This window comes from Lethenteron reissneri, chromosome 42 (assembly GCF_015708825.2).
Source record: "Lethenteron reissneri isolate LAM-NWPU_2019-01 chromosome 42, ASM1570882v1, whole genome shotgun sequence".
In the NCBI taxonomy this organism is placed as follows: Eukaryota; Metazoa; Chordata; class Hyperoartia; order Petromyzontiformes; family Petromyzontidae; genus Lethenteron; species Lethenteron reissneri.
Genome location: NC_083820.1, coordinates 10,271,096 through 10,343,184, shown reverse-complemented (window position 1 = coordinate 10,343,184; position 72,089 = coordinate 10,271,096). Strand labels below are relative to the sequence as shown.

The 72,089-nt window shown below is 50.1% G+C and overlaps 1 protein-coding gene across 1 annotated transcript; it reads right to left on the bottom strand.

The window, feature by feature from the left end:
- Positions 1-20,003: 20,003 nt before the first annotated feature.
- On the bottom strand, positions 20,004-65,847 carry LOC133352937 (angiopoietin-2-like). Its single transcript, XM_061568943.1, has 9 exons — positions 64,189-65,847; positions 41,874-42,026; positions 41,516-41,637; positions 40,685-40,920; positions 35,367-35,548; positions 31,557-31,658; positions 27,037-27,203; positions 23,447-23,577; positions 20,004-22,451 (listed from the first exon to the last, which is right to left on the bottom strand). The coding sequence occupies exons 1-9, from the start codon at positions 64,636-64,638 to the stop codon at positions 22,285-22,287; spliced, it is 1,710 nt and encodes a 569-aa protein (XP_061424927.1). The 5' UTR covers positions 64,639-65,847; the 3' UTR covers positions 20,004-22,284.
- Between the last annotated feature and the right edge of the window lie 6,242 nt (positions 65,848-72,089).

Genomic DNA, 72,089 nt, shown 5'->3' with positions numbered 1-72,089 from the left:
CACACAGACACACACACACAGACACACACACACAGACACACACACACAGACACACACACACAGACACACACACACAGACACAGGCAGCACGCTAAGCACTACACTACCGTTCCCCCTACACAACACAGGCACACACACAGACACACACAGACACACACACACAGACACACACACAGAGACACACAGACACACAGACAGCACGCTAACCACTACACTACCGCTCCCCACATACCACACACGCACACACACAGACACACACACAGACACACAGACACAGACACACACAGACACAGACAGCACGCTAACCACTACACTACCGTTCCCCCTACACAACACACGCGCGCGCGTCCATAGGTACACATACACGCGCTTGCTGCAGACACACACGACTGTGAGGGTGCTAACGGCAGTAAACGACTGAAATAATAAAGCGGAAATGCTGCGCGAGGAACGCCTTAGACCTGCAACACATTTGTGTAATGCGAGCGTAAACACACAAACACATACAAAGACATACACACACATACATACACACACATACAAACACATACACACACATACATACACAGAGACATACACATACACACAAACACACACATACACACAAACACATACACAATACACACACACATACACAATACACACACACATACATGCATACACACAGACAGACACATAACACACATACATACACACACATACATACACAGAAACACATACACACATACATACAAACACACATACATACACACAAACACATACACACACGTACATACACACATACAGACACGCAGACATACACATAAACACATAAAAAAACCGACATACATACACACACACATACAAACACACAAACACATACACACACATACATAGAGACACACAGACATACACATAAACACATACACACATAGACATGACCCGGCTTCGCCCGGGACTTGGATCCACCACGCCCGGCCGCCTTTGTCTCCCCAGTGCCGATGTGAAAACGGCACAGACACACACACACACACAGACGTGAAACTTTTATGAATTTACCTTAGATTCACGTGGTGGGTGTCGAGGCCTAGCACCGTGCAGAGCCTCCTGCCTCGCCTGATTTTCCCACCCGGCTGACGCTGGGTACGGGTGCCGGTCCCCCCCCCCCCCCCACCTAGCGCTCGAACAATACTGAGTAATGGCTATTATTTAATTAAATACGGAGCTTATGAAAGTGGCGAAGGCGTGGCTAGCCGTTGGCAGGGGCAACCGCCGTCCAATGAAACTGCAGCCCTTGGCGAAGGCGTCGCTAGCCGTTGCCAGGTCCAATGAAAGCGGCGAAGGCGTGGCTAGCCGTTGCCAGGGGCAACCGCCGTCCAATGAAAGTGCGTATGGGCCGAAATACACACACACACAGACAGACAGACATGAACGATTTTATATATATAGATGTGTGTGTGATGAACATCTAAACTTTGATTCTGATTCAACCGTGCTGATCGGAGGTGTGGGAGAGAAACAACAAAATCCATAGAAAAAAAGCCCAGTTATAAAGAAATTAGTTTTCAATCTAAATTTAAAAGAGCGTAGCTACAGTGGCTTCCTCATATCGGAAGGGAGAGCGTTCCAGACGGCCGCTGAAGCAGCGCATCTGAAACGCGTGTGATACACAAGGAGCCCGTACCATTGGCACAATCTCGAGCCGTACAATTCTTTTGGGATAAACAACATCAGCTGCCCACCGTAGCATTGTCACTCCCACAGCCAGATTGTCCACCCGCTGCCGAATTAGAGGCTCCTCAACACCGGTGCAAGCAGCGAGCGCTATTTGACCATATTTCACTGCGTAAGTATAAATGTGTCGCAACCTTCCACCACCCGACACGGCCAATCAGTAAAAAAAAGTGTCACGTTGACAAAAGACAAAATAGTTCACTACTTAGCCCACCGGTGTGTTGAAGAGTGAATCCACAACATTTAGAATTTGAGTATGCCGTTTCGCTGGTAATTACATCCAGCATCTTCGGGCGATTTTCCAGAATAGAGAAGCCACCCACGTGCTTCCGGTTTTAAATAGTGCAGGAAGACGTCATCATTGAACCCCCATCAGGTTTAGAGATCGGAGGCAGATTAGTAATCAGTTAATTAGTATGTGATTCCTCTATAAGGAATTGTAAAATGTACTGTGTATTACTTAATAATACGCTTCCAGGCTGCGCTAAGTCTGTAACTATCAGAGCGGTTACAATTATTGGTATTTCTCTCAATTTCGATGGATTCTCTAATTAGTCTTGGCCAGTAATAATTCGTTTTGCATGACACTTCAACGTTATCAACATCAATTGAGTGTCCTTGTTGGCAAGCATGCTCTGCCACTGCCGACAGTTGTGTTTGAGATAATTTAATGTTCCTTTGGTGTTCTTTTAGTCTTACGCTAATGTTACGTCCCGTCTGTCTCCAATATAGCATTTACCGCATTAGCACTTTATCCGATATACACCTTCTGTTGAAAACTTAGGTAATGCATCTTTAGTACAAGACACTTACGCGATCTAACCCAAAAAAACCTTTATGATGAATAATACTGGTTGCGAAAGCCTACGTGTTATACTTCACTGCACTGGTTCAGTGCGGGTTGGTGACGGGTGGATGAGTGCTGAACAACGGATGTTGATGCCCTGCTCTATACTGCCCACAATTCCAATAAAACTACCGGTTACATGCTTGTCTTGTGCAATGTGCAATGAGCCAGCGACATGTTAGCATTTTACTTTTAGTATAAAAAAATTTTTTCACGAACATTTTTTATTTATTGAAGGGGTTTGTACTCAACAGCTGTTATAAGGGAACTAAATGGCAATTGAAAAACTTTTCATCAAAAAACATTTTTAAATGTTAATCCTCACCAGGTCCCATTGTGCTAAGTGCAGTCTCTAACTCATATTATTCACTTTGGCCTCCATTTACGTGCTGTGAAATGTCACCTATAATTTTTTTTGAGGCCACGGCGTTATTGATAAATGTCATTTGTTTTAAAATATATAATGCATGGTGATCACCCATCCAAGCATTGTCCAAGCTCAACTCTACTTGTCTTCTGAAATCTGATGAGATCACACACATTCTGGCTTATTTGTTCAAAAGCTATTCTCAGATACGCACACACAATCGTACGCGTGTATGCTGGGGTGCCACTCAAAAGTCACGTTTGGATATGTTCGAGGTCACGCTACCTAGGTTTCATTCATTTTCCTGCTAGGAGGCTGAAGCCACGGCGAAGTTTAAAGGCAATCCGTCGATATTTACCGGTTGCTCCATAGAGTTGAATAATGCATCACAGTCAGTCCACACAGAGAGACACGGTGTAGAGAATTAGAGGAAATGGCGAGATGTTAACTACCTTGCCTAGGATACAGGAGGTCGTGGGTTCGATCTCGATCCTGACGCCTGTATATCACTGGAGTTTGCGTGTTCTCCCCGTGGTCGCATGGATCAACATGCACTTCGAGTGTTTGGCTGCTATAAATGTCCACGTGATAAGCCACTTCATTGAGCTATCATTTGTGTGCCAGGTCGCTTTCCGAAAAAGAGCTATATAGCTCAGTGGGCCTTACCTGGTATAAAAATAGTAGTAGTTTTTAGATAGATTAGAACGACATTCTCTTCAAATTTCCACACGTGCAGTGAGTGACACCCTTGCTGTAATACATAGATAACCATACAATAATGAATTGCATTCATTAAATGACATTTTACACATTCCTGCGGAGGGAGCTGGTAGGAACGTTGGGTTGCTCGGTCAATGACTCAATGTCCAGGGTTAACGGCGGCGTGGTGTATTCCGCAAATATGCCCGACTGTGAGTAGGTTAAACGTTGAGTTTTAAAAGGGCACCAAGGAGTGACCAGCCCCTCCCCACCCAGCCCCACCCCTCCCTCACACCCCCCACCCAGCCCCACCCTCTCCACCCAGTCCCTCCCCACCCTCCCCACCCAGCCCCTCCCCACCTTACCCACCGAGCCCCTCCCCACCCTCCCCACCCAGCCCCTCCCACCCTCCCCTCCCTACCCAGCCCCACCCTCCCCACCCAGCCCCTCCCCACCCTCCCCTTCCCACCCAACCCCTCCCTGCACGACGGACGGACACAATAATCCCCTGTGGGCTGGTGGAACCAGTGGGTTACTACCAGTATTAACCATATATGGAGCCATTGAGATGCATTGGATTCGGTCATTGCTGATTTTTTTTATTGACTTACCTTTTGTCCCGACTCCCGTCTTGTCAGTTTAACACGTAGGCATTTCATTGTCAGAATTAGATTAACAATTTTGCCAGTTCTATGAGCAAATGCCTCAGTTACATCATCATCCTCACCAGTCGTACATGCACGTGGCGAGGACTATTCTGTCACGTGTAGACGGTAAGGCTACATAATTAAAATGCCGTTATTTCAACAACTGAGATATTCCAGGCCTTGCTTGCCCCTAATATGGCGTGCGTGCTCGTTTCTTTCGCAGCATTTTCTGGACCATCACACGAACGTCCGCATTAATTATTATTATGACAGCTTATTTTTCTTTCATTTCCCAGAGTTCGGGTGTGGAGAAATGCCCCCGCTTTTAAGAAACGAAAACTAGCAGCGACTGTGGTGCACGATAAAAATCTAAAGCAAATATGTTCAATATTTTGCGTAGCACAGAGAGCAGTTCAGGCGCTTCGGGCATTTAACTCGTGGGACAATCGAGGTGCGGTGTAGAGCGGTGGTGCAACGGTTAGGGCCTCGTCCGATGGATCCGGTGACCAGAGTTTGACTCCCGGTCACTAGCAATGGTACGTAATATTCACAGAACCGATCTTGCCCCTCTCAACCTCATCAAACGCCAATCTTCACTGACCAGCGTGGTGAAGTTACGGTGCATGACGTGTGGATTGTCAATCGGGTGAACATTATTTTATGTTCTTATTGAGGCGTTCACCCGACCGCCGTTGCAATGCCTCTGTATACATTCCTCAGACCCTCTTGTATTTAATGAAAGGCATTAGAATAGGGATGTGATGTTTGCTTCTATATATTTTTTTCATTACCAGGAAAACAATCTAACAGAAATGTTTAAAATTTTCTTTCCGTGAGCCCCGAACTTCTGCATCAGCACAAGTCCTCCACTGATGCCTTTCTGAAATTCCCCTCCACTCTCCGTTCCATCAGTGTCCCTCTCTTTCTTGGTCACCCCCCCCCCCCCCCGCCGCTGTTTCGCTCCGCTAAAGCGTTGCCGTCGCTCAAAAAACACAAACCCGAGGCTATAAGACGAGGAAATAAAAAAATATTCCCGCTCTCGATAATTAATTATTAGTGTAAAGTTTTCCCATAAAACAAATTTCCGCGCAGCGATGCCCCCGAGTCATCATGGTGTCTGCAAATTTCACAACCCGCCACAGAAAGCGGAGCTCCGCTCGTTCTTCTTCTTGTTCTTATGCTTGCGGAGGGCCAGCTGACTTAGTCAATCTTCTTCCATGTGGCACGCAAGAAGAACGTACCTTTTCCCTGGTTCTCCTTAAATAAAATAAAAAACAACCGCATTGTACAGCGTGTGCAAGAGCACACGCGAATTGTCAACAAACTGTTAAATGTCGTCACTTTGACACGCAACGGAATACTTTAGTGCGGTGGTGAATGGGGGGGAGGGGTACTAACCCCACTTATTTACTTGCGTGCGTGCGTGAATACAAGTGACAGATGATTGAATTGGCTTGCACCGCCTCTGCAGCAGGGCGAGCGCAACTGCATTGGCACGTGGGAAACGTCCGCTCTGAGAGCGATGGCCCAGAACGCATTACACAGAATCGTGAAGGTCAATACGAATTTGCAGCCGGTGCAAGCAGTGGAGCGCGCACTGCTGTAACCACCCCCACTGCGTTTCCCTTCCCGTGATTTTCGTCAAGCCGGCGCGTACCTCCACCCGGTCACGTCTCCTCCGCCGCGATCGGTGAGGCGCGCGAAAAAGGGCCGCTCGTCCGCTTTCGGTGAGTTTCCGAAGCAGTTTCAAGTCGTGGCAAATTAACCACGACGTAAGCAAGCCGTGGTGTCGTGAGATTTGCAGTCATTGCCCTCCCCCCCACCGCTCCACCGCCGTAAATATTATTTCAATGATGTTTTTGGTAAACGCAGGCCAAGCTTTGGCCGCGGAGGATTTTCTGATTTTTTTCCCAGAATTGTTCGTTACAATTAGCGCGTTGGAATGTCTTTGTGAGCGATTGCCCTTGATTCGATGGTAGCTCGAAGCGACGATATTGGGCCACTTAAAATAAACTGCTCCACGAAGCGCCGTGCTTTTCAATAGAAATGTGTCTCGCGTGGTTTTCGTTAATATTTCCCCCCGCTCAATGTCGGGCACGGATTTCAATTGCTGCAATTTCCTGCCACGGGTACGGAAACGTATCCTCGTGATGGAATATCCCGTGTGCCCTCAGTGACATTCTGGTGTGCGTTACACCAAACAATGCAACATCGTTCACAAATTTATCAAAATGATATTTCGCAACAAGAATCCCCGAGGCCAAGTCGGCTGCCCGAAACATATCACTCGCCCCGAAGCATTTCTATTTTTACATCGCTTATTTTGCATTCCGACGTCCGTTCCGGACAAAACAGTGTCGATCGCAGTTTGGAAATTACGTAAGCTCCGTGCAAAGGAGCCGCAAACAACCGTCCATCGATGCCATCATTATCTGCACGGCCGTAAGAGGGCCCACATGCAAGTGGATTGCGTCAAGGCCGCGGTCGCCTGTTTTCTTTTCCATTCCACCAGGCTCTTCCTCTTGATCTGTTGCCTCATCTGGCAGGGAAGTGGGCATCCCCGCACCAGGATGCAGTGACAGAATTGGGCATCTGGCAAGGACAACAACTCTCAGGCACGTGTCTGCTAGACCGCTAATGGCCATCGTGGTATTGGTCACTCGGCGTGAATATCTCGCACGGAGTGGCCTGTCCTCTGATTGAATATACTTAAGCGAGCTTCCGACCATGGCGTGCCATACCTCTTCTGTTTGCCTTCCCGTGAGAAGATTATTTTAAATAGTTTCAAAGGTCACCCCTTTTAAATGAACGATAATATCACGATGTCTTTCCGTCAAACATCGCAAGCTTTTGTCTTCTGTTGTTCGTTTCAAGGTCACTGCATTTCGATCGGATCTAACACAACATCTGAACATCCCACCCCCGCCTCCCATCACCCGTGACTATTTAATCTAACCCCTTTTTTTAGTAATCAACTGGCCAAGTGCTTTATGTAACTGTTAATTGTTGTATGTTGCATCACTGCCAACGCAGCATCGCCAAATAGTTTTCTCAACTGTTGGTCGACTCCATATCCACGTCTTCAATTTAAACATTAACGGCGACGCCGCGGTACACACTTCAAACAAATAACACGATTCGAAGCGAACGTTCATTCGCAATGATTGACGTTCCTGCCAAAAAAAGAAAATAACCATTAAATCACTGACAAGTTAAAACGTAGGGAGAAAAAAATCATATTGTTTTTTGAACTTCTACATTTTTCAATGGAGAACTTTTTTTTTCTTTTCCACCCATGGCCAACCCGCAGAAATGCACTTGACAACAGCTTCAGTGAAACGGGTCGTCTCGCTGGGATTCAAACGACTGCAGAGGTTCAACGTCGCTCACATCATCGCCTCCTCACGCTTTGTTTATTGGCTGACAGCAGTCTCTCTCTCGCTCTCTTGAACAGTGCTGAGCAAAATCTATAGAGCAAGTGCTAGGCCTGAACATTTTTAAAATAATAAATATCTGCTCTTAAGTGTGGTTCCAGCTTGCTACACTAAACACTCCCGAAGGGGATGCGGGAATAAAAAATACCGAATTGCTGATTTCAACCACAGGACCACCAGGCCGCACTGCAGAAACGGATACTTGCGCGGTCATTTGGCGATCCCAAAAGCTGCATTACTCTGATTCCCCGCAGCATCCAGTAATTTTAGCACCATCATCATAATAATCATTATCATCATCATCATCCTCATCATCATCAGCCACGGTCAATTCGCTGCTGGGCGAAGGCCGCCCCATGCACCGTCACCTCTCGCTCTCCTGCCACACGACAACCCGCCTACCATTTTCACACGAGCTGATTTCATTACTCCATCTCCTCGTTAGGCAACCTTCTACAAGACGTCCCATGCTGTCACGCCGTCGTAATGATTGACCGTCAGCCGAATGGCTCCTCGCTAATGACACATGCCTCCTCAGCAGCCTGTACGACTACAGGCAACTGGTCGAAATGAAAATGTAGAAGTCCTGGTATGAGCACAATTCATCCTCGAGCCCATGAGAACTTATGTTGCCCTTCCGCAGAAACACCATCGTACAGGAACAGGAGCAGTTCCGAACGGTGCCCTCTAATATTTGCTGTTCTGAGAGGCGTGAGGTATGGTAAGCTGTAGACGTTTGCCAGCACATATTGGCCACTGGCTCTCGGGAGGCCTAGGTATGAACAAAGCCACAAACTTATTTTTTTACGCCCTCGAGAAAACCACACTCGCCCACAGTGCGACTCTGCCGAACGAGCGAACCGCTCTGTTGGACAAGCGACAAGAAACTCCGAATCCCGGCCCTAAACCAGATCTGACATCAGGAGCTCTTGCGCTGCTCTGAGAGAGCAGAACACATGGACGCTTAACTGGTGGACAGATGGCACGTCCAGATGTTATGTGAGTGCTGGCAAATCACTTTATGCTTGCGTGTGCCAAGTGGCCGAGTGTATTGATAGCCCTTCCAATTGCCTCTTAATTCCATCACCTAATGCCCCGTGTGTTTCACTCCGGTAATGCGTTCCATATGGAGATACTCCTTTCTATAAATGTGCAAACCTTAATTTCTAATGCTTAATTATCCCTGGGTTCTGTGTTATTGTTTTATTATTCATGCCGAACCTTGTCGGAGCAAAACTGAAAACAAACATTGGCTGTTATGAGTTCAGCGCTGCGTGAAGACCACACTTTTCAAATAAAACCTTTAGAGACCCGACGGGGCTCTAAAGTCTGCGTACGATGTTTGTAATTAAGTTAAAATCGTTTCTAATAAAATGAAATAAAATTCAGATGTATAACGGGGTCTGCAAGCAACTCCATCTAGAGATGCTCTACAAAAACCGCGAGCGTATTTTATTTTATAGAGAGAACGAGGCAGTCCATCAGAGGGCAGAGGGGACAAAAATAACTGAAGTTCTTGAGCCGAGACGTGAACTGAAGAAATTCGACATCAAGACTTGCTGAGGGAAGGCAATTCCAGACTCGAATGGCAGTAAAGGAGAGTGAGCGATCCCTACTGAGCGAATATTCACTGGGGGGGCATGGGTAGAAAGCCTTTGTGGCTGGAGCTGAGAGTGTGTGGAGGGGAGTAGAGTGAGATGAGAGGGGAGAGGTAGGAGAGTGTGTGGAAGGGAGTAGAGTTACATCAGAGGGGAGAGAGAGAGGTAGGAGAGTGCGTGGAGGGGAGTAGAGTGAGATGAGAGGGGAGAGGTATGAGAGTGTGTGTAAGGGAGTAGAGTTACATCAGAGGGGAGAGAGAGAGGTAGGAGAGTGCGTGGATGGGAGTCGAGTGGAATAGGGGAGAAGTAGGAAAGTGCGTGGAGGGAAATAGCGTGTGACAGTAGGGAAGAGCTAGGCAGGGTTGGTGAGTCTGTGAAGGATCTTGAAGTCAAGTGTGAACTTGAAGTCGACTTGGGACTGGATCGGACTGGGAGCGAGTGGAGCGGTCGTGATGTGGGGGTGATGCGGTCTCCTTTATGGGTGCGGGGCGAGGAGACTGGCAGCAGACTTTTGGGAGCATTGTTTTTCTGCTGAGACCGCGTCGAGAATAATCCACAATGTTGGAGGCTTGTGCAACGGTCTGATGTGTGAGTGCGAAGGTCGCATCATTTCCCACTAGCAATGTCACGCAATCGACGAAGTCGTCCCTAGAGCAGACGGCACCTGTTCGATCTCAATCTGCTTCCTGTTCGATCTGAATCCGCTTCCTGTTCGATCTTAATCCACTTCCTGTTCGATCTCAATCTGATTTTTGTTCGATCTCAATCAGATTTTTGTTCGATCTCAATCTGATTTTTGTTCGATCTCAATCAGATTTTTGTTCGATCTCAATCTGATTTTTGTTCGATCTCAATCTGCTTCCTTCGCAAACTTGGCCAGCACCCACGGAGGGGGGGTGCTCTGCGAAAAACCGGCGACATTGAGACCCATTCTGAGTGAACCCATAATACATTTCACGTAGTTATTTAACTTGAGTGTCGCCACCATTAGGTGTGTGTGTGTGTGCGAGAATAACATCTGTTGTTAGAAAGTATAAATTCCAGACATTTAAAATCCACAATTGGATTAAGACATCCCCAACGCTAAATCAGCCACGGCGGACAGTTGGAGTGCAGTTTGACCATACTTCACCACCCCAGTCAGTGTGGGTTGGTGAAGGAGAGGTTACAGGACTGGTTTTTATATCACTTGGTACTGATGTTAGCCGTGGCCAGGAATCGAACTGGGGTCATCGGGTCCATAGCACGGCGCACTCATCCAGCACCACGTCCGGCTAAACCATTTGTTGATTAACGGCAAATCAATGAGCAGGGACTGCAGTTTGTAGGATGGCGTGCGCAGAGGCTCGCTGCTGATTGTTGTTGAAAGGGAATGTCCTTCCTCCCACGACTCCTTCCCCTTCCCTCCTACACCTTTGCGTGGCCGCATTCTTCCTGCAAACAAGCAACCAACGCGGCGGATGATGCTGCAAACACTTAAACAAAACATCGACCGTGAATGTCAAACGGTCGTACTCGGGGGAGGGGTGGTGTGGGTTGAGGGGGCTAGCGCGAGTGGTGGTGGCGATGGTGGAATAAATAGAACGTAGGGAGAATAAAACAGGATGTTTTTCCTCTTTTTTTCACGGACCGGTCTCAAAACTATTTTGCATTCCTGATAGCGGATAAGGACGGTGCCTGCACGCACAGTGACAGCAGCTGGCTGGGCTGTCCACAACAATCCCTCCTATCTCACCGCATCGCGCCTCCGCTGTTGTTGTTGCTGCTGCTGCTGGTGTTGTTGTTGCTGCTGTTGTCGTCCTCGACGACTTGGCCGAGTCGCTTCTTCTCCGGCTCTCTCGCACTCGCGTCTGTGGACATTTTCCGCGTGTCAGTTCGGCACGATGTCCGACGTTTCGCTCCGAGGGCTGGATGTGTTCCTGGCGGCTTCTTTTTTTGGGGAACGTAATTATTCCTTGCACTCTGCGAGGAAGGCGACCTGACGATGCAGGCAGTGACGAGAAGGAAACTTGCACTGTTTGGACACGCGCGTGTAGGGTGGACAACAACAGGCAAAATAAAATAAAGTGTGTTGTTCGGCAAAAAATGGAAGGAACAGGAAAGAGAGGAAGACCTGACAGAGGATGGCTTGACGATGGCATCACAAGAGATTGGTGCCAGAAAGATGTGGCACTACTTGAGAATATTGCCACAAGACAGTGGAAAGTGGAAACTAATGACGAAATGCGAAGTGGATACCTAAGGGCGCTCTGCCCATGGATCGTGGTGATGATGATGATGATGAAAGGGAGTTCCCAGCCGGTGGAGCGAAACGTCGGACACTGCCGAACAACGGCCGATACAAACCGAATAAACGCAGCCCAGAGGCGTACGGTGCAACCGGTGAAAACGTGTGCAGCGGTGTGATAGTGGCAGCAGTGGTTGTATGCCCGAGTTCGATCCCCCGGTGGCGCCTTGCTTGCAGCAGGAGCGTTGTGCGATATCCCAAACGGTCATGGGCCTGCTCTCTCCCCCCCTTCACACGAAAACCGGCACCGCCGAGCTCGGTGAAGTATGGTCGAAACAACGCTCATGGTGGGGAAGGCCTTCACCCAGCAGCGGATTAACAGGGGGCCTGTGAGAGTTGCATCTCGACTGATGAATCAGTGCCGTTTTGCACGTTCGGTGGTGGGTGGGGTGGGGGATTGACAATTTGTTGCATCGGCCTTAACAAATGTGCGTGCTTCCTGGCCTCCACGTCTTAGCGATAACCAAGTCACAGCGAGCCGCTCTCTCGCCAACAACACCGACTTGGGGTATCATCCCTTTTTTTCTACCCCTCGAGCCTTCGAGATTTCTCGAAAAAAAGTCACGTTCGTTTAAGCGTTGAGATATCTCACTATATAGGTACTAATAATAGGGTGTTACCCCTTTTTTCTGCCAAGAAAACTGAAACCTTTTTACAAGGAATAATGTTTGCATTAACCACTATATTTGTGGTCAAAATGCAAAAAAAAACCACTCTGATAAATATGCATTGTCATTGAAACTGATTGGTCCATACCAGAGACGGCTTTCTTTTGAGCCTCGTCTCAACTGGTGCTAGACCAGAGGACGCCAAAAGGCGTACAGCTCAAAGACAATGCACTATCAAAGTAATGAGACCACAAGTATCGTGGTTAATGCACACATGATTCCTTGTAAAAAGGTTTCAGTTTTCTTGCCAGAAAAAGGGGAAAACCCCTAGTATTATATTTTGGTACAGACAAAGGAGGTCTAATGATATGTAGGTACTGTTTATCGGGAAACAATTCAAACACGTTCGGTAAAACTTGGAATTGTCAGCTGAAGAAGTCATCGCTCAACCCTGTTTGTTTTCCCACCTTGTGCGTGTTAGCTTATAGGAATATATATTTTATTTTAAGTGTACTTATTTACACGTATTGCATAATATGTGCCTGTGCATTGTTTCAAAAGCTACACTTACATCTGGGTCACAAATAACTCTATTAATTGTTCAATTTTTTTGTCCGTTTTGCACACGACGACGAGTTTCACGGTCCAGAAATGTGGAGTCGGCAGACCGGCTAAACGGAACAAGTCGAAAGTAAAGAGGCACCATTTATCCTGAAGTTATTTCGTTGTGTTGGTGGGGGGAGTAGTGGGGGTAGGGGAAGGGAAATGTGTCTGTGCGTCCTCTGTAAATACGTTTGCTATACCGATGACAGATCAATCACTGGAGCCTGGGTCGGGGCTTGCAAGGGTTTTGGCCGTGTCCAGCGCAAAAGCTTCGCCAGGGACTCCCCACCCACCCATCAACCCCGAGACCACGAGGTTCTTGTTCGATGTCTGCGCGACTGCGAATATTACTGGCGCTTTGCGAAAAAAGTAATCAAGGCGACCCACCGATAGAGAGCCCACGGCGAAACCCACGCGCGTGCCGCCGGCAAAAGTTTTTCGCGACGCAAATTCATCGCGGCAATAAAATAAATGTGCGTTTTTTTAATTTCTCCTCCTCTAGAATTCTTGAAAGAATTCCAAATGGGAGTAATACCGCTTGGAATATATTTCAACAACAGCTCGAGGGAAGTGTTTAAACGTTGTTTGTTTTTTTGTTGTTGTTGAACATTTGCTTCTCCATAACTTTCAAACTTCCCCGCGCCGTCGAGGTGGGAGCGGACCGACGTGACGGCGAACTCTGCCGACGCGATCCCTCGGCATCAATCTTCTGTCGCGCGTGCCAAGACAGGGCCGACGCAATGGTCACCGGCACCTCGGGTGATTGGCAAAAGGAAATAAATAGATTGGCAAAAAGAAATAAAAGGGCGCAAGCGATCCCTGGAACCAACACACTCCCGATGCAGGTGTTTTTTGTTCTCGCGAGCAGCCTGTGAATGTTGACACCTTTTTTTTTCTCCACAATGCACGCCTTTGGCCAAACCTGTACCCCGGTCGTAAGGCTTGCCAAGGGGGCTGTGCTTCGTTACCTAAGGGTGTCAGGCCTCGCAGACCCTCACCATCCATTAGACCGCCAGGTGTTGCGATGTACATTTTCTATCATCTGGTTGATGTAAAATCATACTTGGGGGGTTAGTCCATTATTTATTCATATTTCAGCAATGCTCCAGCTTCAATTTTGCCACGCAAAAAAAAATACCACATCTGGTTGCGGTATTCCTGTCCCCCTCGTTGATTTATTTCGTGGCGAAATGAATAGATGGCGAGGAAGAACCTGCCACGACCAGCCAGAGTTGTGTCCCTCTCTCACTTACCCCCTGCGCTCGCTCTGTCGCGCAACACTCACATGCCTCGCATCGTTTCAAGCGACGCTCAAATGTTGAATCGGGTAAAAGGTGCAGCCCTTGCAATTGCTTGCTCATTGCCACTGCTGGGGGAAGGGCCTCTCGAGAGAGAGGCGTACAGCCCCTCGAGAGAGAGAGAGCTCTGGAGGCTATTTTGGCCTACTCTTCCACGATAGCCAGGGAATACCCACACTTTAGAAACATGCGGTAGAGTTTCGATTTCAAGCTTTCGTCACTGCAGGTTTTCATCTTCTTGGTTCTTTCGGTAAAGTCACGTAGAAGGGAAATAATAAAATAATAAAAATAAAACAATAAAATACAATTCTCACGACGTTTCGGCCACAACGCAAGCAGCCGTCCTCAGGTGAAGAACAGGTCTGTCGGAAAGACAGTGGCCCAAACGTCAGTGAGAATTATTTTATTATGTTTCATTTTTATTTTATTATTTCCCTTCTACGTGACTTTACCGAAAGAACCAAGAAGATGCGGTAGAGTTGTTTTGTTCCCACCTCCACATTTATAAATATGGGTTTCGAGTGTTTTGGTTGCGATAAATGTCCACACGATAAGCCACTTCGTTGAGCTATTAATTTGTGATAACCAGGTCGCTTCTGAAAAATAGCTGCATAGCACAGTGGGGCCTTGCCTGGTCAAATAAATGTAGTTTAGTTAATCCCACCACACGTGACCTGCCGATCGACCTACTGTGGTGTAGCCCTTGATGCCGCTGGGATACACAGCGGTCGGGGGGGGGGGGCGGATTTAAGACGTGCAACTGCCGCGCCAGGAGATCGAACCGGCGCGTCCTGGACTTGCAAGCCCGGTGCGCTAACGAGTGCCATCGACGGCGGCATCTCGCAACGTTCGACGGCGTGGAAAGCAAATTCACCATTGAGCATTTGCGCCAACGGGGTGTCAAGCAACAACAGAACGCAGTGGGGGCTCATTCAGTTTGTAAAATAAAACTGGAGTTGAGGGGGGGGATTTTAGTAAAAAGAATATGTATCTATTTAAAAATATATGTTTGTATTTAAAATATATTTATTTTTAAACAAATTGAATTTAAAAACAATAGTATCTATTTTAAAATATATTTATGTATTTGAAAATATATTAAAAAAATTATGTATATATTTGAAAAAATATTTATTAATTAAGAAATATTTACTTATGTATTGCGACGGGCGGGGCTTGAGAGCTGCGCGACCCAAGGGAACTCCAACAGTCGTCAACAGCCGGCCCAACGAAAGCGTGAGGCCGACAGAGCGATCGAAGGTGGTGGGGGGGGGGGGGGGTAGCAGGGGGCGGTGGATCCATCACGACCCTCGCCACCGCATTCCGTCACGAGCCGAGGGACCCCCCCACTCCCGCCCCCCTCCGCTCATCGTCACTTCAAAAAAAAAATACAGGTGGCACGGGCCTGGATCGGTGCGGGGTGGTTTTTACAACGCGTCGCGCGGCGTCTCGATCTCTCTCTCTTCCCTGCGCGCTTTGTGCGACCCGAGCTGGTGTGGCTCGATCAAAACGGAAATTAATTGGCATCGCGACAGACACTTTATATCGGCAGGATAACAAGCTAACAAAAAAGTGACGGCTCTTTTCTTTTTCAGTTCTACGAAAGTCCTCCCGGCTGCCACATTCCTCGCGCGATTCTCCACGGTGATATCGCACGCGTTGCTCTCGTCGTTTAGCTCATCTTCGTCGTTATGAAGAGTGACAGAACACCGTAACTGCGTAATGTACTGGCGAATAGGTCATTGCAACGTGTACGGTATTGCTTTCTCTCGTGCGGTCCTGCAATTTGTGTACGTTCAAGGTTATGCGAACGGGCGTTGTGTCGTGCTCAGGGTTTTTTTAAAATCCTTTATATTAAGTTCGCTTGCTTGCTTGCGTGCTTGCTTGCTTGCGTGCTTGCTTGCTTACGACCGTGCAAATCTTTCGGTCGTTTTTTAACCCACTTCCCGTGATCCAATCGAGCTGACATTTTCCACACAGACTCGTTGTGCGAGACAATTAATGTTCGTGAAAAAAAAATTCCCAAAATTTTACACTTTTTAAGCAAAATTTTTTTATTTTACATTTATTCAAATAGAACTCATTCATGGCTTTGGCTGCACGTCACAGTGTAAGAGCCCAGAGCGTAACCCCTCCACAGGCCGTGGCGGAGTAGCGCAGTTGGTAGCGCCCTCGTTTCCCATGCCAAAGGTCGCGGGATCGATCCCCGCGTCCTCCACAGGCGAATATATTTTTAAATCATTTATATTATGTTCGCTTGCTTGCTTAGGACCGTGCAAATCTTTCGCTCGTTTTTTAACCCACTTCCCGTGATCCAACCGAGCTGACATTTTCCACACAGACTCGTTGTGTGTGACAATTAATTTTCGTGAAAAAAAAATTCCAAAATTTTACACTGTTTAGGGAAAACAAATTAAATATTTAATTACCAATTGCTTAATGGTGGCAGACAATCATCTGACCCATAGGTGGCAGCGATCTCAAGCCAGAGGACGAGAGGACTCTAGCCGCCACGCATATAAAGGATTTATAGTGAAAAACTTTGTTTTTACGGGTTTACTTGTTAATTTCTCGAGTGCTTTCCGGCAAGCACGTCAACCCGCAGCCCAGCGAGTTTGGGATTTTCGGTGACCCACCAACCCTCGTATTAGACATGGGTGGGAATTGAACCGAGGTTAAACATGGGCCGGCTTTCGTTAAACACCAGCACCAGCAGCAGCAGGCAACGCTGTATACTCGAGGTAGAACGTGAGCAATTCCGTTCACTTCCTGAATTGCTTTACGGGCACGTACATGTATGTATTTTGAACTTCTTTCGCACCGTACGTAGCCAACTGTGCTAATCGGAGGTGCAACGTTTATGTACTCTGCGACCGCTGAACTCAACTTGATTCCCTGCCACAGCTGACATCAGTGGGATGTGATATCTGAACCGATCCTGGGCATCCCTCCTTCACTGAAGGAGGGATGCCTGAGGAAGCCTTCGTCCAGGTGTGAATCAACAAAGGTCTGTCATTGTTTATTGTTCTTAACACTTAAATGTATTTTTGCACCAGCACGATTTCGGACTTGCTGCCGTTACATGTCGTAATGTTTGGCTTTTGAGGTCACGATATAATTTGTGATGTAAATTAATCCCGAAGGGACGTTCATTAAGGCTTGTGTTCCTCGTTTTATGAGGTAGGGCTCCCAGAGGCACCCACGGTCATTTTGCGCCGCTACCACAACAGGGCTCCTCGGGATGATGAAAGCAATGGTCTCAAGACGAGACCAGGAGGGCATTACCACCCAGGGCCAAGCAAACACAGGTGGCGTGAAGTCACACAAGTTGGGCCCCAATCGGCCACGGGAATCCGATCCCTGAATGTTGTCACGAAGCTGCCCGTTGTGCATTTAGGCTTTTGGGGGCGGGTGGAAATGTTTTCTTTCCCCGACAAACATCGGCCCGATGACCACTCCTGTGAAACGTTGATTAAAAAAAAATAAGCATGGGAGTGACGAGGTGAAAAAGAAATTGCGCTTGGAAAGGGCTCCTATTATTCCAATTAACGTAATTAAATCATTACTTCAGCTACAGAAAAGTCAGGGACCAGTGGGCCGTTCAAAATTGTTTCCTGAAAGATGGCGGAAAACCTCCCACCCCCCCAAAATTCCAAATTTCAAAATGATCACGTGGCCAACAGAAAGTCGAGCTTCTGAAGCATTTGCCAGATATTATCGTAATTTTTTTTATTAAGGTCATCGAGTCTTTCACAATAACACGAAGCCACTTTTCTCCCGTTTTTTGTGTTGTTTTTCAAAATCTGATAAGAAAGCGCAGAACTTAAAAGATTTTGGCTCCGCATTATAAAAATTGTCAAAATACGTTTCTCTTGAAGAGAGCAAGGCCACGCTGCTAATTGGACACGGTGACGTATTGGCATTTCCGTCTCGCTTGGAAGCGAGTGAGCTTCGTTAGTTTTTTTCTAAATTGTTAAAGCTGAAATAAGGCAGAGCGCAACTCTGACAGCAACCGCTAGCGAGGCCGTTCCCCGTAAGTGGTTGTGCCCGATGCCGTTATTCATCTGACAGTATAAATAAGGGCCGAGAAAATTGGCTCGCAATATATTCTACGGGACATTTTTTTTTTTGCCAGTATCAAAATGATGGAAAAGAAACGAGGAGAGGATTTGCCCTTTCTGGCAATAAAACAGGAGGTTTTGAGATGTTCAAACACCAAATGCATCAAGTATACATTCACCAAATGCTTGTGGAAAGAAATGCTAACAAACATGCTTTGATAATATATGCATCCGTCATACTTGCATTGCATTTTTAATGTTGGCCTTTTGGCGTCCTCTGGTCAAAATGGTGAGACGAGGCCGTTAACAGAACGCCGTCTCTGTTGTAGGCCAATCAGTTCCGAAGACAATGCAGACATCAATTCTAGATTTGTAGCTTTCGTGACTGCAAGGATTCATACTCTGAGGTTTTTTCGGTAAAGTCACGTAGGTAAAAAAAATATATATATAAATAAAATAATAATAAATCAATTAAATCACGAAGTTTCGGAGGCAACAGCTAAATTTATACAGTAACAGCTGTGACGGTCCCACCTGAAGACGGAGACTTGTGTTGACTCCGAAATGTCGTGATTTAATTGATGTATTATTATTTTATTTCTATTATCATGTTTTACCTACGTGACTTTACCGAAAAAAACTAAGAGTATGAATGCAGATATCATCAGAGCGCGTTGGTTTGCGTGCGTGTTGTATGATGGCGAGTGGTCGACAAAAAGGATGGGAGTGCGAGCCAGGAGAGGGAACGCGCTCAGCAGGACGTCCGCCGTGGAAATGGAGCGACGAAACCAGTTGGTGTGCGATGCTCCGTGGATCGTTACACTGCGGGGCAGCGATTGACGGCGACGGTTTGGGGAAGACTTCACTCAGCGCAGTGGATCGATCAGGGCTGCTAATTGATTGACGGCTCAACTCTAGATCACAGGCACGGTGGACACGTTTACACTTTTTCAACGTTCTCAAAACATAATCCCACACAAGTGACGCGTCGCGTTTGCCTTGCACGCGTCTAATATTTCTCTGTTTTCGCGTTTTTTCTATTCTTTGCGCATGACGATGGCAGCAGTTTGGTTTGGGAGCTGAAATTGACACCATCGAGGTCTGCTCGCCACAACGAGATGGCTTCAGGAGAGAGACTTCGCGTCGTTTTGTTGTTCCTCCTCCTTTGAAAGAGCGCACACTACGGTGGCTTACACCATCAACTTGCCATCTGCATGCTGTATGTATATTGTATGCATGGTGTACGTATGTATGTTGAACTTCTTTCGCACCGTACGTAGCCGACCGTGCTAACCGGAGGTGCGGGCGGAAGGACAGCAAACTAAACACAAATAAAAGTTCTAAAGAAATGAGTTTTAAATATCGATTTAAAAGTCCATCGCTCCAGTGGATTCCTAATATCGGACGGAAGATCGTTCTCGGTGGCAGTAGAGGCGCATCTGAAAGCGCGCGATGCAGTGAGAGTCTTTGTTTGGTGGCTAGCAGCCACAAGCCACTGCATCTGCTGCTGCTGCTAGGATGACCGCAGTTGGCGTGGTGGTATTTTGTGCTCCTTGACACACATCCTCGGCGTGTGTCTCCGACAAGGCGACGGTGTGAATGGTAGTGTTTGATCTTCTTGGTTCTTTTGTGTGTGTGTGTGTCATCTCAGTCAGTCGACCCGTGGCACCTGGGTCTGCCCCGTGACCTCCTGCCAGCGGGTGTTCGACACTTCACGTGGCCTCAAGGTGCACATGGCCTGGCACAAGCGTCGTGGTGACGTCACCGCCACTTAGTGGCGAATGGCGGTTGTTGTTGTTTTTTAAGTATAACAGTCACTGGGCACTTTGTAGAACACAACGTGTTTTCCAGTTCATATTTATTGTGTATCAGAATACGCACATTCTTCCTTTAAAATATAAAACGGTATAAAAGAAAATGTTAATATATAACTATTATATACAAAGGGCTCATATATATGTCAAGATGATGTTAAAATGTAGTCACCACACGCTGAGAAGTGTTTTTACATGATAGCAATATAACTGTATTACGCACATATATATATATAACGTCTGTAATCTTTTCGAGACTTACTTAAAAAAACAAAGTGCTTCTGCACTTGTAGTGAGAGCGGCTTTAGAAAATCAGCCGTCCAGAAATAAAAGCAGGCATTGTCATAATGAAGCATCTGGGCTGAAATTTGTTTGGAGAAGAAAACTCACATCCCCTGTGAAATGTAATGAATTATCACCATTAGGGGTTCTGATCCCATTCAAGAATTGTTTCTTCCGTGTCGCCGTTTTCACCATCTTATTTCTACGAGACATTTATGTTTTCCACCTTATGTTGACATTTGTGCCCGTGCCATTAGCCCTATCGGCACCTTTAGCATTTCACCTACATGTGCTTAAATTCGTTAAAACCATCGATGGGTGCATCGTGGGAATTGTCAATTGATAAACGGATGCATCGTTACACCCCTAATATCTGTGATCAAACATTAATCATTTATATAAATTAAAAAAACTCAACACATTCGGCAATATAACACTGCCTTTAAAATAAAAATATGTATTATTAAGAGAAGGTCCATTGCCCAAAACGTCGCCTCGTATACGTTTTTATTCTTTTAAGGCTACAGTGTTATTTACGAATGTGTTGAGTGATTTTTTGTTATTTGTGCTTGTGTATAACTGCCTATGCAGCAGCAGCATCACCAAGTAACTCGCTAAATAATTTATCTGTCAGTTAAAAATCGCTTGCCTTTCAGAAAACTGTCAAGAATGTCACGTGACTGAAACAAAGTTGCATTGATAAATGTTAACAAATAACGTGCATGTATTGATGTGTTAATGAATAACTCGTTTGTTTGTACGTTGAACTTCTAATTATTGTTGTTAATATTATTGCCCTGGTATTTTCATGACAACGAATTGGATGCGTAGCTGTGGAAACGCACGTGGATCGTCAGCATAAAAAAAAAAGAAATGCGTCGATGAAACAACGCGAAAATAAATCGGATGGAAGTGGCCGTACAACCGCTTTGAGTCCATTTTAAATACTACCGCCAGATCGAATATCGTGCCATGTGGCCCAGGCGCACGCGTTTAAGGCGCTCTTACCGCGTGCACGTAACCACGGCGGGAAAACACAAAAAAAACACACACAACCCCAGAGCAGGTTTTACTGCCAAGCTCGTGTGCGCAATAAAAACCCAGCATCTGAACATCTGCAGCTTTTAATAAACGCAGGAAGTCTCGGTGGCGGGCGGATGTAAAGACGGAGCAGGGGGGGTGGGGGGGTGTTTGTCGTACGCTAAATAATTGTTGCAAAAACAAAACGGTGATCGTCACAAGTTGCAGTCGTCCAAACCCTCACCCACCCCCCCGCCGCCCTGCCAACCCCGTACAAGCTGCTTGTGATCAGTCACCGCGGCCGTACGCCATCAATAACTGAGCGGTTATTTGGATGATTAAGCCATCTTACCGGGGGCAGATTCGAGGGGAGGTAACAAACGGGGATATTTGTCTCTGGCCCCAAGACTCCAGGGGTATCCATGATAAAAAATATATATATTTGAAGAAAAGTTGGACTGTTCATTAATATCATAGCTCTAATATTAATACTATAAACAATGCAGTTATACTTTTACTGGAGTGCGGTGACGCTTGGGCATTGTGTGTTTGTGTCAATATCAGGGTTGCCATCTCTGAACCACAAAAAAACCAGGACATGTCATGGGATTAAGAATGTCTTTCACAGCACTGGAAGCGGGGGCAAAACTACATTGTAATGCACCGTGTTAAGCGTAGGGCATAGTTGCACAGCTGACTTACAGATGCCCCAGGACCGCAATCTCACTCAAACAGAGGACGATCCTGGGAAAAAGACCAGGACAGGTGGCAACCTTAGCATCTTGAGTGTAAGAGATGGGGTGCGTGGGAGGGGGCGTGAGCACGGGGGGTTTGAGGAGCAGCGGTTAATTTCTGTTCCTATGCCCCGCTCATGAAGATAACTTAAATCATCTGACCCTATTCTCTCTAACCATACGTCTACCACCAGAGCAAGCGTCGCCACCGTTAACCAGCAGCGGTAGCTGCAGCGAGTCGCGAGACGCGCGACAATTCGACGTTTGTCGCGTCAGGAGTCGAAGTCGGCGGGACGGATCTTCATGGTGGTGGTGCGCAGGGAGTAGCTGGAGCCCTTCCAGTAGTGCCACTTGACGCCGTTGAATTTGCCCGTGTGCTGCCCCCCCGAGTAGTGGCGGCCGTTGAGATTGGACGCCCCACACGCGTCGAACCACCAGCCTGAAAGCAATTTTACAGACGGAACGATTATTCTTATTTTTTTGGGTTAAATGTTTCACGCGTGCGAGTTTCCGCGGCTTCAAAACCCAGCCGAGGGCGGGCGTGCGACCGCTCTCCAATTGTGTGCCAGGACAGAAAACAAGAGAAGAGGTGGGGAAAGAACACAGAAACAACTCTCTCTCTCTCTGTTAAGCTCATGTGGCATTGCGTTGTGTGCCAGCACAGCGTGCGGTTTGTTGTGCTTCGGGGGATTGTTGTGGCAAGCATGCTGGGGAGAAAAGCCAGGGAGGGTTACGTCGACTTAGTCGTGCTCAGCTGCGGCGGCGCGTGAATAACCTGGCCAGCCGTAGACAAAGGGGGGCTCTGTGCCCGCACTCCGGAATCGAGCGGAGCACGCGAATCCAATCGCAGCGTTTAGCCGGCGCGTGAATGGAGAGCTGCGATGGGTAGTCCAGTAAATACAGAGGGAGAGACGGGTTTTCTTTCTCCTCCCCACGCCCCACCCCCCCAACTATTTTCACTTTAATTCGATGGATAAAGGTAAAGGAGCAGCCCCTGCAATTGCTTGTTAATGCCCCACTTCCGGCGGAAGTAACTCCACCAGAGGGAGCTCTAGAGCCCCTCTAGAGAGGGCAATGCAGTTAAAGACGGGAAGGCATCATGGAAGAGGTCGAAGTACCCACACTTTACCCCACCACGCGCGGCCTTTCGGTCAACCAACTTGGTGCACACATTGATACGCAGCTGGGTCGACAGACGCGGGAGGAGGGTTTAAGAACCCTGCAAAGCGGCAACCTCTGGGTTCCAAGTGCCACGCGTGAAACAGTTACACCAGCGCAGCAACCATCGTCGTATAATTGAGTGAGTTGATCGATGACTTTGACAAACGGACAGCCCAGACCCACACGTGAATCACAACAGCCCGGCAAACTGCGGAACGTCAAGGGCCAACGTTGGCCCGACGTTTGCTGGGGGAGAGTGGCTCCTCTTCTCACCTCCGGTCGCCATCTGTGAGCAGCGGCAGCCGCAGTTGTCGTTGTCGGCATCCTTGGTGCTGAAGCTGACGCCACTCTGGCTCAGACTGCTGAAGCGTCCGGCTGTGCCACCAAAGCCCTTCAGCAACAGCCTACGATGCGCACGCGTGCACGTGTATGTGAGATTTATACAGGCGGTTCTCGACTTAGGAACACCCGCACTTGCGAACGCCCGCAGTTACGAATAACCCTACTTATGAACACCCGCACTTACGAACACCCGCACTTACGAACACCCCCACTTACGAACACCCGCACTTACGAACTCTCGCACTTATGAACGCCCGCAGTTACGAATTCCCCCACTTAAGAATACCTCCACTTATGAACACCCGCACTTTACGAACACCGCTACTTACGAACACCCACACTTACGAACCAGCTTCCATTAATTTTGTGTATTGACTTAAAACGCGAACTCACAGTTGCAAACTGAACCACGGAAATATTTTGCTCAGCGAAGTGATTATCTGCGAGATGTAATGAGTCAGTCTCGTCTGCGTGTGTGCACATTGTGTGTGTGAAAGTGAGTGTGGGGAGCGGTAGCGTCGCGGTTAGCGCACTGCGCTATGAACCCGGCGACCCGAGTTGGATTCCCGCTCACGACCAACACCAGTGACAATTATCTGAACGAGGTCGACTCAGCCTCAAATGAGTAGCTTGTGCGGTATGTAAACATCGCCACAAAGGCAGCTAGGCATGGTACTGGTCACACATCTCCTCTTGTGCAATGCCGGCCTTCATAGGTGCTACTCGGTAACAGCACTTGTCTCGACAGCACTGTTAAGGAGATATATATTCTTGTTTGCTCACATATTAGTACAGTACTGTGGTCACCCTATATCTGTTTAATGTTCGCGTTTCTGTGACTTAGTTTTGTAATGCGTGCCACATACAATCTGGAGGTAATCTGCCTGGGCCGATTTGCGCTGCGGGGAATTTAATACTTTACTTTGATTTTGCATTGATTTATGCTTGTGCACTATTTGGAATTCCTCAAGCGAATGGGGTTGTGGTATTTTTTTTTTTGGTACGATGTCTGCTTACTTCACCGCTGGACTTATTTTGTTTGTTTTGCTTTTGTTAATTTTGAGTGACCCGGTTACTTTCTGCAAATGCGGCTGCTCTGGTCCCATGAGTTTCCGCCCAGTTAGACAGGACAAAGTTCGAACGTGCACAGCCAACTTTCAGGACAACAAACCCTTAATATTCGCGGGGCTTCTCCAATTGCGGTTTTACTTATGATATTGATGCAGTTTATATTTTAGTTTTTTACGTGGTGGTTTGGGTGCTGCAGCTCCTTACTATTAAAATTTCCCTCCCTTTATTACTGCTAATCCTACATAATACACGAGCATAATATGACTTTGAGACCCCCCCCACCTACACATTCCACAAGTAGTGACTAATCCCATATCTGCATTTGCAATAAATATGCTAAATTCCTCTGTTGATATGTAAATTCCTTTGTCAAGGCGCTCTCCTCCTCTAACCCAGCTTACATATACGCTGCCAAGCTTGGTGGTGTTCATTCGGACGCTGTCTTTCCGACAGCCCTGTTCTTCACCTGAGGACGGCTGCTTGCGTTGTGGCCGAAACGTCGTGAGAATTGTATTTTATGTTTTATTTTTATTATTTTATTATTTCCCTTCTACGTGACTTTGCCGAAAGAACCAAGAAGATGAATCCCTGCAGTCACGAAAACTTAAAATCGAAAAATTTAGAGTTGCCACTTCCCAACAAGAAATCGCGAGGCATGGAAGATTTTCTTCACAAATTATTTTTTGCGTCACTTTGTTGTCCTTCCCCCGCGGCTCAGATGACCACGGTTGGCTACGTACGGTGCGAAAGAAGTTCAACGTACGTGCGGATGGAGAGAGCGAAAAAGTTGCTCTCCTGCTCACTTTGTCTTTGTTTGCTGCACCGTTTGCATCGCTAGTTCTTTCCTTTACAATATTTTGAAATTAGGTACCGTATAATATTCATTTATATGTTTCTATTCATTATTGTTAAAGGTGACTTAAATAACACAACGATGCTGTACAATATATATGTAGGCATTAGTATATACGGACAGATGATGTGTTTATATTTAAATCTAATACATGTTTATGCCCCTCCATAACCCTATTTTTTTGCGGATTTAATGTTCACGAAGTTCTCCAGGAACGTATAACCGCGAATATTAAGGGTCTGCAATTTAGCAAACTCATTGCAAGCCTGTACTACTCGTTACACTCTAAGTATGCACATAGTCACTTTAAGATGTTATCTTGTTCATGTTTTTTTGTTTGTTGCGGTTGCACCCGATTCAAGAGACGAATGGCTCACAGGGATATACCTAATAAATGAACTTTGAACTTTGATGTACTATGCTGAACATCTTTCGCACCGTACGTAGCCAACTGTGCTGATCGCAGTCGATTGGCACTGGGCTCCCTCTGTGTTAAGACAAATGCTGGTTTTGTGCTGCCACTTTCTGCATGTCCCATTTGTCACTCCACCGCTAGACGAAGGCTCTCTTCCAGGTCATGGCGGGGATTACACTGTGGAACACAATTTCTGTTCCTGAGTGTTTTTTCGTAATTGCTTATGCATAAAAAGTATAGAAAATGGCAATTGTTCCCCACAAACTTTGCTTTTGACCCGGACAGTGATAAAATGTACCTATTTTCAATAGAAAACGGGCGAATTTGTGTATTTTCGTTCACATAAAGTCAGAAAAAAATAACATGAATCAAAATTAACATGTATTTATACTAAAGTAATATAAAAAATTACTACAAAAGATTTAGAAGTGAGTAGTTTTTCGAGATTTACGATTATGCTATAAATCACTTTCACGAATCAGCCACCAAATGTAGTGTCCCATCATGTTCTTGTCATACTGTCCTTGGTAGCGGCATTCAAAGTCCAATATATCCTGGTGGAAGCGCTCGCCTTGCTCCTCCGAGTACGCTCTCATGTTCTCCTTGAATTGATCAAGATGAGCATCAACGATGTTGACTTCGGGGGATCTTTGTATATACATATCTCCCATGGGGCATAAATGCAACGATTCCCTAGGGCCACCTCTAACCCCGTGAGCTGCCGAATCCCCAGCCCTGCGGTAGTGTAGCGGTTAGCGCGCTGCACTATGAACCTAGCGACCCGGGTTCGATTCCCGCTCACGGCCAACACCAGTGACGATTATCTGAACCGGTCCTGGGCCTCCCCTACGTCGACTCAGCCTGAAATGAGTACTTGGTGTGGTGTGTAAACATCGCCACTGGGGAGACAAAGGCGGTCGGGCGTGGTGCTGGCCACCCACCCCCTCGTGTACCGTTCCGGCCTTCATAGGTGCTCGCTAACAGCACTTGCCCCTACAGTCTGTTGAGGCTATACGGGGGATCTTTGTATATACATATCTCCCATGGGGCGTAAATGCAACGAATCCCTGGGGCCACCTCTAACCCCGCGAGCTGCCTAGTCCCCAGCCCTGCCCACGACGTCGTATTTTTTGGGGTTCTCAGCGGTGGCGGTGGCGGTGACGGTGCCCCCCCCCCCCCCACCGGTAGTGCTGCTTCTCGGAGGCGACGGAGAAGCGCTCGTAGAGGGAGAAGGCGCGGTGGCCCTCCCAGTCGCCCAGCTCCACGCGCAGCACGTGCGCCTGCTGGCTGCTCAGCTGGTGCACGTGCTCGTTCCCCAGCCAGTGCTCTCCCGCCGGCTCGCCGAACCCCTGCGGGGCACGCGCACGTTGCAACACGCACGGATAAAGGGGCGAAGGTCGTCCACCCACCCTCCCCCCACCACCTCGTGTAGACTGTTAACAGGCTTTTCGATTTAAAGCTTTCGTGACTGCAGGGATTCATATTCTTGGTTCTTGCGGTAAAGTCACTTGGAAGGGAAATAATAATAAAAAATATAACTATTTTATTATTTCCCTTCTACGTGACTTTACCGAAAGAACTAAGAATATCTTAACAGGCTGTCGGGGCGAGTGCCGTTAGCGAGCGCCGATTTGACGACACTGTGTTGCCAGCTCCACTGCCCTGCAGCCTTTGTCTCCCCAGTGCCGATGCGTACATTACCACACCAGGTATTCATGTAATGCGCAGACCACCTAGGAGAGGCCCAGGACCTGTTCAGGTAATTGCCACTGATGTTAGCCGTGGTGGGGAAACAAACTCACTTCGCCGGATTCTCATCGCCAGTGCGCTAACCACTGCGTCACCGCTCCCCACAAAACACATTCGCGCCCATGAGTGCACATACATACACACATGTACACGCGCACGCAGGCTGATCATCGGACCCACCACATTTTAACTGAGCGCTTTGAGGAGCTTTTATAAACATTATAACCGGCCCACAAATCTTGATGGCATTTTCCAAATGCTCTCAGCGAAAGCCAAGGGCACCTGGTTGCCGTCCCCACTTAGCCAGTCAATCGCACTCACGTGTTTACGTTTCCTTTGAAATAATTTTTGTCACCTGTTCTATCGCAGCCACGTGAAACAACTTGATGGAACTTCGATTTTTGTGTAAATGCTAAAGAGATCCAGTTGTGAAAATGTTTTGGCAGCTTTGTTCAATAAAACTTCAACCCAAACCACCCTCCTCCCCAACCTCTTCTCAACATTATGCAAGATTTGGCTGCATAACCGTCTGTTAGGTCGAGTGAGAGGGCATGTGGTGCAACAGCTACGAACCCGGCGACCCGGGTTCGATTTTCCCCACTCACGGCCAACACCAGCGACGATTATATTATCTGAACCGGTCCTGGGCCTCCCCTAGGTGGACTCAGCCTTGGATGTTTACTTGGTGCGGTGTGTAAACTTCACCACGTGGCGTGGTGCTGGCCACCCACCCCCTCTTGTGCCATGCCGGCGTTCATAGGTGCTCGCTAACAACACTTGCCCCAACATTCTGTTAAGGCTATACGGGGGATCTTTTTGTGCGGGCAGAAGCTGTCGGTTTACGATGACAGTGCGGGGCATGCGATAACCAGATCCATGCTGCCAACACCAGAGTTACACTAAATAATCGTGGCAAAGAAAAAAACTTCACGCATTCACCAGTAACACGGTGTGTGTGTGACAGAGCAGGGGCACAACATACACACTCCGCACGGAAAAATGCACCCGAGTTCGGAATCGAACCCAGACGTTTCTTGCTGTGGGGTCACAAGCGTTACCACTGCACCACCCAGCCGCCCACAGATGAGTGGTATACGAATATTATTATTATTATTATTGTTTTAACTCAACACATTTGTTAATAACACTGCCTGAAAAAGAAAACACAAAAACGTATACAACATATTTATGATAGATTGTGTTGTTGACGAACGTGTTGAGTTTGTTGTTGTTGTTATTTGTGCACCACTGCCAACGCAGCAGCAGCAGCAATAATTGGCAACACAAACAAAAACAAAGGATCTAGTTGCGTAGCTGTGACCTAAGCCAGGACAGGGTAAGAGAAGACGGAGACGAGAGCATGACAGGCGGAGAGTGCGCAATCGGTGAAGGGGACTCAAGCCGCCAAGCGAGGCACGACGACTCGAGCAGCACCACCCACGCCGTGCCCAATGCAACGCGTTCGAAAGGAATTGTTCAACGCCGCGCCGCGTGCGTCTAACTAATTCGGGCTGACTCGTGGCATCGCTTCTAAGAGCCGAGGGGGAATTGACGATGACAAAGCCTTGCCAAAAAAAACCTCTTATTATCGTTTGAAGCTCACAGCGGAAGGGGCGTGTTTTCTCGATTTAGAGAACTCTACGTTTAATTCTCCGTGCTTGGCTGTCCGTGGAACGTCAATACTCGCGCCTCGAGAGCTCGGGGGTTTGAGCGTGACATAGTCAATTATATTTAGGCAAAGTACCAGGTACGCGTAATTATTTAACGGCGAGCGTCAGTGCGTGTGCGCAGGTGAACGGTGTTGCTGCAAGCGCACTGAGCTGAGTGATTGTAAGCGTCCTCGAAAAGGAAATGAGTATTGGCTCATACAGCGCTATTTAAAAAAAAAATTATCTCACCCCCTGGAGTTTCATTATTTTATGTAATTTCGGGCGTTATGAATGTGGCGACGGTTTTTTTTTACCCTGGCGTTTTTTTTTACGGATGTGTTTAATCATATTTTTGTCAGATGTATGAAAACATTCCATGATATCATCAGCGACAGCCATGATCAATCCACTGCTAGATTAAAGCCTCCCCAAGCCGCCTCCGTCTCTTAACAATCCAATGCATTAATCCACCTAGCACATTCACATCATGCGAATGTATTTCATCGTTCCACAGTCCCCGGTGAACACACTCTTCGACGCGTTCCATTCCTTGGCTTGCCGCTCCATTGTTATTCTTGCCCTTTTGGTCACCAACCCTTCACGCCATTCCTCCGACCTTCTACGCAACGATAGCCGGGTGGGTTTAAGAATCATGGCTGAGTGACGGCCAACAAATTATTTCACCATTGGAACCTCCTTTGTTATTAGCAATATATGATAATTGGTTTTTTTACCTTTTACCTGGCAACAAAACTGACACTTTTTTTTATTATTATTAACAAATTATTTGACGACGAAAATTCTGGATAAATTTCCAATGGTAATTTCTTCATGCCCAGTTGCCCTCTCAGCACGAAAATTACACCGAGAATCCAGTAAGGGGAAGCTCAAGAGAGAAGGGCACGTGTGCTCACATCATCGATGCCCACGCTCGCAAGAGCCCACGTGCCGCACGTCGAAATAATTGTGTCACTATGGCGAGTTGTTAACTCTCTCGCCTGGTATGCAAGGAGGGCATGGGTTCGATCTCGACCCTGACGCCTGCTGTATATTTGAAGTTTGCGTGTCTCTCTCCCCGTGGTCGCGTGGATTTTTCTCCGGGTCCTCCGGTTTTCCCTTCCACATTTATCAACGCGTGTTTAGAGTATTTGGCTGCTATGCATTTCCACGTAATGAGCCACTTTGTTGAACTATCATTTATGGCCACGTCGCTTCTGCAAAAGAGCTATACAATTCAGTGGGCTTTACCTGGTAAAATAAAAATGGTTTAGTTGAGTTTATAGTAGTTTCGTTTGGTGTCCGTGCGTACAATATTCTCCAATACGCACGGCTCATTTCAGCCAGGCCTTTCTGGATCGGTGACTTGCAAAAAATATTCGCGCACCCGGCATGCCGCATCCATCATACCTCTTCGTTATGGCTCTAGCTACGAGTCGGGAACCACCTCCTCCAGTCTACCAGGCACCCGAGAAATATCAAAGTGACAAATTAAGCTCCGCAGGTTTTTGTGCGTGGCCGTGCTCCATCTGCGCCGGCACGGTCCTTTCGGCCTTGCGCTGCGCGCCACTCGGCCTCGACGTCGCGCAGACACGTGTTGGGACCTTCGTCTGGAATGAGGCCAAGTCTACTGCCACAATTAGCCAGGGCGCTGGTGGCTACGCTGCTGCACGTGGCCGCTGTCTGTAATCAGGCGCCGTGCAAGCAGCGGCGAGGTTTGGTGGATCGCCGCACAAATGTTGTGAAACTCCCCTTCTTCCCGTGAGCGTCGAGGAGGAGCAGTAACCCTGGCTCGCCAGAAGCCAGTACAGCAAGTGGGCTAATCGCCATCTGTTTGCATCTGTATGGGGTTAGAGTGTTGTCCCCCCCCCACCTCACGCGTGTGGGTTTACTCCCGGTCGCTCCGGTTTTCTGACACGTGTGTGAACCCTCCATATATCGGCTGAAAACATCATAAAATCTAAACCCAATGTAGCGGGGACCCTCCACAATTGAAATTCCGTTCTGTGAAAAAAAATAAAGCCCCCGCATCTCCGATTGCCACGGCTGGCTACGTGCGGCGCGAGAGAAGGTCAACGCATGGTGCGTGCATACGAGTGGAGCGAAACGGCGACCACCGTGGCGAATGACCCGCGCGGTCCGGTTAGCGTAACGCGTCGCGGAGCCGTTGACTTACGGCTTGCACGTGGTGCGTGCGGTGCGTGCGGTGCGGTGCGTGCGGTGCGCGCGGTTAGTGCGGTGTGCGCGGTGCGTGGGGTGCGTGCACGCTCGGTGTGTTCATCTCCCTGGCGGCCGGCGCGCTCTCACCAGCTTGTACTCCGCCCAGGTGCGGTGGAAATCCAGGCCGCCGTCGTCCCGCCGCTGGATCACGGTCCAGCCGCCCCCGTTCGTCTCCATGTCGCACCACACCTGAGCAACGGATGCAACCAATTTACAATTGCCGCAGCTGATAATTCGTTGCACGCACAGTGTACTCGTTCACTGGTAGGGAGGGAGAGAGATGTATTGAGATGCGTGGGATACCACGGGGAAGTGGGGAGACAGCCAGAACCGGGGCCAATAATTGCCCAAGCTCTGTTATCCTACATTGGGATGTTTGGCCAACTCCAGTTACACCAGTACAGTCACATGCATACAACGATCCCCTACATAGTCATACAGATTGATGCGGCAAGTGCTGTGTTGAGCACCTGTTAAAGAAGACAACACACGAGGCGCAGTGTGATCAGAGCCACGCTCTTCACACGTCAAGACAAAGAGAGGGTTTGTGTAGTAATTCGACTGTCGGGGCCACGGGGTAAAGCGAGCAAACATCAGTGCGGCATTAGAGGGTGGTGTTGCGAGCACCACACCCAGCAACCTCGGTCCCCCCAGCATCAACATTCACAAAACTGCATCGGGTACACATTTGAGGCTGGGTCAACCTTGGGGAGACACAAGATAGGCACTTATACTGGTAGGAACCTCCTGGTTACACCAGCCCACAGGGGATTATTGTGTCCGTCCGTCGTGCAGGGAGGGGCTGGGTGGGGAGAGGAGGGTGGGGAGGGGCTGGGTGGGGAGGGTGGGGCTGGGTAAGGTGGGGCTGGGTGGGGAGGGGCTGGGTGGGGAGGGTGGGGCTGGGTGGGGAGGGGAGGGTGGGGAGGGGCTGGGTGGGGAGGGTGGGGCTGGGTGGGGAGGGGAGGGTGGGTAGAGGCTGGGTGGAGAGGGAGGGGAGGGGCTGGGGGATGGGAGGGGAGGGGCTGGGTGGGGAGGGGCTGGTCACCCCGTGGTGCCCTTATAAAACTCAACGTTTAACCTACTCACGCCGGCTTGTGCCCGCTCTCACAGTCGGCCATATTTGTGGAATACACCACGCCGCCGCTGACGCTGGCCATTGACCGAGCAACCCAACGTGTTCCTACCAGCTCCCTCCGCAGGAATGTGTTTTGTCTTTCGCACGGCTGATGTGGATGCAGAGCAGCAACCACAATTTCACGTCCAGGTGGTCAAGCCAGCAGATAACCGCGTCAGGAGTAGCCGAGAAGTCGTCGAGTATCGTAGCTGTGTGATGTCTTCTTCATATTTGCGGATAGGCTCCGAGCCGCAATGATGTTCGTTCTGGTTGTGAATAGAACTACCTCTGCTCACGTGTGGCGATGCCGTCTTGTGCCAGCCTGAGTGTGTGCTCAGTTGCTTGGCTATTAATAGACTGCATGTCGGCTCGCCTGCCTGCTTGCCGATTAGCACGGTTAGCTATGTACGGTGCGAAAGAAGTTCAACACACGTGCCTACTGTCCATGGATCGTTTCCATGCTTGGGACAGATGTGTTTTATTACAACGGTGTTTTTTTTCATTCGAGAATAATTTGTTTACTCGGCGTTTACGTATATATTTATATATGTGTTTTTAAGATAGCGTGAATATATAGCCTAACTTTTATTAGCTCATTTGCGCGCATTTAGACGCGCGCATGTGCGTGTGTGTGTGTGCGTCTCTGTATGCGTGTGTGTGAGCGTGTGCGTGTGTGCGTGCGTGTGTGCGTGTGTGTGTGTGTGCGTGTGTGCGCGTGTGTGTGCGTGCGTGTGTGTGTGTACGCGCCGCGTATTTATTTACAGCGCACACGCGTGTGCCAAAACGATGATTAATTGAATTTTTATTTTTAAGCGTATTTATACAACGTAATTTAATTTAGCTGTGTACAGCTTATTTCTGATAGTAATAGTAATAACACCGCACGGTCAATGTTGCTGTAGATTCGCCCGTGGCTGACGCCGAGTCTGGGGGCCTGGGAGGCACATTCATTTGCGCGTGTTTGTATTAATTATCGCTGGTGTGCATTGGTCTGTAAGCGTAAGGGGCTGGTTTGGATAAAAAAAAAATGTGGGTTCTGTGATTTTGCAAAACGTTAAAAACATTCCTCGATCCTGATTCCCCATCGGGGGAAACTTGATTTGTGCTTTTGAGAATTGAACGGAGAAAAAATCGTATTAATAATGAGCCACCTGGTCCGTTAGCATTGTTAGCTTTCTAAGAATTGAATGATTATGCCAAAGACTTAACTACTCGGGGCATCCTAGCGAGGAGATGATATGACCTGTACAAGTTCTGTACAATTGCGAGCTCACGGCAACGCCAGTTGGCTCAGCGGCAGAGCCATCGGCTCTCAGTTGGAAGGATGCGAGTTCAAATGCTGCTTTGGGGCGGGTGTGTTGGGGGCGGGGGTTCTCACTCAGCCCATCATCCTTCCTGCGGTGATAAAATAGGTACCGCTCTGCGTGCAAGTAACCGGTTGGCTGTGCGAGGCGTAGGCTCGTCATCCCGATAGGAGAGTGGAACTTCCAACGGTGGCTCAGGGCTGCGAACAAGAGGCGAGGCTACTGCGCCGTTGCTCGCTGGAGCAGGAGATCTCCGCGGCTCGGTGCAAGAAACCGACAGACACCCGCGCGCGTTTCGACCGCCCCCTCTGCCAATGGGAGGCCTCTTTTCAATGCCATCACTGCCGCCGCCGCCGCCGCTGCAGCTGCGATGGGCCACGCGAGGCGATCACAGTGGACACTCTAATCAGCTTCGGCCGGTTTCTCCATACGCCTGGATCCGCGCCCGAAGTCACTCCAAGACAAACAACGTTTGCTCAAATCGGTCATCTCTGCCATCTCCACCCTTGTCAACTCTAATTTAGTTTTCCTTCTGCGGAGCCAACTTAATGTGACCGAGTATCGCGAGCAGCTTGGCATCGGGAGAAGCGATGGAGGCCCGCTGAGCTGCGCGTCGTAAGTTATTACCCGAAGCAGCGACTATCTCGGCCAAAATGGTTCATCACTGGGGCAACAATCCTGCCACCTGGGTTTGGCATATATGACGATATTCTGTCTTTGAGAAAAATGTCACTTGTGGATATATATAGAAATTGGATGAAGGCCTCGCCCCACCGTATCGGTCGCGGGGGTTGTTTGACCATACTTCACCACGCTGGTGAAGAAAGAGGTGGGGTGGGAGGCCCAGGACCAGTTCAGATTAAAGGTCGCCAATTTTACCCGGTAATCAATCTCGAGTCGTGGGGTTCTTAGCCTCGCGCACTAACCACCGCGCCACTGCTCCACAGCTATACACAAATCATATTAAAATAACAAAACAGACTGCAACATTTCATTTTTATGAACTGAATTGTATCCTCCGCCCTCCGGGCAATGTTGCAGCGTTGTACTGGGCATCTGTTAAAAAAAGCTTAATAGCTCTTCGGATTTCTCCTCCCCTCCACATTAAGCAGCGAGCACCCTCCCTGTCGAGTTTCCGCTACTCCGTCAAGACCTCCACCTCTTCTTCTCCCTGGCCCATCCTTACCTCCATCCCTGGTACCCACCATAATTCCCGTACCCACTAAGCCTCCCTCCCCATACCCCCTCCCTATTCACCGTATCACCTTTAGCTACCCTCATTGTACCACTCATAACCCTTGTAAAGCGCCTCGGTTTTAAAAGGCTATGAAAATATTGAAGATAAGATTCTGATTCTGTTCATCTCCACGCTGAACGTCTTCTCTCTGCGCCGAGGTCTCTGTCCTGACTCTGCACCCCAAGGACACACGGAGCATTCCGTGCTAGGCAATCCGAAGAGGGTGGGGGGTGTGGCCATGCCTTGACGGGCTGGCTCGAGTTGAACGCCCGCACGGCGTAGACTCCGCTCTTGGTGACTCCGGCTTGACGAGCGTGGGCGCAATCTCGGAACGGGGGCTTCTTCCCATCCTCCGCCTCTTCCTCGTCCTCCTCCAGCTCCTCATCGTCCCCGCCCGTCGACCCTCCGTGGCTGCTCTCTGTGGCTGCGGGGCAAAGAGGGCGGTGGCACGGGTGAACGATGTGGCACGGGTGAACGATGTGGCACGGGTGTACGGCAGCTCTGTGGCGTGACCTTGTTTAGAGGGAAGAGGAGGAGGAGGAGGGTCACGTGGCCCGACTCCAGCGGGGAGCAGGGCACAGACAAAGCGCAAACGGCCAACGCCAGCGACCGGCTGTCGTCGAAACAAAAAAACGAAACAGTTTTTATTTTTGCCAGGTAAGGCGCGCTGAGCTATTTAGAATTAACGTGTGTTTAGAGTATTTGGCTACATTTCCACGCGGTAAGCCACTTCGTTGAGATATAATTTGTGGGCAGGTTGCTGCTGAAAAAGAGCTATATACCTCAGTGGGCCTTACTTGGAAAAATAAAAACATATTTTAGTTTTAGTTCAGTTAAAATATTTATATATGCTCACCACGATAAATATAACAGTGACTCTGGATTGGCCTCCACTAAGACAGAGCCCTGGAGAGCTCCTCTGGAGGGGAATTTGACCAACTGCTACACGCTGGCCAAAAGTCTTGGAAGGAGTTTGGAGCACCCATACTTTACCCCCCCACCGCATGCAACGTAGCGATCGGCTGGTGAACTTTAATTCATACTGTGCGTTTGATAGAGTGGTGCTTGATTTTGGCTCGCGGTTTTGACGCTGCTCACAACACACAATGGTCCTCGGGGTGGTTTTAAACAACCGTATCACGCTTTCCGGATCTCCCAGCAAAAAAATGAAAAGATCTATGAACAGCGAGGAGTCCGCTTAGGGCCAATTAACACGTTAACATTTTGTTTTTATTGAAGTTTTTTTCAGTAGGAAAGTGTTCTTGGCAAATGAAGCAACAACAAAATATATATATACTTTGGCAACAGGCGTCTGGTCTTGTGGCCTGGCACGAGAAGCAGAATACAGCCCTAGTGAGCAGCAATTGGTTCACTGAGCACAAAGTTAGTGCTGCTATTGTGAAGGCATGGGCACCTGTGTGGTGTGTGTGTGTTTGATGCCACGCTATTGGGTTCCAAATGGGGGACCAGATTCCAACTGTGGCTCTCCCGACGTGTCGTCGGGTGGCACCGCCGCGTTGTCCGACGTTTTGCTGCGCAACATGGGGAGCTCCTTCAGGGACTGAACTCGCAACCGCCCGACTGCGAGGCACTCGCTCTGCCACTGAACAACCCGGCGGGCCAAGATTGAATGTTACATTCGAATCTTTATTTGCTAAGTACGAATTAAACATTTAGCAAGGTACATTAGCGTTACATTTACATGTATTGGGATTTTTTTTATGATATAATTTCTTAATCGTTTTCGCAGAATATACGCAATGGTGTTTTTTTCATTTGCTGTGGATAGTGTGAACAAGTAGGCTAAAGATACCCTCCGTAGTGGGTATCTGTACAACTCCCTGTACCAGAGACCCTTCAGACAGCTGTGGCGTGAGCAAGCCATAGCAGGGCTGCACCTTTACCTAAGGTGGGTATACCCAGTTGCCTCGACTGCCTGGCGAGCGTTCCTTTTCTTTCTGCCGTATGTATGTACGTTGAACTTCTTTCGCACCGTACATAGCCAACCGTGCTAATTGGAGAGGCGGGAGAAGGACAACAAACTAAACACAAAACGCAGTTCTAACGAAGTGCCATTTTCAATCTACATTTAAAAGTGCACGGCTCCAGTGGCTTCTTAATATCGGGAAGGAAGAGCGTTCCAGACCGCCGCGGAAGCGCATCCGAAAGCGCGCGACGCGGTGGCCGCCGTCTTTGTTCGATGGCTGAGCGGCGAGGACGAGCGGAGTTCGCGTGGCCCATGGATTCGCGCTCCGCGTGGGTCCCAAGCTGCCTAACGCGGCCACTCTCTCTGCCGCTGCGGACGAGAAGTCGCGGTGACGCTGAAAGCCCTCGGCACGCAACAACTCGGCCGTTCGTTTTGTTTAGTTTTTAAATCCTTTATTTTAAGTTCACTTGCTTGCTTGCTTGCGTGCTTACGACCGTGCAAATCTTTCGGTCGTTTTTTAACCCACTTCCCGTGATCCAATCGAGCTGACATTTTGCACACAGACTCGTTGTGCGTGACAATTTATTTTCGTGAAAATTTTTCCCCAAAATTTTCCACTTTTTAGGATTTTTTTTTCATTTTTAATTTAAAATACCAATGTGATAAAAATGAAACTCTTACTCAAGAAAAACAGAAATGAATAATAAAATAAAACCGATGCCACGCATATAAAGGATTTATAGTGAAAAACTTTGTTTTAACGGGTTAATTTTTTTCCCACCCAACTCGGGCGTGACACCGGCTACTTGTGTCCAAGCCCGTGCCTCTCAACTGAACGAGCCGCTTGATTCGCTTGCGCGAATATAATGAGATCGAAAGATTGCCAGTTGTGGTTCACCTGCTTTTGTATCTGTGTGTTTAATCTTCCACCGCAAAATGTAAATACATTGGAGGCCAATTGCTCTTTTCCCATTAGGTGTACAATTACCGCGTTTATGAGCACTTTGCTGTAATATAAATATCACAGTGGGGTTTTTGTGTGTTCTCTCACAATTCTCTCAGCGCCAAATGCTCTCCCGATTCATTGTGTTGTCATCAACATTAGTCATGATCTATCCACTGCTAGGTAAAGGCCTCCACGTGCCGTGTTGCAACAACCCATCTGGCTCCTGTGCACGAGCCGATATTTCGATGCTCCATCTCCACTGTGGACGTCCTACCATGGCTGCCATTCTGTCGCCGGTATCGTCCACCAACCATCATCTTTCAGAGTTTTTTTGGGCTGCTACAAAAAAAATCCACATCGTGATAAGCCACTTCGTTGGGCTATCATTTGTGGCCAGGTCGCTTCTAAAAAAGAGCCTTGTAGCTCAGTGGGCCTGACCTGGCAAAATAAAATAAATAAAAACCATCGTCGCCCACTCTTCTTCACAGTCAACACGATGCCTCCGGCGTGCGTGTCACGAGTGAGTTGTCCTTCCCCTTGCACCTCCGATCATCACGGTTGGCTACGTACGGTGCGAAAGCAGTTCAACATACATCACGTACGGTGTCCCACGTGATGATCTTGAATCTTTCGCCACTCACTGGGATCCTGATCGAGCAGCATCTACCAACTTTAGCCGGAACGCTGCGTTGTACCAAACACCCATCCCACCCCCCCTCCACCTCCTCGCTCGAGCCGCTCGCCACTCAAAAAGAAACCGAGTTCCCACTTCACAGCGTGGCGTCGAGATGACGGAGAGCGCACAGGCGGTGCAACTGCACCAGGCCCCGTTGGGGCTGAAGGGGCCCCGGGCGCCGAAGGGAAACGTCACAGAGGCCCCCTCCTTGAGCGCAGGGCCCACGCCAATCGCACACGACGCCGCATGAGAAGGGCCGCTGGGTTTGCGCGATAACAACTCGGAGTAATCTCTCCGCGCTGGAAGATGTAACGCCGAAAAGAATGCGCGCGATATAACTCGTGTTGGTTACAAGTCGGCTGCCAAAACACATATATATACGGGAGGGGAAAGCGACGTGGCTGCTTTGGGTTATAGCCCCTCGCCGGAGTGGGTGGGAGAAACGTTGCTTGGGTTGTACTGGACAAGATGACATTCGATCTGTGGTGGTGAGTCGGGAGTGTTTTTATCAAACTGGAAGAGTGGCTCAACGTGGATTCGTTGCAAGCTTACACTTGCATTACATTCGTGTTTGTGCGAGGTGTAAAGTTCTTTGGGCGCAAGCGTTGCTCTTAAGCCCGGGCATACGAGTGAGGGCCGGTGGAAACAATTTCATTTTGCCGACAGGATATTAAAAGAACACACACGCGCACTCGGACTCCTCGCCTCCTAAGATATGGAGCCCTCAATTAAAGTATTGCGTTGCGGGGATATAATTATAAAATTAAGACGCTGCTTTAAATTAAGCCAAACATTATTGCGGGTGAGACCTTGTCAGGATCATCACACGTCTCGCACGGACTGCGTATAATTTTGTGTGAACTCAAAAGTTTAGACTGCGAACAAAAGTTACGGGGGCTTGTGCAAGAGGCGTCGCCGGTTGGAACGAGTCTCATGGTGGAGCCACTGGAGCGTCAGCCAAAGAAGAAGAACCCACGCCCAAGAGAACGAGCCATCGGCCTGCCACCCAGCAAGCTTCACACGTCAGATTCGGCATTGGCAGCGACCTCAACAAGAGGACGACCCCACAGATGACGCCAACGGTAAGCAGTGGCTGTGGTGATGGCGGTTGTAGTGGAGGTGGTGACGGTGGTTGTAGTGTAGGTGGTGATTGTGATTGTCGTGGCTGTGATGATGAAGGTAGCTGTAAGTGGCTGTGGATGTAATGGCGGTGGTCATGGTGATTGTGGTGATGGTGGCTGTGGTGACAGTCGCTGCAGTGACTGTAGTGACTGTAGTGGCGGTGGCTGTAGTGGTGGGGACTGTGGTGGTGGTGGTGAGTGTAGTGGCGGTGGCTGTGGTGATGGTGACTGTGGTGGTGGTGAGTGTAGTGGCGGTGGCTGTAGTGGTGGTGACTGTGGTGGTGGTGGCTGTAGTGGTGGTGACTGTGGTGGTGGTGGCTGTAGTGGTGGTGACTGTGGTGATGGTGGCTGTAGTGGTGGTGACTGTGGTGACTGTGGTGGTGATGGTGGCAGTAGTGGTGGTGACTGTAGTGGCAGTGGCTGTAGTGGTGGTGACTGTGGTGATGGTGGCTGTAGTGGTGGTGAATGGTGATGGTGGCTGCTGTGGTGGTGACTGTGGTGACGGTGGCTGTAGTGGTGGTGACTGTGGTGATGGTGGCTGTAGTGACGGTGGCTGTAGTGGTGGTGACTGTAGTGACGGTGGCTGTAGTGGTGGTGACTGTGGTGACTGTGGTGGTGATGGTGGCTGTAGTGGTGGTGACTGTGGTGATGGTGGCTGTAGTGGTGGTGACTGTGGTGACTGTGGTGGTGATGGTGGCTGTAGTGGTGGTGACTGTGGTGACTGTGGTGGTGATGGTGGCAGTAGTGGTGGTGACTGTAGTGACGGTGGCTGTAGTGGTGGTGACTGTGGTGATGGTGGCTCGAGGCGGCAGTGGCCGTAGCGGCTGCAGTGGCCGTGGATTTCAGCGGTGGCACGGTGCCCGGGTGCCGCCGCCGCGTGCGCCGCTCACCCTGTGCGTACTGCGGCAGCAGGGCGAGCAGGGAGCGCACGCTCTCCGTCAGCTCCTGCTGCTGCCGCTGCAGCCTCGAGTTGTTGGCGGTGGCGGCTCCGAGCTGGCGCTCGAGCGCGCCCACCGCCTGGCTCTGCCTCCCCACCAGTCGCTCCAGCTCGGCCTTCTCCTCGCGCAGAGCGCGCAGCTCCGCGTGGTGCTTGTCGCCCAGCTCCCACAGCCGCACCTCCAGCTCCCTGCGGGCAGCGGAGGGGGGGAGTGGGCAGGAGAGGGGGGCAGCGGACGGAGGGAGGGGGCAGGTGAGGGGGGGCAGGGGAGGGGGGGCAGCGGAGGGGGAGGAGGGCAGGGGAGTGGGCAGAGGAGGGGGGCAGGGGAGGAGGAGAGGGGGGTAGGGAAGGGGGGCAGGGGAGGGAAGGGGGGCAGGGGAGGGGAGGGGGGCAGGGGAGGAGGGGGGTGGGCAGGGGACGGAGGGAGGAGAGTGGGCAGGGGAGTGGGCAGGTGAGGGGGAGCAGGGGAGGGGGGGCAGAGGAGGGGGGGAGGGGGCCAGTAGAGGGGGCCAGGGGTGGGGGAGTGAGCAGGTGAGGGGGCCAGGGGAAGAGGGTAGGGGCGGGGGGGGGGAGTGGGCAGCGGAGGGGGAGAGGGGCAGGTGCGGACGGTCACACGCACGACGCCCATTGGAGGCGTCTCTCGGCCACGGCTAAACAAGTGGGGGGGGGGGGGGGGAGTCCCTCCCTGTACCCACGGCGGCCGCGCCACTGAGGAGCTGCCGACAATCGTCTCGAGCTGACGGCCGCGCGGTGCGACGCGACGCGGCGGCCTCCTCCTCCTCACTTGTTCTTCTGCGCGAGGCGCCCGATGTCCTGGGTCTGCAGCAGCAGCTGCTTCTCCAGCTTGTGGGTGGACAGCGAGTTCTCCAGCAGCTGGATCTCCAGCCGCGACGTCTGGTTCAGCACCTGCCACGGCGCGACGCGCGGTCACCCTTAGTCACCCTTAGTCAACCTTAGTCACACACCTGTGTTTCCATGTGAGTGAGCCCAACCCCCCCCCCCCCCCCCCCTGTGTCTCCATGTGGGTGACCCCCCCCACCTGTGTTTCCATGTGAGTGACCCCCCCCCCCCCACCTGTGTCTCCATGTGGGTGACCCCCCCCCCCCACCTGTGTTTCCATGTGAGTGACCCCCCCCCCCCACCTGTGTCTCCATGTGGGTGAGTTTGCGCGTCTGCTCGGCCGTCTGGCTCAGCAGGCTGGTGCCCATTTCCAGCATGGCGGCGGCCACGTGCTCCTGCTGCCGCTGCTGCTGCTGCTGCGACGGCGCCACCTCCACCCTCACCGATTCCTCCAGCTGCGTGCGGCACCAACCACGGCCGTACCGATCGAGGTCGTGGCCACGACGCCACAGGGCAAGGCGAGTAACTCAACACACGTGTTTTTTAAAGGTCCACTGAGCTGCACAGCTCTTTTTCAGAAGTGACCTGGCCACACACGATGGCTCAACGAAGCGGCTGATCGTCACGCGGACATTTATAGCAGCAGCCGAATACTCTGCAACGCGTGACGTTGATTCAAAATGTGGAGGGAAAAACCGGAGGACCCGGAGAAAAATCCACGTGACCACGGGGAGAAAGAACATACAAATATACAGCAGGCGTCAGGGTTGGGATTGAACCCACGACCTCCTGCATACCAGGAGAGGTAGTTGATATCTCCTAGCCACCGTGATGATGATGAGAGAGAGAGAGAGAGACACGCAAACTTCAAATATACAGCAGGCGTCAGGGTCGGGATCGAACCCACGACCTCCAGTATACCAGGCGAGTTTGTTAACATCTCCTAACCACCGTGATGATGATGCGAGAGAGAGACACTCAATTTCCAAATATACAGCAGCCGCAGCAGGCGTCAGGGTCGGGATCGAACCTACGACCTCCTGTATACCAGGCGAGGTAGTTAACATCTCCTAGCCAATGTAACGTTATCGAGTGGGGGTATGGGGTGAGGGGTTTGCGGTCGTGCCGAGTTTTCTGGTTGTACGGCCAGGCCCGGATTCACCCACGGTCCGATGAGGAGCGAAGGGAAGTTGGTTTGACGTTTTGATATCCGTTAGACATTCGCAACGAAAGCACTTAGCCAGCCCTTTCCAACTGGAATAAGATGGAAAGGGTTTTGTGAAAATGCGTGGCACCACTGGTTTTGCTGTGAATCCCATAAAAACATCAGATAGCGCACTATAACCTTTTCTTTTGTTATCCCATAAAAACATCCTATAACAAACTATAACGCTTACCACACATTTTGGAGTGAAACGCAAGGGCATTGTGAGAAGACGGTGAGAACCACCAGCCCAGAAGACAGTCACATCAGAGAGAGAGAGAGAGCTGCTTACGCCTGACGTGACAGCGAACGATACGTCGTGCACGGCGTTTGTGTCGCGCCGATTCCCGCACGTGGATTGACAGCGATAGCGCGTTCAGGAAAAAAAGTAATCGAGAAAAAAATGTAAAACAGCAACAACAACAACAAAAGAATACCAAAAGAAGCGAGAGAGTGAGCGAGAGAGTGAGCGAGAGAGCGAGCGAGAGGTGGGGGGTTACATAAAGCAAAGTTTAAAAATGTGAATTTAATTAAAACAAAATTACGAAATGATGAACGAAGCAAAGTGCCGAATACACCGAGCATCTTCTTGTTTCCACTGATCGTAAAAAAAATAAACCAGTCGAGAAGTGTTGTAACTGCCGGCTGTGGTACTCTTGACAAACATGCAAGACTACATCACCTGCCTGGAAAACGTCCAACAATCACAATGAGGCTATTTTTTTTTTACTTCTTAGGTGGCAAGTTGACACTCGCACGCACGCACGATCATGCATGCTCTCTGTTGTGTCCTGTGCGATATCGGCAAAGGTGCAGCCCTGCAATTGCCTGTTCACGCCAATGCTGGTGAAAGGGTCTCCACTGGAGGGAGCTCTCTCTCTCGAGAGAGAGAGAGAGAGCCTCGTGCAGAGGTTATTTTGGCCTCCTCTTCCACGCCGGCCGGACGTCTTTGACGAGTTGCGAGTACCCACACTTTACCCCACCTGCCGATCAACTGACGGTGGAGTTCCCACTTACACTGCCTGGGTGGACAGAGGCCCTGGGTGTGTGGCGGGCGCGCGGGCGAGTTAAGAAACTTGCCCCATTGTTTCGATTTAAAGCTTTCGTGACTGCAGGGATTCATCTTCTTGGTTCTTGGTTCGTTCGGTAAAGTCACGTAGAAGGGAAGTAATAAAATAATAAAAATAAAACATAATAAATAATATAATAATATTATATAATAATAAAATAAGAAAAATATTACATAATAAAATAATATAATATTTTATTATGCTTTATTTTTATTATTTTATTACTTCCCTTCTACGTGACTTTACCGAAAGAACCAAGAAGATTGCCCCATTGTTTTAACTGCCACGCCGGAAGATCAGCTCGGCAACTCGTGGCTCGCAAGTCGCGTGCGCTGACCGTGGCACCGTCGCAGCACGCAGACATCCGTCTGGAATCTCCAGGGGGCATTCGACCACGGCGAAACCGATTCACTTCGCCCACCCAACTTATTCCTGTCCCAAAAAATTGTTAGACGTTTCCATTTTTTTAAATAGAATATATTTGAATAAATATTTTCGACAGAGCCGTTCCACCCCCCTCCCCCCCGCCCCCACTTCTTAGGGCATGAGAACAAAGCGATACCTTGTGATATATATATAAAGTAACCGGGTCTCGGGCGAGAGGCCCTGTTATTCCAGCAAAACGCTTCGTCCATCGCCCCAGTCGCCTTCCCCATAATTAACGGAACTACATCAAGGGGACGCGGCGCAGCACGGGGGCAGTCGGGGATTTGGCTCGCTCTAGGGGATTTTTTTTCGTCTTCTCTTTTGCACCAGATTCATACAAACTCCCTCCCCCCCCCATGGGCGCAGAGACTGTGCACAGCTTACTAAGCGCAGGCTGAGATGGAAGCTGCTAACCCGCTCCCACCCAACCCACCCGCCTATTCACTATAGTCAATCGGTCAATATCCTTTATTTAACCAGGAGATGGAATAAACCCGTTGAGACTCGTGGAACAACAGCGTTGCCTCCCCTGGCCAGGGCGACAATCTATGCATGTGATGTATGTTGCACTTCTTGCGCGCCGCACGTAGCCAACCAACCGGTGCTATTCGGAGTTGCTCGTGGGTAGATGTCGAGACGATTGATGTGCACAATGTTGTCATTGTTTGTTTTATCAATCTGGACAAAACATTTTATGATAATTTAACACGAATTCACGTCAGGTTAAGTACCACAGAGAGGAGCGATTTCCAACCTTCCGTTCATCGTGTATCAACTACGAGTCATACGAACTGCCCCAGTGCCCAAAGCAGCATGGACATCTGTTAAAAAGAGCTTTATATATAATCGGATTCCTCCAGTATAAATATACATTCTGATTCTGAGCATGCCCGGTATTATATTTTAGCGATCCAGATTTTTTTTTCAATTACTGACCGATTGGATTTCGGCAAAACGTTTGAAAAATTCCCAAACTCTATTTACATTTCCACGTAGTTCCTAATGTGAATCCGCTGCCAAAGACGCGTAAGCCTGGCAACAAAACATAACCCCACCGTAAATTCAGACACGGCACAACGTTACATATCCGACTCGCTGGGGATACGTGCAAAAGTTCAGACACGACACGTGACCACCTCCAGACGACGACTCTGACACTCCGTACACTGCGTGGGTGTCGGCGGCGCATCATGAAATGGCCACGTGGGATAAGTGGCGGTGGGACACGTGACGTCGCTTGCCGCTGCGTTTAATCCACGCGCTGTTTTCGTGCCACGGGCATGTGAAGGGTGCCGTTGCTCGGTGCTCGAATGAATAACTTCAGAGCTCGCATACACCGACATAGTCACGCTACAGGGCAGATAGCCCCACCACCCACCCGCGCTGCCTATTTGTATTCGTAACTTGACTCTGCAATCCGCTCTCGCCTCTTTTTTTCTCTTCATGAGCGCCCTCCTCGCCATCTCTTCCCCCCTTCTCTGCTCATCCCCATGGCAGCATCAAATCGCAGGGGGTGCCAGCACCGTCACACAAAGATCTGAGTCATTGTTGGTGCCTCGTCAAACAAAAAAAACCTTGAGCTGTATACCGGGCACGGATTCGATTAAAGACGGCGGGGAAGCCAGGCACCGAGGATACAACCGCTCCGTTTTAACTGATCTGTCGGATCAAAGTGTTGCGTTGCTGTGGTACTTGAAATGTGTATCTAGTTTTCTCAACACGGTGGCGAGATGTTACCTACCTCGCCTCGTATGCAGGAGTTCGTGGGTTCGATCCCGACGCTGACACTCGTAAATTTGGAGTTTGCATGTTCTCACCGTGATCGCGTGAAATCCCCTCCACATTTAAAATCAACATGCGTTTAGAATATTTGGTTGATAGAAATGTCCACATGCTAAGTCACTTCGTTGAACTATTATGTGTGGCCAAGTCGCTTCTGGAAAAGAGCTATTTGGCTCAGTGGGCCTTACCTGGTAGAATAAAAATAGTAAAAAAAAAAAATACAAATTTCTCACTCAAGGCGACGCGCTCAAAATTAAAATGCCATTAGTGGCTACGGAGCTGTAGGGCATCTGGCTTGTTATGCGTGGGCTTGTCACAACGAAAACCCATTTTTCGCGTTTATATTTCGTTCTTAATGCAGTACTCGTCTATACTGCATGTGGCTGCGCTATGTTCAGGAGATAAATGCCAATGTCGAGGTCTGCTAGCCACAACGAGAGGGCTTTAGGAGAGATTTTGTGTAAATCTTCGAATCTTCCTCCTCCTCCGTCGAAGGTGGGTGATGGTTGTGTTCTCATAGGCCGGCCTGTCACGTGTTTCGTGTCACGTTGAACACAACTAATACCGCCATCAAGACGAAATGTACGTCGCTAATGCATGGCAAAGAACCAAAAACCTGACAAACCCCCTCTAAAATACGGTGTTTTCACGAACTCATGTGCTGTAAGTGCAGCATTACGGGTCATGGAATACATTAATTCCTCTGCGTTTTGCACCTCCGCGTTGATTATAATTAAATATATTTAAGGCCATCAACCAATTGCCAATTGCTCCATCTAACAAACCCTCGGCGGGTTTCAATCTCCTGTGGTCTCACCAGCAGACGGCGGCTTGCTGAACAAAGGGAAGGCGTTCGAGACCCGATCGGTAAGGAGGGCTCCCTCTAATTGACGCAGGCCCATCCGAGTGCTGTCCAGGCTCAAAACCTGCTTAGCTCTCAAGAAACTGAGTAGATCGTGGCACATTCCAGGTGATTTTGGTCAACGCAGCATCGATAATCAGTGCGAAGTGGTGGTGTTGACGTGCATTTAAAAAAATGCATTCTTATTAACCGACTGTGTAATCATTCGGGGGCATAGCTGCTAGAAAGTTACTTATTGACGTGGACGCTTAGAGTATTCATATATTGAATTCCTCTAGTCTATATGCTATTACCAACGTGTCTGAAGTTTGTTACATTGCTGTACGTTCTCGACTGTGACATGTGGCTCGCAAACTTGGCAAAAGGCACATTTTTAAATATAAAAAATAAACAATAGCTGGAAATTGCACAAATATGCGTGGAGGGGTTCACTCCGTCGAATCGCACTGAGAGACAGAAAGCAGAGCAAAGTGGATTTGAGAATGTGCGCAAGTTCGTTGCATCGCGTAAGCCGCCGAAGCGGGTTTGGGCAGGACACGTCGCCTCGAAAAGATGCTGAACTTGCGTTGAACTTCTTTCGCATCGTACGCAGCCAACCGTGCTAATCGGAGGTGCGGGGAAGAACAACAAACTAGAGACAGAAGAGTTTGACGATGACCGTGAGCGCAAAGGATGCTGACGCGGTCTAACGGTTAGTGGCGCGCTGGACTTGTAATCCAGGCCACGTGCATAATCCAGCGAGGGATGGTGGATGACCGCGCGGATGGTATGAGACTACTTTCCCGTGGGCGTCGAGGTGCCATGCCCTCGCCCGCCAGGAGAAGGCGGTACAGCGAGTGGACTAATCGCCATCAGTTTCCATCCGTACGGGGATAGAGTGTTGCCCCCTCGCACGCGTGGGTTTTCTGTGGCTGCTCCGGTTTCATCCCGTTTATATAACAATCACTCGTTGTTAATTGTCTGAAAGCATCTTGAAACACCCCCCCCCCCCCCCCCACCCAATGTAGCAGCAAGACCCTCCTGAAAAAGAGTCCTATGACTAAAGTGCAGCTCTTCAAAAGTAATTTAAAAATTATTTTAAGTAAATTGCAGAGGGCTGCACATTTACCTTCTCATTCCTCCACGAGGAGACCCCGGTCCAAACGCTGCGGCTGCATTTCACAAGTTCGATGCTCCCGCAGGGAGCGCACGTGGAGCAGCAGTCGACAGTGGAGGGGCGATTGCCTCCGTCAGGTCGGTTCGGAGTGCCTCTACGAGCCTTCAACTCTAGAGGGGACGTTTCAGCCAGCCTGAAGTGCTTCGCGTTTAAAGCTTTCGTGACTGCAGGGATTCGTCTTCTTGGTTCTTTCGGTAAAGTCACGTAGAAGGGAAATAATAAAATAATCAAAATAAAACATAATAAAATCATTCTCACGACGTTTCGGCCACAACGCAAGCAGCCGTCCTCAGGTGAAAGAACCAAGAAGATGCTTCGCGTTCTCATGAAAGGAATCGCTCCTTGCATTCTCTCGGCGTCAACTCTTCAGAGGCCGCACTGGCTGACCCCGTGGGGCAGGCGGTTGGCAAGGGGTGGAGGGAGCGGCCAAGCAACGCACGTGCCGGTGTTGCTTCAGCTGACGACTCCGTCGGCACTGTTGCGTCAGTGGTCGTCGCGTTAATGCCGAAGAACTCTTTCTTTGGAGCAAAGTGTCGAGAATCGGCGCAAAACGAAACTGCAGATAAGTGAATTAGCAGGCACGCAGCTGCTGCTGCTGCCGCCGCTTGCGAATTCTTATTCGGTGCCAAATCACAGCTGCTGTGGATGAAGAATTACCTGATCGATGGATAAATAATTACCCGATCGATATGGGATTTCTTTAGACGAGAACAATGTTTTACTCATCCATTGAGGGGGAGGAGGGGGAGGGGGACCCTAAGCAGACACATTATTTTGGGAGCCCGGCCTTTCACAATTTTGAAATCCTGAGAGAGACGACAAAATAAATATCGGCACGGGATATGGATCTAGTGTTAGAAGATAAATATCGACAAACACAGAGATGCGGTGAGATGATGGATGAGAGATGCAGACGAGATAGAGATGAGAGATTTACAAGGTCGCACTCATTACTTACGAATTCGCACTAATTACGCGGAAAGTGCTTGCCAAATTAACCCAAACACCTCGCTGATCTCATCAATAAGCTCGAAGCCATCACGCGACACTGCGGTCATCCTGGCAGCAGTAGCGGCGGCTTTTGGCTGCTGGCCATCGAACAAAGACGGCCACCGCATCGCGCGGCGCTCTCAGATGCGCTCCAGCGGCCGTCTGGAACGTTCCTCCTTCCGATATCAGGAAGCCACCGGGAGCTGTGCTCCATCGGGGCACCAAAGCGTTTTGCTCGATCTGCTTGAGCCTGGCGCTGCAACCAACAGGAATTGATTGTCGTCTTGTTTTGACAGCGACAGTAAAACGTTGATCTGAACGTCGGGAAAGCCGTCGGGAGATTGACACGGCAGCTTCCTGTCGCTGCCGTGTCAATCTCCCTCGCCCTCTCGTGGCCGCGCGCTTGCTGGCCACTTGCGAGCGCTGCGGCTACAAAGCCCCGTGGCTCGCGGCTCGCGTCGACGGGGACTCCGCTCGTCGGATCGGTCCGCGGTGTTCGCGGTTGAACCCGACCGCTACGTGCTCAAAGTCACGGCTCTGACACAAAAAAAAAGCACAAACCTCATGACGCGCGCCCCCTCCTCCTCCTCCACCTCCTCCTCCTACCCCCCTCGTGATCATCGAGGCGCTCATTCTTACACCGAGGGTTTTTTTTCTTTACAAAGCCGCGCGGGTGGGTGGGGGTGGGGGGAACGCCGCTCCGTGCATTAAAAACCAAAAACATCTTAACCCGACGACGGTCTGAGCCCCACTCTGGGGCCTGTCGACTGCTCCGCCACGATCTGCATCATCTGGCTCATTCTTGCGAGAGTCGGGGGGGGGGGGGGGGGGTTGTTTTACCGTGCCCAGAGGTTTTAAACGACACGGTTACATGCCTCTTTGGCAACGGTACAATAGGCCGGCTTTTATTTTTCCGATGTACGCTTCTTCCTCTTCTTGTTCTTCGTCTTCGTTCGCTTTCCACATCTAACACTCGATATGTTTGAGTGGTGTCTCAGAAAGTCCCCCCCCCAACCGCACCACCCCATGGCCCCGCGCCCTGTGTTTCGCGAAGACAATTCGCGCTGCCAGCGAGCGCGTGCAGTCAACGCCTTTTGTGGCCCCGTCAACTCGCCCCGATTCCCTTGCCGAACGCCGTTGTCAGCACGCCGTGGGATGACAGCGCTATCCAATTCGAGGATATTGGTTGAAGTTATCGTGTTCTGCTCCGCAGCAATGAACCGTGATGAGTAAATAAACTCACTTTTAGACCCCCTTTGAACACGCAATGTTATTCATAATAAAAGTTATTTTGGGTTAGAGCGCGTAAATATACCCACGACATTTTAAATTGTAAAATGTTGTTTGGTTTACTCTCCAACACACCGGTGTGCTGAAGTAGTAACTGCTTGGCCCGTTTTGTTTAGGTGACAGACCGTACCAATTGGCCGTGTCGGGTGGTGGTGGGTTAACGACACATTTATATTTACGCGATCTAACCCAAAATAACTTTTCTTATGCATCACTTTGGACCACGAATGAGTGTGGCCTCCGATGTGATTTCGGGCTGCACCTTGTGTTGTCCAGCAATCACCTTCTGACGTTCATCGCTTCACGTCCTGGGAGCTGCTTTCAGTTCCCCATGAATCTTTCAGCAGATTAAACTTCGTTTTTTTAAACCACCACGATTCCTAAGCACACAGTGCCAAAGGCCCAAAGAAGCCAAGCGGCCAGCAACAATCAGCACCGTTGAAGTTGTGACAGATAAGAGCTAATACGTGTTCTTGATTTGAGCGAGGTTGTGAGAACTTGGGGAAAGAGACGATGGGAGGGGAATTCCAAAGCGGAGCCGTGCGAGGGAGGAAGCAGAAAGAGAAGCGATGTGACCTGCAGTGTGGTGAGTGGGTGAGTGAATGAGTGAGTGAGTAGGTAGGTGAGTGGGTGAGTGAGCAAGTGGGTGAGTGAGTGGGTGAATGAGTGTGCTGTTGTGACCTGCAGTGTGGTGAGTGGGTGAGTGAGTGAGTGAGTAGGTAGGTGAGTGGGTGAGTGAGCAAGTGGGTGAGTGAGTGGGTGAATGAGTGTGCTGTTGTGACCTGCAGTGTGGTGAGTGGGTGAGTGGATGAGTGAGTGAGTAAGTAGGTGAGTGGGTGAGTGAGCAAGTGGGTGAGTGAGTGGGTGAGTGAGTGAGTGTGCTGTTGTGACCTGCAGTGTGGTGAGTGGATGAGTGAGTGAGTGAGTAGGTAGGTGAGTGGGTGAGTGAGCAAGCGGGTGAGTGAGTGGGTAAATGAGTGTGCTGTTGTGACCTGCAGTGTGGTGAGTGGGTGAGTGGATGAGTGAGTGAGTAGGTAGGTGCGTGGGTGAGTGAGCAAGTGGGTGAGTGAGTGGGTGAGTGAGTGTGCTGTTGTGACCTGCAGTGTGGTGAGTGGATGAGTGAGTGAGTGAGTAGGTAGGTGAGTGGGTGAGTGAGCAAGTGGGTGAGTGAGTGGGTGAGTGAGTGTGCTGTTGTGACCTGCAGTGTGGTGAGTGGGTGAGTGGGTGAGTTATTGAGTGAGTAGGTAGGTGAGTGGGTGAGTGAGCAAGTGGGTGAGTGAGTGGGTGAATGAGTGTGCTGTTGTGACCTGCAGTGTGGTGAGTGGGTGAGTGGATGAGTGAGTGAGTAGATAGGTGAGTGGGTGAGTGAGCAAGTGGGTGAGTGAGTGGGTGAGTGAGTGTGCTGTTGTGACCTGCAGTGTGGTGAGTGGGTGAGTGGATGAGTGAGTGAGTGAGTAGGTAGGTGAGTGGGTGAGCGAGTGGGTGAGTGAGTGTGCTGTTGTGACCTGCAGTGTGGTGAGTGGGTGAGTGGATGAGTGAGTGACTAGGTAGGTGAGTGGGTGAGTGAGCAAGTGGGTGAGTGAGTGGGTGAGTGAGTGTGCTGTTGTGACCTGCAGTGTGGTGAGTGGGTGAGTGGATGAGTGAGTGAGTAGGTAGGTGAGTGGGTGAGCGAGTGGGTGAGTGAGTGTGCTGTTGTGACCTGCAGTGTGGTGGTGGTGGTGGTGTTTAAACACAGCGTGGATGAGACAAAGTAGCCAATCCGACTGCCCGAGTCCTCAACGCGCGTGGAGGAATCAAGCAGTGCACAAGCACGTGCGGCAAAACGTCGGACATCGTGCTGAACAAGACGCGGCACAGGCCAGACAAGGCATTGGAGAGCCAGCAAAGCACAACCGCGAAAAACTTGCGCAAACTAAGCGCCTGGTCATTGAAATGGCCTGGACTCTTTAGCGATGGGAAGAGGGCAATTGTGCCAGTCTCTCAGTGCTTCTGTTATCCTTGGTGGGACAGGCTCTGTGACGAGTGGGGGGCATTGTGCCAGCCACTCAGTGCGCCCGTTATCCTCAGGTCCTGTGGGGGTCCGTAGCTGCCAAAGTCGACTCACGGCCGTGAGATCGCGCGCCGTGACTCGCCCGCTGATGGGAATGCATCAAAGCGAACAGAGGCTGATGCAGGCCACCCCCTCCCCCGCCCCCCGCCAGACAGAACAAGATCCTGAATAAGATACTGAGTAAGATACTGAATAATATATAGTGCGAGAAGTGAGAGAGTCTGCGACCAAAACTACGGAACCCAGCAAAGTGTGAGCTGGCACAACGCGGAGACCTTCACAGCTCATCGGATTCCCCCAAGATAAATACGTGATTTCTGATTCAAAGCGCCGAGCAGTCGGAGTGACGTTCATTTACAACGTAGGCTTTCGCGAGCAATATAATTACAATACCCCCACCCCTCCTTGCCTCGAATCACTGCACCAGATTTAATTGAATTAAATGATGACGTCACCCTGAGGCTGCTCTATTTAAGAACGGAAGCAACAGGAGAGCTTCACCATTCTTGCCCGATGAAGCTGATTGTAATTATCAGCGAAACGTCGTACTCAAATTTAAATAATGCTGTTGATCCTCTCTTCAGCACACCGGTGGCCTAAAGAAGTGAATTATTCTGTCCTTTGAAAAACGTGACACATTTTTTACTGTTTGGCCGTGTCGGGTGGTGGAGGGTTACGACACATTTATAAATAACGCGATCTGACCCAAAAACCTATATTATGAATGACGTTCATTTCACGAAACCTCCGAGTTTCACAGCAGCGGAGCATTTTGTGTTGTTGTTGCAATTTCTATTCTCGCATATTACGCGAGTTTCATTCCCGCCCCTCCTTCAGCCTAGAAAGGTCGCGTGCGTTGTTGCGTCTCGTCGGCATGCAACGAGCGATTTCATCGAATTAGCACGCGCGCGATGATGTCACACTGCCTCCTGGGTCTGAGGTCACCCCTGGAACGTTGAGCGAGGGACCTCTGCACGTGACTTCCCCCGCCTCGCCTCACATCCCTTGACTCAACCGGTGGCCCTCGTCGTCACTAATACGGCCAGTGGGGGCTGGGGAAGGTAGCGAATCGGGCGGTGTTCTTCATTGTTAAGGCTCCGTGGGCTACTTGACGGCCCCTGGTGGTCGTCAGTGGGGGGGGGGGGGGGGGGGGGGGCTGACGTGCGCCCCTCCCCCCCCCCGACAAGACACAAATGCCCCCCATCGTCGTCATCTTGCTGCTGTCAAAGTCCCAATGGTTTCAAATTGTGTGGAGGCCCCTTCCGAAAGTTCGTGAAGGCCCCCACCGGTGCAGGAGGATGCTCTTCGTGAGGTGTAACCCTTTGTTTTGCTGACTATCATCGGTCATGATCAATCCACTGCTGGATGAAAGTCCTCCCCAAGCGGTCGTCATCATCTATCACGATCCTGCGATGTTTTTTTAATAATCGACCCAGCACCCTCGCTCGAGCTGGTTTCATTGCTCCATCTCCACGGTGGACGGCCCCTGTCGGACGCGTTCCGTCTCTTGGCTGCTATTCTCTCATTACGCTCGACCATCGACCCAGGATCCCACCCAGCCCAGCAAGCGCTGTTGCTGTTACAGCGTACACGTTTTACCCTCGTGTTCTTATCTTATTTTATATTCACAGAGCGACTTAATTTGGGCTGTTTTACGGAGCTTCACGGCGGTCACGAACACCGACTGATTTAGATGACAGGGGGCAGAGCGAGGGCCCTGAAACGAGTGACCGTAACAGAGGGACACGTGGGGGGGGGGGGGGGGTCACGGAAGGGCAGCAGGGGAGGGACGGGAAGGGGTGGAGGGGCGAGGCGAGGGGAGGGGTAAGGAAGGGTACTGGGAGAACAGGTGGAACTTTAAGAGGAGAACGAGATGAGGTGAAGGAGAGAGACTGCGTTTATGTAGAGGGGAAGTTGATTCCAGTGGAGGGGTGCAAGGAAGGAGACGGATCGATAACGAGATTGGGCACAGGGAGAAGGAGAGACAGAGAGAGAGAGAAGGACAGGATTGGGAACGAAGAGCATGAGAGGGGACAGATAAGGAGACGAGAGAGGTGGAGGCAGGGCCATGGAGATATTTAAAGACTAGCGTCAGCTATTTTAAAAGACAACGGTTTTGAACGGGAAGCCATTGAAGTTGAAATGCACTTCAGGGCTCAACGGGATCTTAACTGAAATAAATCAAGAAAATGTGGAAAAAAAATGAGTGAATGTAGCATGTGCACAAGTCTTGTTTCACAAGCGGTGAATATGGGTGGACAATGAGGACACTTCTCAGATGCGACAGGAGAGGAAAGCGGTGTGAGGTTGGCATCGCTCTGCAGGTCGTTGTCGGGTGGGTGACACCGGTGATGGAATGGTACGAAAAAAACGGGGAGACTTTAGACGAGAGGGCAACCAGCGCAGAGATGGAGCAGTGAAGATTTGTCCCTGTGCTGGAGTGAAGATGGACGTTGACATCACAGGACCATGGGGCATTGAGGCATCGAGGAGACCTTCATCCAGCATCAGATAGACCATGGCCCATCGTGATGGACGTGAATGACAGAGGGAGTGGCGTGCTAACGAATATCCTCCTCATCCGCACGATACCACTGGGATAAAAGCCACATCGTGACGCATTATTGCGTAACTGGAGCCCCCCCCCCCCCATGAAGTGAAAGGTGAAGAGGCAAAGGTGCATCTCTTCCACTGCTGGATCACGCCACTGGGCGGTTAAGTGAGTAAGTGGTTGAGTGAATGAGTGAATGGTTGGTTGAGTGTGTGGTTGAGTGAATGAGTGGGTGGTTGGTTGAGTTGGTGGGTGGTTGGGCGAGTGGGTGGTTGAGTGAATGAGTGAGTGGTTGGTTGAGTTGGTGGGTGGTTGGGCGAGTGTGTGGTTGAGTGAATGAGTGAGTGGTTGGTTGAGTTGGTGGGTAGTTGGGCGAGTGTGTGGTTGAGTGAGTGAGTGTGTGGTTGTTTGAGTGGTTTGGTGGGGGGTTGGTTCAGTGAGTGAGTGGGTGGTTGATTGACTGGGTGGGTGAGTGGGTGGTTACGTGGGTGAGTAGTTGATTGAGTGGGTGGTTGATTGACTGGGTGGGTGGTTGGTTGAGTGAATGAGTGGTTGGTTGAGTGAGTGGGTGGTTGACTGACTGGGTGTGTGAATGAGTGAGAAGTCTCCTATGGAGAAGCACCGAGTAACAGGTTTGTGTGTGAGGATCTGACCGTTCAAGGATGGGACTGCTCAGCCATCACTACCATCATCATCGAATGAAATGGATAGCGACGATGACGTTAAAAGCCCCACTTTCTAAACTTCGCGTCCATGTTTATTTTTGCGCTTTACATTTTTTTGCGATCGTTTGGAACAGAATTCTGTCACTTCTTTGCTTTGAGCTTCAGAAGGCAACTTTGAGCTTCAGAAGGCAACTTTGAGCTTCAGAAGGCAAGGGCCCACGCAAGCACTTGCTCGCTTTGACCGCTGTCGCTGATTAATGTGCGCGTGTTATTCTGCGAGCGTATGGCACGCTGAGGAGCGGTGGCGCAGCGGTTAGCGCAACGCCGCACCACGAAACCGCTGGCTTCGAGTTCGATTCTCGCTCACGGGCCAACACCAGCGAGGATTATTTGCAACGGTCAAGCGCCTCCCCTAAGGTCGATTCAGCCTCAAATGAGTACCTGGTGCGATGTGTAAACATCGCCACTTGGGAGACAAAGGTGACCGGGCGTGGTGCTGGCCACCCACCCCCTCGTGTGCCGCATCAGCCCGCATAGGTGCTACTCACTAACAGCACTTTCCCCAAATGTCTGTAAAGGCTATACGGGGGGTCTTTGTATTTGTATGGTGCTATAACACTTCCGCTCGACCATATGCGCTTTCTCACAAAAAAACAAGGCAGCTTTCATCAACTGACAACCCTATCGAGCTTACACACGCATGCACATATATACACACACACACAAGTGAACACACACAAACACACGTGCACTGCACATACCAACTCAACATGCAACGTTGGACCGATGTTGGTTACGTGGTTGGAAATGTTAGAGCAAAGTTGGCCCAATTCTGGCCCAACATTCCACACAAACTGGGTAATACGCATGTGCACACACACGTGCCCTTGTGTATGTATACGTCCACACGTAGACAAGTCGTGGCGTTGTTGTTGCATATACACATTTACACATATACAACAACAGCCACAGCCATTCGCCACGAAGTGACGTCACCACAGCGCTAGTGCCAGGCTAGGTGCACTTTGTGGCCACGTCAATTGTCGAAGGCTCGCTGGTGGCAGGAGGTCAGGGGTCAGATCCAGGTGTTAGGGTTAACTGAGATGACTGACATATCCACCACCTGTGCTCCCCACTGTGTCACACACACACACAAGGCATCTTTTGCAACTGCAAACCCCATCAAGCGCGTACACACACATGCACATGTGTATGTGTGTATACGCACACACATACACACACGTGAAACTCATACCCACACATACACACACGTATAACTCATACCCACACATACACACACACGTGAAACTCATACCCACACATACACACATGTGCAACTTATACCCACACATACACACACACACACACGTGTAACTCATACCCACACATACACACACGTGAAACTCATACCCACACATACACACACGTGAAACTCATACCCACACATACACACATGTGCAACTTATACCCACACATACACACACACACACACACGTGTAACTCATACCCACACATACACACACGTGAAACTCATACCCACACACACACACACGTGTAACTCATACCCACACATACACACACGTGAAACTCATACCCACACACACACACACGTGAAACTCATACCCACACATACACACACGTGAAACTCATACCCACACATACACACACGTGAAACTCATACCCACACATACACACACGTGAAACTCATACCCACACATACACAAATGACAGAGATTCCCCTGGACAGTATAGCCTACGCAAGCTGTTGGGGCAATAGCTTGTAAGCAAGTACACAAAGACAAAGATGTCCCGGATAGGCTACACAGACTCTTGGGGCAAGTGCTGTAAATGAGCGCCTATGATGGTTGGCACGGCACACGAGGGGGTGGGCGGTCAGCACCACGCCCGGCCGCCTTTGTCTTGCCCGTGGCGACATTTTACACACCGGACCAGGTACGCATTTAAGGCTGAGCCGACCTAGAGGAGGCCCAGAACCGGTTCAGATATAATTAATCATCACTATTGTTGGCCATGAGTGGGACTCTAACACACACGTGCGCACACGCACGCGCGTGTGGTATTATTATTATTATACAAACATAGTCAAGACTGCTTACTAAGCAAGCACATGGGGCACTTGCAAAGCTCAGAGAGCCACGGGGAAGAGACGGGAGTGCGTTCCCCGCCCCCTCCTTTCTGCGTGTTCATAACCCCGTTGCCTTCTAAAGTCCGTAGAGCGCGCGTTAGTGAATAACCTCTACGCCGGGGACAGCCTCGCTGACAAATCCCGTGGCGGTCAAGCGGTGCGTGCTGTCTGTCGCCGCCACTCGCGGGCTACGGCGGAATGAATCTGGCCAGATGGCCTCATATTCTCGCACTTTGGGTGGGGGGGGGGGGGCTCGAGTGTGGCCCCCCTCACACCCCCCCCCCACCCCCCACACTCGGGGGTCATCTCGGTTTTGCGTCAGCCGTTGAGTCTGCGCAGACAGCGGCTCGCTAAAACAAGCCCTAATTTCTGAGTTGTTTCTGCAAGAGGCGCTGTAAAAGCGGTATCGAACGAGGGCCGTGGAAATCACGTTGAGGCGGGGTCGATCACGGTGACGTGGTGGTCAGTGTTCGCTCGCCCCGTGCGTGGAGTTATGGAACGGGGATCGATAGAAATGAAGAGCGATTTCCATTCCACGCTCAACCCCAGTAGTACCTGAGCAAATTGGCACTTACAAGGCGGAGAGGAAAGTGGAAAAAAATGACGAAATGTGCGGTGGACACCTACAGTAAGGGGTCTATCTGCCCCATGGATTGTGATGATGATGATGATGACGATGATGCTTAACCTCATGCTGGATCGCATGCTTCAAAATCCGCGACGGCTCATTGGCTACAAAATGTCTCGTGCACGCGGCAATCCCTCCATCTATCACGGACTCGATCTGTGGGGGTCCACAGCTCCGCCTTGTAAGTGAAAATCTCCCGAAAGATTAGTCGGTCAATCTGACCGGCTCGATGGACTTCCTCCTGCTGCGATGACCGGTACCCAACAGACTTCGTCAGCCTTGCCGCTTGCGTTTAATTTAGTGCGTTATTCATGATAAAGGTTTTTTTTGGGTTAGATCGCGTAAGTATAAATGTGTCGTAAACTTCCAGCACCCAACACACCCGGTAAGGTTTGTCACGTAAACAACGCGCTAGTTAATCTACTACTTCAGCCCAGCGGTGTGTTGGAGAGTAAAGCCACAACATTTACTATTTGAGTAGTACGACGAGTTATGTAAGACAAGCGTTAATGATGAACGGATGCTGCCACGGTGCGTAACGATTAGCTCACGACACTTGCAAATCCCCTAGGTCGACTCAGCCTCAAATGGAGCGATGTGTAAACATCGCCAATAGGGAGACAAAGGCGGCCGGGCGTGAGGCTAGCTTACCCACCCGCTTCATAGGTGCTCGCCATCAGCACTTGCCCCAGGAGTCTGTTAAGGTTGCACGGTGACTATTGTGTATTGGTCTCTATGTAAGGGTAGCGGATGGAAGAAACACATCATCGACGTGATGCCGACCCCCGCGCTCGGACCGGTCTTCTTGGCTCAATAGACGAACGCCTTGACGTCTGGATTTGCTCATCGTTCAAAAAACTACCGGAGACGTCTCTTGTGTCGGCATTTCAGAGTAACTCTGTCGCCATCGTCAGATGTGGCCGTAGGTGTCCCTTCGGTTGGCCGAGTCGCATTTGGATGTAATTTCCTGCGCTAAAAAGAGAAAAGACCCCACTTATTTTTAGAATTCGCGTTTTTATACACTCTCGTCTCGTTCCACGTGTTTGTGATTTTTGCGGCTCACGCTGCGGTATTTATATAAAGTGCTTCCAAAAAAGCGCCGCGACTGAGAAGATTTTTTTCTATTTTTTTTACGCACTAAATGTTGGGTTGAAATAAAACATTTTGTGCGTTTGCGGAGAAAATAAAGTTTTTTTTTACGAACATAACTATCGTGACATTTCACGGAAGCCAAGAGACAAAATCAAGGAGCTACAAAGTGGTCGTTTGTTTGTAATGAAACAGGAGAAATAACTCAAACCATCTCCAAGCGAAATCGTCCTTTTTTATTTCAATACCTCTTTCATGTCCGTTCGGTTTGTGCGGCATGTCGCCAGGCATGACGTTCCGATGGTGCCGTTCCCTCGCGCGGGGAGGTTACTCAGCAACTGTTCCCCTTTGCCGAGCATGCTCTCGGCACGAGGAACGAAACGTCGGACCACATCGTGCGGACGCAAACCCGAAAACGCATCGGAGAGCCGTACGGCACGACCGTTTTGTTTGAGTAAGTTGAGTAACTTTACATTTTACGAGGTGGGATCGTTACATTGGAGCAATGTGCTGTGATTTATGCTTTCGACTTCATTCTACAAAAAAGAGACGAAAAGATCGTGTAACATTTCGTGTCGATCGTGAGTGCGATAACGGAGACGCCACTTAATGTAAATTAAACATTTACATTGTCCTTCGGGGAAATGTAATTCATAGGATGCAGTGGCACCTCTAGCCCACACTTTGATCGATAGCCATCTCTGCTGGACTGCCGAGGTCTCTCCAGGACCTCCGATTATCACGGTTGGCTACGTACGGTGGCGAACGGAGTTCAACACACACACACTGACATCTAGATTGACACTGACAGCTGTTCATCATGTCCCGTGGCTGAAGGAGGTTGCCACGTAGCGGCACTTAATTTGAATAAAAATTATGGCATCGGAAAAATCCGTTTAGTGGATGGCTGCGTGCGCCTTCCACATTCCACGGTCAACGGGGGGTTTTGCTTTTAGAAAAGTGACCACGATTAATAAATTACGCCGGACCTCGAGCGATACGCTTCCGTAAACCCCATTACAGTGCCGCACGCCTGACTTGGTGACGCGTATGTCACGACTCGAGTAAACTGTGAACGAGTATCGACTTTCGCGCTTCCATTGGGTCACGATATCCTCGCCGTGACTTGCGATGCGTTCCTCCGAAAATGACAGTAAGCGAAGTAGTGTTAGAAAAATAAAATATATGTATCGGTTGCCCTGAAAATGTATTCCCACCGGTGGTGCATTTGTTCCGCTCTACTTATTTGTGCCGCTTGAGGAGAGGGGATAAATGCGAGGGCCACGTGCTACACTGGTGGAGACAGAGTTGAGACCGAGCACAGAGAGTGAGTGGCAAGCGAATTGCTGCACTTAAAATTGAGCAACAGCTTTACCATGAAGTTTGGAGAGTGGGTCTTAAACTTAACGTTTTTGTTGCGTCGAAAATGCACGGCTATAGACTTACACGCACACGAAGACATTATTTGAGACTAAATCTTAAGGGGGTTACAGATATTTAAAGGGTCAAGGGAATATTCCTGAATGTTGGTTCCTAGAGGGTACTGAATATTCATTGAAGAACAAATATTGTATGGTTTATCCGCTGCTAGATGAAGCCCTATCCACGTGATCGCCATCTGTCATCAGTCTCAGAATGCAACAATCAATCCATCTCGTGGATGCAGGATGGCACAGGTTTGTGAAACTCCCAGCAATGATGCGCTGCAGAGTGACATCGGCATGACAGTCACAGACGATGGATTCTGAAATCCTTCCGTGATAGGGTATGTGAGTGTTGTCCCTCCACATGCCGTGGGGCTATCTTCAGACACCCCAGTGGCTTCCTGCTTGCCAAACGCAGCCCAAGGGACAGGGGCCTCCTGAAAACAATGTATCTTAAGACTCGGGTGAGATTTTCTCAGTCGTATTATGAAGTGCATCTTTTACTTGTAATTCTCCTAAACAGCACCTGCACAGAATACAATTCAATACGGTATATCAGTGATTAGTGAATATCGTTGAAAGGAAGGACATTTTTGCACCTCCCCGGACGTTTAACTGTCTGCAACAATACTGCAATGCTGTTCCCGAAACGTCACCTATCAATATATATATTTCGCTTGCAAGACCACGCGGTGTTATTGATGAATGTGTTCAGTGTTTTGTTTTGTTAAGCATGCCTTGTGCACCACTGCCAACGCAGCAGCAGCAGCAACATAATTCGTTTTAACTTCCTGGGCTGCTTTTTCCGAGTGCCAAGTATAATTGATCTCTCAAAGGCAACACACACACACACGGAAAATATACAACTTTTAAATGCACGCAAATGCACAGCATCCGAGTAGTTCGGCTCGTGATGTATTACTATCTGTTAAGTGTGGCCGCTTGTTTGAGTGGTTAATTGTGGTGGTGGTGGTCGAGACGGAGTGACAACCAATGGAGGGAATAGACACGTGACTGAGCACGTGCGCCAAGGAGATGGAGCTGTGAAATGAGATCGCGCGCAGCAGCTCGTCGGATTATCGCGTCGCGACACCACGAGAGATGGCGACAGCTTCGGGTTGGGTGGGGGAGACCTTCATCTAGCAGCGGATAGATTACGGCTCACATTGATTGTGATGATGATGATGATCAAGATGAGTGGGTGGTGCAGTTCTATAACATAGCCTCGGCGCCTTGAAACCATTTGGTCAGCCTCACTGAAGAGCACACATTCCTTAAAATCATCGCATAATATGTTTATGCATTCAAAAATATGCAGGGTTGCCATGAAAAGCAAATCAGAAGTTCAAAGAAAATTGCTTGGCAGATGTTTACGGCACGTGGACTCTTCCAACCCCCTCCGTCTGTGCGTTAAGAGGCAACAGGCGCGCAGCTGCTTGCCTCGATCCCGATGAAGTGTTAATTTGGAAGAGGCAGGGGGACGGTGTCGCTGTGAACCCGCTCGTGACCGATATCCCTTTGGTCGGCGGAGCTCCGCCAATTACGTTGCGAACAGTTAAAGCAACGTCGACCTTTTCTGCGGGGGGGTGGAGGAGGGGGTTTCCACCCTTCTCTTTTTGAAGAACCACCATTTCTGTGAAATTATGCACGCGCAAAAAAAAAAAGCCGCTGCCAAAAACAAAAAATGCAGCCTAAACTAAACAAGAGGGGAAGTGAAACATCGCAGGCGTTATCCACGTCGCACTTAATTTTATCGGCGACTTAATGAAAGTTCGCGAAATGCTCGAATTGTCGCTTTCAGCCATTTGGCGGTTTTGGCCGATCACCTTGATGATGGTGATCACTCCAACAACAACGGAGGGCGGAGGAGCGACGCTCACAACAACGAGCGGAGCGCCGGATGGCTAAAGCACAGCAAGTTGGTACAGTAGGGGGCACAGGTGGTGCATCAGCTAGTCATCTCGGTCATCTAGGTCAGTCGACCCGTGGCACCTGCTGGGTCTGCCCCGTGACCTCCTGCCAGCGGGCGTTCGACACTTCACGTGGCCTCAAGGTGCACATGGCCTGGCACAAGCGTGGTGGTGACGTCACCGCTACTTAGTGGCGAATGGCGGTGGTTGTTGTTGGTGGTGGTGCAGAAAGCTGCGTCGCGCGAGACGGATCGCCGTCGGACAGGAAAGAAAATAAGGAAGAAAGCAAGGGGGGTGGTGGGGGGTGATGGTGGGGGTGGTGGGGGGTGATGGTGGGGGTGGTGGGGGGTGATGGTGGTGGTGGGGAGGGGGTGGTGGGGGGAAACCTCCCACGGACAGGGAGCCGGGCGACTTGGAGAGAGAGTGGCATTTCAGCGCCGCAAGCCGCACGTCCGTGGCGGTGGTGGGCCCTCGTCCCGCGGGCTCACCAATTACACACATCGTTAGCTGCTGCAGCTGTTAGGTGCCTGGGGTAGGTGGCGGGGGAGGGTTGGCTGCTCCCGTGCCAGGGGCGCGTGCCGCGTGCATGTGCAGCCAGAGGTTAATGCGGGATGAGGCCGGCACGGGCCAGCCTCAGCCAGCGGTTGTGGATTTGATTTCCACCTACGTGTGTGTGCGCGCGTGTGTCTAATTGACGCCGGCTGACATTATTGCTTGAGTCGACTTTAAACGGCGACGGCGTTCCACGGGGGCCTTGTGCTCATCACGAGGACCGATTTTTGCCGAGTCCAAGAGACTCCACAAATTAAGTGACTGGGTTCACCCCTGTTCCCTACAGAGGGCTGCAAGGCTCTCACGCTCTGCATCGCTGCTCCTGGAAAGACCTCGGCTGGCCAGCAGAGATGACCAGTGGTCGCAGTATGGGCTAGAGACGCGCTGCTCCCAGTTGAATTAAAATTTCCCCGAAGGTCAATGTGTAATCATGTCTATGAAATAAATTAACGAAACGCATATGGAGAAATGCCACTGCGTAGTCGTGTGTGCGTGCGTAGCTCTGCTACCTGCCCGAGGTTTCACTCTACACGGCCCGAATCTCCCAGCACGTGGGGCGAAACGTCGGACTAATCGGGCAGAACAGCACGCGACTCAATCCGAAAACTCACCGGAGAGCGTTATGACGAGTGATCGTGATCATTGCCCATTCATCTAACTCCGCAGGTGGGGGGGGGAGTGTGGGTGAGCGTCTACAACAGATGGGGAGGCTCTAGGTTCAGCGCGGGCTGCAGCCCAGCGACAGGTCGAGCGCGCGCGCGTGCGCCAGCAGTTGGGGGGGGGGGGGGGGTGGCGCGCGCGAGCCCCGTAGGAGGCGCCTACCTTGCGCAGCCAGTGCGTGTTGTTCTCCATCGCCACCTCCAGCTGCTGCAGGCGCTGCAGCGCCCAGTCGGGCTCGGCGGCGGCGGGGGGCGGGGGCGCGTCGCGCTGCAGGGCGTTGCCGCTGAGCGACGGCGACGGGAAGGGGGGGCCGCCCCCCGCCGCCGGGGCCGCCCTGCAGCCGGAGCCGTCCGCCGCCGCCGCCCCCACGAGCTCGGGCAGCAGGAAGGTGTAGGTGCAGGCGCCGTGCTGCAGCCGGTGGTAGCGCCGGCCCGAGGCGTCCACGCCTCCCGACGGGGGAGAGGCCGAGCCGACGGAGCGGCCCCCGCCGCCGGCGCGTGCCGAGGAGGCCCCCGCGCCGACCTGGGCCCGCGCTCGGCACGCGCTCATCCCCAGCAGCAGCAGCAGCAGCAGGCAGCAGCTGGACAGCCGCGTACCGTCCCGCACGGCCATGTGTCCTCGACGCGTCGTCCCGGCGGACGAGGAGGAGGCCCTCTGGATGAGCAGCGTTGGGCAGCGAACGCTCCGCTGTCTGCGTCGGTGTCTCTCTTTTCGTTCGTCCTACAAATCTGGCTGCTTCAGGTCCGCTCAGCTAATGGCAACACTTCGGGAAGAGGTGCTTGCTTCTTAGATTGTTGGCTTTTGTTCGCCAGTGGCACTGCACAAATATCAAACGAAAAAAATTAACCGTGAAGAGCTCGTTTCGTACTAGTTGTTCAAAAGGTTAAATTCCGCCTAAATGCAAACGATGTAAGATGAAAATTTAGAACAGCAGGAGTATTTTTCTGACCGTGGTCCTTCATAAAGCGTTGACAAGTCTGCATTGTATTTCCCTATCGCCAGCATCCAACAAGGTAATTAGGGTTGACCGTTTGTTGCGTATAAGTCGTTGTTCGGGCACAGCTCTATCTTAATTAAACTTTGGCACAAAAAAAAACGAAAATTGGGTACGCATTTCCCTTCCTAAGTCCCGGTGGAACAGAATGTCCACTGAAATGTCCTAACCGCAACGCTAAAACGCAGATGTGTTATCACACATTACGCAATTGCAGACAGGCGAGTGCTGACTGCAACCTCGAACGATCTGAGTGGCACTGGAAAGAGCAGAAAAATAAATCGAAGCCCAGACGCAGACTTTGTTTTCTTGAGGCCCTCTCTGGCACCACGGAGAATAACGGAACGTCTTCCTCGCACCAAGGTGCAACCACACTGCGCAGAATTGTCAACCCCCTGGAATGCTTGCCTCGTCTCGGTACGCAGCAGTCGATAACAAAAAAAAAACGGGAACGCGTTCACAGAATACCGGCTTGATTAAGCAAACATCTACTGTTTCGTCTACATTCAGCCACAGATTAGCTGCGAAAACGTAATGCCATTTACTTCTCTCTCCCGGCCTCTGCCCACCCCCCCACGTAAAAGAAGAAAAAAAATTCTACACGCGATTAAAAAAAACCGTACTCTCAAACAGAAGCGAGCCAATCGCAGCCGACAGAGTGTTCCCCGCTACAAGTCCCGGCAGAAAACAGCGAGCCAGGAAAATTGGTCCCAAATCAGGGGAGCCGTTGTGGCATGCGGAGGAGCTTGCCAGCCTTGTGCCCACACGGAGAGGCAGCCCTCCCCTCTCTGCGCTGCCCAGCACTCCTGAAATACCCTGGCCCGGCACGGAAACTCTCCGAACGCTGTCACCGCCGCGGTGGGGAGAGGTTGGGCGCAGGCACCAGGAGGAGGAGGGGGGTGGAGCCGCCCACACTCGCATTGACCGTAGCGCTGGACAACGCGGGGTCTGGGACCCAACCACAGAACGCCCCCACCGACCCTGCCTCGCTGAACCTCGCGTTGGCTCGCAGCCAGGGCCGGATTACGTCTGATGGGGGGGCGATGCGGTGGCGAGATGTTAATTACCTCGCCTGGTATACAGGAGGTTCGATCCCAACCCTGACGCCTGCTCTATATTTGGAGTTTGCATGTCTCTCTCCTCTAACTGGGGTGGATTTTTTCCCCCTACACATTTGGAATCAACATCACGCGTTTGGGGTATTAGGCTGCTGCTATACATTTCCACGTGATAAGACACTTCGTTGAGCTATCATTTGTGGGCAGGTCGCTCCTGAAAAAGAGCTACATAGCTCAGTGGGCCTTTACCTTGGTAGCATAAAAAAAATGTGTTGATAGTTTGTGGGGGGGGGGGGGAGGGAGTCCCCTCCGTGTCTGTTACATACATTCCCTTGACTCTTCTACCACCACCCATACCCGATATTGCCACACACTTTGTTATTAATCCTTGGTGATTTCAGTTTCGAATTTTACGTGCGATGCACGAATTGTAAAGCCAACGGAAAGTATAAATTTTTGTCTGTGAATCATATATATAGTGGCACGTAACTGGTGCTAACATGCACAGCGATTGCACAGCTTGAACAAATGACCTGTGGATATTCGTCATCGTGCTGCGGTCTTGCGTTTCAACCACTAAAAGGCACTTTACATATTTCTATATATATTTGGGGGGGCCATGGGATGCAGCCCCCTAAACCCCCACCCCTCCCCCCAAGTTGATCTGGCACTGCTAGCGGCAGCGGTGCCGCTAACCCAGAATCAGACTCAGAATATTCATATATTGACATTTATTCATAGTGGAGGAATCCGGTGAGCCATCAAGCTGTTTCTCACACACACGTGCCCGGCGGTGTTCGCAAATGTGTCGGGGGCGAACTCGCACATTGGGCTGACCGGAGGAAGTCGAGGGGGGGGGGGGGCAAATTGATGAGGTGGACGAATGTGTCGCTGTATCTTCGCGGAGCTTTGTGATGAGGTCCGTATTTAATTAACTCTTTCGTTTTGATAACTGCTCAGAAATGCTGACACGGCAACTGGAAACGCGACCCGTGCAAGCTATGCACCCTTGGCTCACGAGGGGTTTGTGCAGCTTTTGTTAATTACTCTTTGATGTTGCACTTCGTAGTTTCTTTTTTTTTGCGTTGCTCCACCATTTCAGGGTGGCCGTGTCCCGCTTCCTTCGCGTGCTGCGGCCGTCGCGACGATCATACAACGCGTGTCGAGGAGGTGCAGTGGTGAGCCCACCGCACGTGAAACGTGGAGTTCGTCGGTTCGACTTCCCGGTGCGGCAGTTGAAACAACGCTGCAGGTTTCTTCCATCTCACCCCACCCCCCTCCCTGCTACTGCCTCTGTCCACCCAGCAGTATAGACGAGCAGAGCGCAGTCAGTCGATCGGCAGCTCGCGTGTGAGCAGTCATATATTTTACAAGACGTTTGACCAGCGTGGAAGAGTAGGCGGTCCGTGGGGGGGGGGGGGGAGGTGGGAATACGCTCGCCAGCTCTCTGTGGTGGAGGCCTTTTTGCCAGCAGCGGTGTGGGCGAGCGATTTGCGGGGTAGCGCCTTGTGCCGCCCGCGTGTCGAGAAGGCGAGCGAGGGTGACACGTGAAGGCGGGACGTGGGGTCTGTGCAGACTCTGTGATTGAGGTCGTAGAGAGACGCACGCTGGGAGTGACACTGTGAGACAGCAGCGAGAGGAGGTCACGTGGACGGCGAGTCGCAGGTGGCACGCAAGCCTTGCGCGAGTTAATACACGGGGAGACCGATGGGGAGGGGGGAATGGAATTCACGTTTCAGATTTTGACACTGAATTAATCACACGGCTCTTTGGTGTCTTCCTTTGTCCAGCAGCGATTATAATTCATCACAGTCTGATGAGTCCAGCAATGGGTTACCGACTACCGGTCTTGAGCAAGTTCAAAAGTAGAAAACGCCAATTTTAGATTTGAAGCTTTCGTGACTGCAAGGATTCACACTCTTAGGTTTTTTTGGGTAAAGTAACGTAGGTAAAAAATAAATAATAAAAATAATTCATAAAAATAATATAAATAAAATAATAAATCACGACGTTTCGGAGGCAACACAAGCTTCCGTCTTCAGGTGGAATCGTATCAATACAGCAATTGTGCTGTGATTTATTAGAAAACGCCAACCAATTATGGGGCTTTTAATAGCTCTCCCATGTGTTTTAGGGTTGTGCCTCCTGGTGCTCAGCAGGATATCCGACTTTTTTGCTCCACGTACTGGGAGCTGCTTCCGGCGCGAAACGTCGGAAATTGTGCCGAACGACACGCGGAATGACCTGAAAGCAACCCGCGAACCACTGGCGAAAGAAATAAAATAAAACAAAACTCCTACGCAGTACAGAGGAATTCAAATGAACGGCTTAAGATTTGAGGGAGGATTTGCAATATTGAAAAAAACGCGTGCCAATTCGTAGAAAATTCGTTTTATTTTATTGCGTCCCTACAGAGCTGGGAATTTGGTAAACATCCTTGGGTTGCTGAGGAGAGAGAGAAGCTCGTTTTCATTTATTTTGTTATTTATTTGAAAGCAACTCCCAAGCCTCCTCCTGCGGTTTTGACGACAGAGATTGGCACTGTGGCCTGGCAGCTCTCAACTGTGTCCTGACAGCTCTCACTCCACACAGATTTCACTCCACACAGCCCTCACTCCACACAGCGCTCACTGCACACAAGCCCTCACTTGGCCTGACAACTCTCACTCCACACAGCGGCCCTGCTGCCTGGCTCCCTCTAGTGGGACTAAACATAACCCCCCCCCCCACTCCTCTCGCTACCTCGGGCTACAAACTCAACGGCAACTTCGGTGCTTATTCACCGTGGCCATCGGTGTCAAGATGCTCGCTAGGTTATTGCCTCCATTGTGCGGTTGGCCGCCGAATCGAAACAACAACAACAAGAAGAAGAAGAAGAGGCGTTGTCTTCGAATGATGTAATAATAATTTTAAAAAAATCTCAAATATTTCAAGAGAGCCACAATGCACTGCGTGTGGTGAACACGAGACGGCGGTGGGTCCCGAATAAATCACGGTCACGTGGCCTCGGATCCGCAGGTTGCCCCCCCACCTCCCCCCGTATTTAGTGTGATCCATTTACAGACACCCCACTCACATAATTCACAGGAATTACATTATGAAGTATAGGCGATACCGGAAGTTTAAATATGATAATAGTAGCAGTAATGAGGTGGAGCAGTGGTGCAGCGGTTAGCGCACTAACACAATGAACCCGGCTACCTGAGTTCGATTCCCGAACATGGTTAACACCAGTGGGAAGAGATTTATAAATCCGCAAACTATGGGCCCTCACTCCACCAAACTCCTATGATGAGTGGCACGGTATGGGGAGGTGTTTATCCAGCGGTGGATTGACAGAGTCGCCGTGAGTTTTGTTTTACTTTATCGGATTCTCCACATTATAAGACACTCCGGAAAGTAAGACGCACCCCAGATGTTGTGTTAATAAAGTTATACAAATTTGGCCCCACACACGCACCGGACGATAAAACACACACACACCGCAAATCATTGCTTTAACGCACCAAGGGAGGGGAAAAAAATGTGTGCATTCTATTCCGGAGAATATGGTAATAATATTAATGATAGTTATAATCTCCCATCGCGCCTGTCCCAGAGTGAACTCAGCTCTTGCTATCCAATTCGTATCACAGGTCTACAGAGTTAGAATTCATACATCATCCCAGAGGTCATTGTAGTGGTCTCAGATGTTTGAAGGGGTCTGGCACTTCAGGTCACCCCGCCTCGTAAATAAACGCCTGATGTGGCTTTATTTTTGCTTTGGGGGGGGGGGGGCGGGGGGTTTCACGTCCTACTCACTCTCTACTCATTTTCTGTTGGAATACGCCGCCTGGGGCTGGAGGGGAACGTGATTTATAAACGCAGCAGAGTTGGAGCGGTTTGCATAGAGCGCGTTGTTGACCCAAGCTCAATATAGTCGTGTAATTGTGGGAAATAAATGTGCTGGGAATTGAAATATTAAAAAAAACAGTGGACGGAGCCTCCTTTGGCTTGTTTAAACATTACATTGGGGTTTTATTTTTGTTCATTTTCATCCGCTTGCTATTCCACAAAGAGCACTTGAACTACTTTTATGAGGTGGCTATTTTACGTTCGCTCTTTAACATAGGAATAGCAATGTGGCACGAACTCTCTCTCTCTTTCTCTGCTCAAGCCCCCTCGTGGCGAGCAGACCTTAAGATTGGCATCTAACTCCCGAGCGGATCACTGCCACGCAAGAAAAGAATATCAGCTTCAAATATTAATTCTCCATTCATCAGGTGGTGTTTGTCAACCCATGACTGGATGTTGAACTTTTTTTCGCACCGCTCGTTTGCGGAGGTCCGTGGTTCGAATCCGGCGGCCGTCGCGGTTATTACTGCTGACTGACCACAATGATGCCACGCGCCGTTTGGAATTAAAAGATCCCGTGACGTCATTCGCAAGAGCGGGGCGATCGTGCGAATTTTGGAAATTCGAAAATTGCTCTCAAATTACTCAATTGGGAGTATGCGTACACAAATCATTGCCCCCCCCCCCCGCTACTCCAATAACTTGGCAGGATCCTCCTGACAAAAAGTCATTAGACTCAGTGGGACTGTCCTGGGTAATCAAGAGGAATAAATAAACAAACCTATAAACGTTCTCCCCAGGTCACTGGTGCACATGAAGCTACCCCGGTTTATTTAAGTTTTTACCTGGTTAACAAAAAAACTAACTAAAAAATGATGGTAGTGGCTTGTACTTACACACCGTTGCTAATCCTATTCATAGAATGTTTATTTTTTTTATTTCATCATCAGTACCATTGTTTAGTTTGTGCCCTTGCCTCGCGCCTCTGATTATCACGGTTGGCTACATACGTTGCGAAAGAAGTCCAACATACATACATACATACCTGGAAACACTTAATCTGATCTCTCACAGTCAACGTTCCTTCCTCTGCACTGTGCACGAATTCTCTGGCGCTTCCTCTCCTTTTGCTGCCACTCCGTGGTGAGTCTCGACCACTTTTAGAGACACCGTCAAAATTATTTTCTGGAAAAAACTGCGTTTGTTCTCGAGCCCACGTATCCCACTTTCTGTGACTCGCCATCATTCCAATGTTTGCGCCTCTCCGCGGTTCTCCGCACGCTCTCTATCATTTCTTTCGTATTTCTTGCCGTTGAGTGTCCGTGCTTCTGATCCGCGTGTCATAACACATTCAATGCCTACTTCTCCATGCCCATTACTCCGTGACTGGTCACAGTCAAGGTCAACTTTACACAAAGGCGTTCCAACCTGCTCTCGCCCGCCTCAAAATTGCGCCGTTTTAATTTCGGCCCGTCAAATACACCGCTGTCCCTGCAGGTACACACACTGCGCTGCCATTTCCCAGTGGCGTTCCTCCCACGGATGCCCCCACTTGCTTAGCGAGCCTCTTGCCCCGTGACCTTGTCTCTCAGATGAAGGGCAGTACGTTCCAGATGTCAACGTTGAAGACTTAAACTCCGCCTGCCCCTTACGGCGTGATAAACAGGGAGAACTCCCAGGCCACGTGCGTCCATAGTTACCGTTGTTTTTATTATTTTCCGACGAAGACGCAGCACCGTTTTGCCCTGTATGTGCGTGGGTGAACATGGCTAAGAAAAGATCTACAGTCGGGGCACTGTGTGAGCTGGTTAGCGCGCTGCACTATGAACCCGGCGACCCGAGTTCGATTCCGCTCACGGACAATACCAGCGATGATTATCTGAACCGGCCCTGATGCCTCCCCTCGGTCGACTCAGCCTCAAATGAGTACCTGGCGCGGTGTGCAAACATCGCCGCTTGGAAGACAAAGGCAGCCGGGCGTGGTGCTGGCCACCCAACCCCCCCTCGCTTGCTGTGCCGGCCTTCATAGGTGCTGCTACTCGCTAACGACACTTGCCTCAACAGTCTGTCGAGGCTATACGGGGGGTCTTTGTTGTTTTCATGGACGTGGTCAAGAAAAGATGTGGGCGGCAGCGTGCTACTGCACTGTGGGAGCCGTTGATCGTGGCACCTCCCAC

Coding starts and splice junctions, on each gene's coding strand:
- LOC133352937 (XM_061568943.1), bottom strand. CDS start 64,638: ATGGCCGTGCGGGACGGTACGCGGCTGTCCAGCTGCTGCCTGCTGCTG. Junction 41,638..41,873: donor TCACCCACATGGAGACACAG/GTGGGGGGGGGG, acceptor GCGCCGTGGCAG/GTGCTGAACCAGACGTCGCG. Junction 27,204..31,556: donor CCTGGGCGGAGTACAAGCTG/GTGAGAGCGCGC, acceptor CGTGCCCCGCAG/GGGTTCGGCGAGCCGGCGGG.